General features: G+C 47.2%; 5 protein-coding genes and 1 long non-coding RNA gene across 15 annotated transcripts; 5 read left to right on the top strand and 1 right to left on the bottom strand.

Moving 5' to 3' along the window:
* Positions 1-4,546: 4,546 nt before the first annotated feature.
* Positions 4,547-14,117, top strand: Hdgf (heparin binding growth factor). The gene is made up of 6 exons (XM_063250375.1): positions 4,547-4,947; positions 11,006-11,082; positions 11,231-11,369; positions 11,945-12,130; positions 12,522-12,742; positions 12,878-14,117. Exons 1-6 carry the CDS (start codon positions 4,861-4,863, stop codon positions 12,882-12,884), a joined length of 717 nt encoding a protein of 238 aa, XP_063106445.1. The 5' UTR covers positions 4,547-4,860; the 3' UTR covers positions 12,885-14,117.
* Positions 14,118-15,910: 1,793 nt separating this feature from the next.
* Positions 15,911-20,076, top strand: Mrpl24 (mitochondrial ribosomal protein L24). Of its 3 annotated transcripts, XM_063250377.1 has the most exons (7): positions 15,911-16,101; positions 16,198-16,411; positions 18,631-18,869; positions 18,951-19,046; positions 19,238-19,341; positions 19,621-19,683; positions 19,856-20,076. In XM_063250377.1, the coding sequence occupies exons 3-7, from the start codon at positions 18,687-18,689 to the stop codon at positions 20,070-20,072; spliced, it is 663 nt and encodes a 220-aa protein (XP_063106447.1). In that variant the 5' UTR covers positions 15,911-16,101; positions 16,198-16,411; positions 18,631-18,686; the 3' UTR covers positions 20,073-20,076. The 3 variants fall into 3 exon arrangements, with proteins under 3 accessions (XP_063106447.1, XP_063106446.1, XP_003475688.1); XM_063250376.1 differs by lacking the exon at positions 16,198-16,411 and having other exon boundaries at positions 15,920-16,101; XM_003475640.5 differs by lacking the exon at positions 16,198-16,411 and having other exon boundaries at positions 15,921-16,101; positions 19,621-19,751.
* Positions 20,077-20,464: 388 nt separating this feature from the next.
* Mettl25b (methyltransferase like 25B) lies at positions 20,465-38,799 on the bottom strand. 7 transcript variants are annotated; one of them, XM_063250373.1, is made up of 8 exons: positions 38,664-38,799; positions 25,693-25,817; positions 25,341-25,533; positions 24,809-24,871; positions 24,108-24,245; positions 22,801-23,288; positions 21,078-21,262; positions 20,465-20,785 (listed from the first exon to the last, which is right to left on the bottom strand). In XM_063250373.1, exons 2-8 carry the CDS (start codon positions 25,716-25,718, stop codon positions 20,664-20,666), a joined length of 1,215 nt encoding a protein of 404 aa, XP_063106443.1. In that variant the 5' UTR covers positions 25,719-25,817; positions 38,664-38,799; the 3' UTR covers positions 20,465-20,663. The 7 variants fall into 7 exon arrangements, with proteins under 7 accessions (XP_063106443.1, XP_063106441.1, XP_003475444.1 ...); XM_063250371.1 differs by having other exon boundaries at positions 25,341-25,455; positions 38,358-38,700; XM_003475396.5 differs by having other exon boundaries at positions 38,358-38,700.
* On the top strand, positions 27,852-35,521 carry LOC106028894 (uncharacterized). Of its 2 annotated transcripts, none has more exons than XR_001202538.2 (2): positions 27,852-28,035; positions 33,354-35,521. It is a non-coding gene; the product is annotated as an uncharacterized LOC106028894 (long non-coding RNA). The 2 variants fall into 2 exon arrangements; XR_001202539.2 differs by having other exon boundaries at positions 27,862-28,035; positions 32,524-35,521.
* Positions 38,800-38,851: 52 nt separating the features above from the next.
* On the top strand, positions 38,852-45,487 carry Isg20l2 (interferon stimulated exonuclease gene 20 like 2). The gene is made up of 4 exons (XM_003475395.4): positions 38,852-39,149; positions 40,014-40,898; positions 43,439-43,639; positions 44,467-45,487. Exons 2-4 carry the CDS (start codon positions 40,128-40,130, stop codon positions 44,578-44,580), a joined length of 1,086 nt encoding a protein of 361 aa, XP_003475443.1. The 5' UTR covers positions 38,852-39,149; positions 40,014-40,127; the 3' UTR covers positions 44,581-45,487.
* A 15,008-nt stretch (positions 45,488-60,495) lies between these two features.
* Positions 60,496-66,014, top strand: Crabp2 (cellular retinoic acid binding protein 2). The gene is made up of 4 exons (XM_003475639.5): positions 60,496-60,702; positions 64,012-64,190; positions 64,374-64,490; positions 65,567-66,014. The coding sequence occupies exons 1-4, from the start codon at positions 60,633-60,635 to the stop codon at positions 65,615-65,617; spliced, it is 417 nt and encodes a 138-aa protein (XP_003475687.1). The 5' UTR covers positions 60,496-60,632; the 3' UTR covers positions 65,618-66,014.
* Positions 66,015-68,254: the final 2,240 nt, after the last annotated feature.

Consider the following 68,254-nt stretch of genomic DNA (forward strand, 5'->3'; position numbering starts at 1 on the left):
GGATTACAGACATACACTACCATACAATTTGCTTTTTTTTTTTTTTTTTTTTTTTTTTGTCTTTTTCATTTTTATTGGTACTGGAGATCGAACTCACGACTGCCTGCTTGCAAGGCAGGTGCTTATGCCACTGAGCTAAATCCCCAGCCCCACAATTTGCTTTTTTCGGGCTGGGGATTTAGCTCAGTGGCATAAGCGCCTACCTTGCAAGCAGGCAGTCGTGAGTTTGAGACCCCTGGTACCGATAAAAACGAAAAAGACAAAACAAACAAACAAATTTGCTTTTTAAAGAAAATTTTCAAATGATTTGTTTGCTTGGTAAAATCTTCAAACCAGAAAGTAGACCTAAATCCCAGGGGAAACTGGTTTATGCCCACCTGTGTAACTGACCCTCTGAGACTCTTGGCATGGTTGTTAGGGGCAGCTGTGAGTTGGCTGGTGCTGTAAGAATTTGGATATTAAATTGCAGCCACAGGCTAGGAAATTACTGCAACAAAGGGAACCTCCGTTGTATTACTGCAGCCAACATCTGCATGGTGGACTGATGAGAGGCCCAGGAAATACGCTGTGCTAAGTGTTGCTTAGAAGCTTTATTATTACCACCTCCAAAGTGAAGAAATTGGGAGGACCCTTTTTTTTCCCCAAATCCATTTGCAAGGCAGGTGCTTATACCGCTGAGCTAAATCCCCAGCAGTCCATTTTATTTCAAGAATATATATATATATATATATATATATATATATAACTCACAACCTCACACTTGCCAGGCAGGTGCTTATGCCACTGAGCTAAAAAACTACAAAATTTCAAAACACATAAATCAGGGAGGACCCTTTGATTTAACTAAATTGCGCTCAATTTGAAAATAATTCAAAAAATTTTTTTTGGTACTGGGGATCGAACTCATGATCTTGCACTTGCCAGGAAGGTGCTTATGCCGCTGAGTTAAATCCTCAGCCCCTCAAAACATATTTAAAAAAAAAAAAACATTTTTAAACCTGGCATATTTAAACCTGACATATTTTTTTTGGTACAGAGGATTAACTCAAGACCTCACTGTTGCCAGGCAGGCGCTTATGCCACTGAGCTAAATCCCCAGCAAACCTGACATATTTAAACACATGCCTAGATGGGGGCTGGGGATTTAGCTTAGAGGAATAAGCGCCTGCCTTGTAAGCAGGCAGTCGTGAGTTCGATCCCTGGTACCAATAAAAAAGAAAAAGACAAAAAAAAATTAAACAAACAAACAAACAAAAAAACAACACATGCCTAGAATCCCAGCACTCTGGAAGGCTGAGATGGAGGGCTGAGAAAAGGTAGCTTAGTGTAAAGACCCTGGGTTCAATTCCCAATACCACAAAACAAAAAACTATGTTTGCACTGAAACTGTGCTTATGTATTTATTTATATATCTTTTGGGAAGAAGTCAGGCATGGTGACTGTGCATATTTATAATACTGACCTGGAAATGTGTTGACACCAGACTTACCCTTGAAACATCTTTAAGAATTGTGATGAAATTCTCCCCTAACAACAAATAGGATTAGCCTGGCAAGCTGGACTATTGCACCGACTGCATTTTAAACCGGAAGGCACTGTAAAATAAACAGTGGCTAGAATCCAGTTGCTCTGTTACAACAAGTTTGGATTTGCTATGGAAACAAATTGACAAGCCTACAGTTGGAGGCCTTGTGTGGCCCTTTTATTGCAACTGGACCTTGCAGAATGTCCCACTGTGCTGGTGTTCAGGACCAGAGGGACTCCCATCACGAGGGGTTACTAAGCTGAGGCCAGACTGACATATAGGCAAGACTTGATAACTGTACTGCCATGGCCCTGAGGATGGCCAGCTGGTCTGCAGATCTCTGGGAACAACTGCAGGCCTTTGCCAGTGAAGCAGCCATTCCACATCTCTGACGTATCAGGTCAGTCATGGAAACTCAGTCTCAAGGAAGTTTAAGGTCATGGTTGTACATTGATAGCTCAATGACAGAATGTTTGTCTAGCCTTTAGGAGACCCTAGGTTCCAGCTTAGGTTTTTTTCCTGACCACCAGAAAAAAAAAAAAATTCAGGAAGTTATCTGATTGGCGAACAGCAGGATACGGACAAGTGTCTTTTAGCTACATCCATTACTTCCTTACAGGAGACTTTGCATAAGCTTTGAAATAGAATCAAGAAACTTGTGGAGTAAAAACATATATTTTACCTATTCATACCTGACATATTTTGTTGCAAAATTTTAAGGAGCTGGATATCCTGTAACCCATATGTGTGGTGATTAATGTTTATAGTCTCAGCTACTTGGCTAGTTGAGGCAGGAGGATCACTTGAGCTCAGTAGTTAGAGATGAGCCTAACACAGACACTATCTCAAGAAACAAGGGGCTAGTGCTGTAGCTCCATGGCAGAGCACTAACCTAACACATATGAGATCCTGGGTTCAATTTTCCAGCAATGAGGGAAAAAATTAGCCAGGCATGGTGCCACACACTTGCAATCCCAGCAATTGAGAGGACTGCTGTGAGTTTGAGGCCAGCCTGAACTACATAGGGAGAACCTGTCTCAAAAAATCCAAACAAAAAAAACTAATACATCAAAAAACAAGCCAGAGGGGCTGGAGATTTAGCTCAGCGGCATAAGCGCCTGCCTTACAAGCAGGCAGTCCTGAGTTTGATCCCTGGTACCGATAAAAAGAAAAAGACAAAAAGAAAAAGAAAAAAACAAACCATGCTTGGCAGCACATGCTTATAATGCCAACTACTACTCTAGAGGCTGAGGCAGGAAGATTCCAAGTTCAAGGCCAGCCTGGGCAATTTTTTTTTATTAATTATTTTGAGATGGAGTCTCACTTTGTAGTTCAGACAGATGTGGCCCAGGGTGGCCTTGAACTTGAGATGATTGTCTTGCCTCAGACTCTCAAGTGTTGGCACATTATGTGTGCCATGTCCAGCTAGCTTGGGCAATTCAGTAAGATCTTGTCTTCAACTACAAGTGAAAATGGGCTGAGAATGACAGAGCCTTTACCAAACATGTACAAGGACCAGGGTTCAATCCCCAGTACCAGAAACAAAACAGACAAGCCCACCACAACAGTCAGGCATGGCATTGCCTACCAGTAATCCCAGCACTGGGGAGGCTGAAGCAGAAGGATCACTGTGGGTTCAAGGCTAGCCAGGGCTACAAAGACTTTTTTTTTTGATGCTGAGAATTGAACCCAGGACCTTGTGCTTGCCAGGCAGGTTCTTGTGCCGCTATATCCTTGGTCCTTTTTTTTTTTTTTTTTTTTTTTTTTTGTACCAGGAATTGAACTCAAGACTTTGCACCTGCTAGGCAGGCGCTTGTGCAGCCGAGCCCAAATCCCAAGTCCCTCAACTTGGACTACCAAATGAGACCCTGTCTTCAAAAAAACATCTTCCCAAAAAAGAATCACAGCAAAAACACCTCGAATTTATTTACTTATTTCTGGGCTGTGAATCAAACCCAGGGTTTCACACATAGGGTGGGCAGGTACTCTACATATGACCTATATCCTCAGTCCCAAAATTTTTTTATTGGTACATTTTAGATATACATAATAACATTCATCATAGGTAATTTTTATTTGTACATATTTCACTTCTTTAATTTTTAAGAGACTACAGGTGTTTAGAACTTGGATACAGTGACAAAAAAAAAAAAATAAACCACATAACTACAATAGTTTTATTTGGCCTAGTGGGAAGAAACCTGATCTCAAGTTCTGGATCTATCCCTTCTTAGCATATAACCTATCTAAGGTTACAGTCTTCCCGAATTTGGCAAAATCCTAGTTATTCTTTATGGTACAGCTTAAAGTCACTAACTTGCGAAGACCTCGCAGTCCATCCCCACCTCCACTCCACGGAGCTCCGCGCACTACAGCCTTTTGCCAATAGAATAGAGCTCATCTTTGAGAGCTCATCTTTGAGCTGATTGTCAAGCCCAGCTCTTTGGTTAGGCAGCAGTGAACTGAGGTCTTAAGACCCAAAAAGTGGCCACTTAGTGCCACAATCCCTTGGGCATCTCATGGCTGCGAAGGTCAAAGCAGAGCTAGAATCCCCGACGTCTTCCGCCGCAGACTGCAAGCACATCAGAGTTTAAAGTGGACGCCTGCGTGTGGCGGGACGGTACTCACTCCCGTCATCCCGGGCGCCTAGCACGCTGCCAAGGACCCCGGGTGCCTAGCAAAGACTCGCGAACTAGGATGAAGCACCTAGGCGTGCACAGCTGGCTCCGCAGGGCCGCGGTGGTGAGCACCTGGCCAAGCCGGGTGTGGGACGGAGCGGGGAGCGCTCTGTCCAGCCGAGCGCCAGCTCCTCCCGGACGGGCGGGCACTCACCGACAGTGGGCACACAAAGCCCGCTCGGTGCGCTCGGCGCTCAGCTGCTTGGGCCTGAGTCACCGCACGCCGCCGAGCGGCTCGGGGTTGGGCGCCGGGATGTAGCAGGCGCTGGGCGTCGAGCAGCTGCGCGCATCAAACCGCCGCGGGCGGGGTACGGGGTGGGGAGGAGCGGGCCAGAAGGAAGGAGGGAGGAGTGGGACCCGCGGGGGTGGAGGAAGAGGCCTCGCGCCGAGGAGGGAGCAATTGAATTTCAAACACAAACAACTGCACGAGAGCGTACCCACCGCGCAGAGCGTCGTCGGACCCGGGCCCGCCCCGTCCGAGCGGCGCGCGAGTGTAGAGCCGTGGCCGCGCCAGAGCTCGAGCCGGGGGCCGCCATCGAGGCGGGGGCCGTGCGCGGGCCGGAGCGGAGCGGCGCCGCCACCGCTGCCGCCGCGCGCTCAAACTTAGGCTCACGCTTCCCGGCCCGACGCGGAGCCCGGGGCGCCCGAAGCCCCGCCATGTCGCGATCCAACCGGCAGAAGGAGTACAAATGCGGGGACCTGGTGTTCGCCAAGATGAAGGGCTACCCGCACTGGCCAGCACGGGTAAGAAGCGCGGCCCGCACCCCGTCCCCCACAGGCTGGGGTTGCGTAACGCCTGGGGGCCAGGGCAGACTGGCGGGCGGGCGGGCAGAGGACACCTGGGTCCCGGCTCCCCGCCGTCCTAAGCCCACCCGCCGGTTACATAACCGTGGTGGCGGCGGGGGGCGCACCTGATGGGCGCGTGCGCGGCGCGGACTACGGGGCGCAGATCCCCCCCGGCCGGCTCCGTGCTCGGTTCCGCCCCCAACCCCCACTCTCGCCGCGGCTCCGGGCGCGCGGTGCGGGTTCGGGCTGGCCGCGTGGCTCCTCCCACCGCGCCGCGGGTCCCCCCTTGAGGTCCCAGTTTTCTCCACTGATAGTCACCCCTCAGTTCAGACTTATTTTCCTGGACGAATGGTTACAGAAGACAGGAGTCTAAATAGGGATGGGTGGAGTGCGCTTTTAGAAAACTTTGGTTTGGAGCGTTTGTGCGCTGTTTGAAGTTGGGAGGAAAAAGGAGGAGGTAGGGGTAACGAAAGAAGGGATCTACCTGCTCTGAAAGCTCTGTGCCAGCATTAGTCTCCCTCAGTTTCACAAAAATGTCCTCCCTATACTGCCAGCTCAAAGGTGGAACTGAGGACCGCAGGGCTTCTCGTGGGGGTGGGAACTAGCTCTAGGTCACTTTAGTGTGGGTGAAGAGCCCGAGTTGAGCCCTCCCCCCATCTTTCACCAGAACCGTTTCGGTTCACCGTGTGGTGAGCCGAGCCCGCCAACAGAAGGGCCTTTAGCACCTGGCCAGGTGGGAAGGTGGGGCTCAAGGAGCTGAGCTGGGTGTTTATCAGCTTTCCCCAAAGACTAAATAGGTTAGGGAAGGGTGGCGGTGCTCTTGCTGGAGTAGACTAGAGGTCTCAGGGGGCAGTGCCTCTGGCAGTTTGCTCTAAAGTTGGTGTAGAGGGGCCTTTGCTGTTAGGAGAGGCATGACTCAGCCCACTGGAGTGTAGGAACCCTGTAGCTGGAAAGCAAAGGGTAGGAAGGGGTGGAGGGAGGGGCAGGCGCAGAAGGCTGCCTCGTGGTTTTGGGTTGCAGAGCAAGGCTACTGTTCATCGGGCCTAGCCTAGGAAAGCCTAAGAAATTGACCTGACCCACCTGGGTCCTATGCAGGACATCGGGCCTGTTTAGCCCCTGTAAGAAAACTCTAGAAGACTCTTCTGGACTAATTCTCTCTCAGGGGAGTGAGTGGTGTGTTCCTGATCGCACATGCCTTGAGTTCCTCTGGCCCTGAAACTTTCATATGGATTAAGTAAGAAGTGTAGGGAACAGGGCTCCCATATCTAGGACCTCCTTAGGGGTTGGGGAAGCAACATTACATGTGTGCATGTATGTGTGGTGTGTGAACAGTCCTGTACTTTACCCTGTACCCTTTGGTTCAACTGGTGTCTTGGCCCCTACGCTAAGGCCCTGGTGGGCAGGGCAAGAGCTGAACTCAGATCTCTACTGCTTCTCCCTCCTGGGGTGAGACAAAGTCCAGAGGCTGGGCTGAGCCATGGGGAGGAGGTGTTGGTGGGAATGTGGGTTGCAGAGAAACACGTCTGTATCTGGAGGAAGGAAAAGGGATAGAGACACACAGGAGCACCCACAACGATCTCTGTCAGGGAGCCCTTGGTGTTTCTGATGACTTGTTAAGTGAGAACAGTGCCTGGCACTGGGGATGCCATCTGTTTCTTCTCTTCACCCTGTGCCTCCAAGACAGGAGGAAGGCAAAGTCTCTTCAGTTGAGGCCTGGAGCTTTTAGATAAAATAAAGAGTTGGGGTGGGGAGGTCAGGCTTGGATTTCAACAAGATAAGGCCCTGCACTTTTCCTTGACTGAGATGGTTGGCAAGAGGGGTGGACTCAAAGCTGTTACTTCCCAGACACCTCCTCCTGGGATACCCCTCCCCCCCAGAGAACAAAGCTGAGTCTCCTCACCATTCTCTGGGCTTGTCTGACTCTGAGTGCCAGAGCCTGAGAGGCTCAGCCCCTCCTGACACGGGTGAGGAGTAGGGCAACACCTCTGGGCAGGATGAATTCGCAGTCATAATGAAGACCCCCTTGTAGACCTTACCTCCCTTGGTCCCTGCTGCTGAGGGGTATAGGTGATTCTGGAAGGACCCTGAATGCTAAAGGGCTACGTGGTAAGAGGACCTGGCTGGAAGGAGTGTGACTCCATCTTAACCTTTCTTTTCCTTGTCCTTTTGCCCAACTTCCTGGGGAATCTCCAAGCACTTAACAGTTAAACTCCAGGACTCAAGGATTTTCCCTCCAGGTTTCTTCCTCCTCTCACTCTTTCCTGTTTCACAATCCCAGAAAAGCTTCTAAGCAGCCCAAGGCCTTTTCCACCCTGTCTTTCCTCCATTTCCTCCCCCTTCTCTTCTCTCTCCCTTAGGGTTGCCACACTTCCTGGCCCCCAACAGCCTAACTGCCTGCTGCCCTGGATTTTCCGGTTCCTGGGTCAGGTCGGCCCAGCCCTGGGTGTGGTGGTCAGAATCTGATGGCCCACAACATGTGCTCAGTATTCTCTCTGCCTTCCCAAGTGCTGGGGAAGTGACCCTGGTCTTCTAGTGGTCTAAGGCCAAGAGAGCAGTGTTTAATCCCTCTCGCCCCTCTGCACAACTCAGAATGTGCAAGATGGGGTGTCATTCAAACGCAGGGGAAGATGTGCAGGCAGATGGGCCTGGGCCTGAGAAGGAACCTGCCTGGATCCCTGCAAGGGCTCAGAGGTTACAGAGCCTTCTCTCCTTTTAGCTGGTAGAGGGGCTATGGCAGGGCCCTGCCATGACCCACTTAACATTGACTCCCTGGTTCTAAGTCACAGCCTGGATATGAAGGCATCAACTGAGAGGCAGATATCTATTGGGGTACAGTGCTCCCCTGAGGACTTATATTCTCCCTGCCTAGGAAAAATTACTCTTTACTTCCAAAGTATCAGAAAAAGCATTTCCTTTAATCTCATACAGAGGGCATCACTTTCCCTAATACCTCTATCTAGTGTTGGGGGTTGACATACCTAAGGGCCTTAGATAATAAACCTTGTGAGCTGTCCCCAAGCCCTCTTCCTCTTTTTGAGTGGTTGGAATTCCGTTAAGAAAAAGAGGATCATGCTAGGTGACACATGCTTATAATTCCACCACAGGAGGAGATCCTCCTGATTCCAAGTTGGAGCCCAGTCTGGGCAACTTAGTGAGACTCTGTCTCAGAATAAATTTAAAAGTTGGACATGGTGATGAATGCCTGTGATTCCAGCACTTGAGGCTGAGGCAGGAGTATCACCTTGAGTCTGAGACCAGCCTGGACTACATAGTAAGTTCAAGGTCAGCATGAACTACATAGTGAGACCTTAAACAAAACTTAGTTCAGTAGGAATCTCCTTCCCCCTTCCCCCATGGGTGGGTGGGAAGGTAGAAGGACCCTTTACTCTTGCACTGTCCTCTGCGCCTTATATCTGGGACCATCTTTTCTGAATCCTGAAGTCAGCAAAGGTGGGTGTATCTGGTGCATTTTTTTCTATTTTTAATTCTTTTTTTTTTTTTTTTTTTTTTTGTACCAGGGATCAAACTTAGGACCTTGTGCTTGTTGGGCAGGTGTTTATGCTGCTGAGCTAACTCCCTGGCTCTATCCTTCTTTTATTTCTCCCTGCTTCACCATTCAGGCTCAGTTGTGTCTTTTAAGTTCACATAGGAACTTAAAAGGAAGCTGGGCAGCCAGGTGCTTTGCCATCTGCCTTTCTGGAGAAAACCTATCTCATTTCTGACCTTTCCCCCACCCCATTCCCTTCCTGAGCCTCAGTTTCTCTTTCATCTTACATTTACTTGGATCTTGTTAATGCTCTGGCCCAGGTGTAGGCATGGAGAATGCCAAGATCAAAGTTGATCAAAGTTCCTTACTGCACTCTCAGCCAGCCATAAGCCCTTTTGCCCCCACCCCTGCTGGGTTCTGCCAGAGCAGATCCAGGAGGCCGAGGGAATAATAGCCTAGTCTTATTATTGCCCTATCCCAGTCTCCTGGGATTGCTAAGCCCTGGAGGCCCTCATTTTGTTTTTGCTTACTCCTCTGAGAGGAAGGCTGGGAGCTAGCTGATGACAGGTACCAGGTGTCCTATCCAGTCTCTAGCCCTTCTTCCCCAAGGACTGGCCTTCTGAGAGCACATCCCATCAACCAATCCGCCAGCCTGTCAGTCCTAGCTGTGGTTTCCAGCACTTCTGGGGACTCAGGTGCTAGACTCTAGGCTTGGGGGTTGGGGTGTTAGTGTTCTTTCCTCTCCAATCCACGTATAAGGCCTAGGGGGAGGGGCGGTCACATTCCTAGTTGCTGAGTGGCCCTGGAGGCGGGGTTGGGTTGTCATGGCAATAGGATCTTGTTTGTGGGGGGGGGCTGCATGCCTCTTCACCCTCTGTTCTCCAGTAAGCTCGCGATAGTGAGGAGGGCCCAGTTTGTGCTGGATCTTCCTGGGGGGAGGGGCTGGACCTCTGTCCCTGGAGGCCATGGGGGTAAGGGGGAGGTCCCTAAAGCCTGGAGACTCCCAAATCTGGGAAGAGATGCCCCTGGAATTCATGCCTGGGCCTCACCCCACTCCTGGGTGTGTCTGGGCTCATTCCCATCCACTCAGTCTTTCTTTTCTCCCCAGGCCTCCAGTTGGGTCGTCTGTCCCTGTTTCTTTCCTTGAAATCACTGCCCTTGCCTGTCTGTCTACTGTCTGTGTCTTGGGCCCCAGTCAACATGGCCACCTGGCCTCTGTGGGCTGGAAGACAAGCTGCCGGGGCTGCTGCAAGTGTTGCTGGGAGTTGTAGTTCCACCCCCAGTGCAGCCTGCCCTCAGCTTCCAGGCCCTGATAGGGAGAGGCTGGCTAGGCCACTGTTTCTCCATTTTCCTGACCTCAGACCTCTGTACCTCCCACCATTTCTACTTCAGCCTTGGTCTTGGGCCAGGATTTGGGGCAAGGGACCAGGTCAGGAGATCTAGCCTGAGACTTGGCCCTTGTTAACTTATCTTCACTTTTTTTAGTCTCAGTTTCCTCATCTGTAAAACCAGAGGGTTTTCAAAGTGTTCTTCAGAAGCTGTGGGGGCTGCTGTTAGAACTGGTGTTAAATAGGGCAGCCCTTTGACTTCACTCCTGCACTTAAGCCAGATTAGTCTGCTCCGTTTCATAGGTTCATTCTGCAAATACTTATTGTGTACCTGTAGTGCACTAGGGACAAAGACAGACATGGTCTCCAATTTTGGGGATCAGTATGTGCCAGGTAGTCCACATAGACATCCACCAAGTAATGAGTCAGTGTCAAATTGGACCTGTGAAGGAAAGGTGCCCAGGGAGAAGTTTTCTCCATGGGGCTGGCCAGGCCAGGAGCCGGAGAGGCGTTCTGGAGAAGTAAGGGTAGAGTGGAAGCTGTGAGGCTGGTCAGGATTTCTAGCAACTGAGAAATGAAAGCAGGGAGGCTAGCATGGAGAACATCGTGGGACAACTTGGTGATCACAAATACTTGTGAAGTGTGCTCCATGCTGTTATGTAGAGGCCACCTGTTCTTTACAGATAAAGAAACAGAAGCAAAGGTTTGGTAAACTGTATGGTTAGCAACTGAGGGTGGCAGAGGAGATTCAGACTCTGCTGTTGTGGGGAAGAGATAGGACAGGTGCTCATGAGTTGAAAGGGAATGAAATGTGTGGAGCAGTATTTGGAAATTGCAGTGGGACAGGAGAAAAAAAAGAGTTTGGAGCTGTGGTTTTATTTTAGGCATTGCTGAGTCAGGAGGATTGTGATTTGAGGGCCAGCCTGGCTGTATAACAAGCCCCTGTTTCAAAACAAACAAACAAAAAAAAGTGCCTGGTGCCTGGACATCCTGGGAAAGGTGCTTATCTGGCTGTGAAAGCAAGGGATGAGACTTTGGGTTTCATGTCTGACTTAATTTGAACGAAGTTCACTACTAAAAATGGTTCAAAAGCCAGTCTTGTGGGCACTAGGGACCCACTGTCTGTCTTTGAGGTCTGTGCTCTTGCTTCCCGAAGCCCTTAGAACTCTAGCTCATGCCCAATTCCCTTATTTCACCCCAGATTGATGAAATGCCAGAGGCTGCTGTGAAATCCACAGCCAACAAGTATCAAGTCTTTTTCTTCGGGACCCACGAGACGTGAGTGAGGGGCAGTGAGGTGCCGGCTGGGAGGGCCCTGGGAAGACTGCTCTGGGGAGTGAGGTGGTAATGGTGACCCCTCTGTATCGGGCTGTGCAGCCTAGGGGCAGCAAGGGGCTCGAGAGCACAGTCTCCCATCTCTTACCAGGGCATTCCTGGGCCCCAAAGACCTCTTCCCTTACGAGGAGTCCAAGGAGAAATTTGGCAAGCCTAACAAGAGGAAAGGGTTCAGCGAGGGGCTATGGGAGATCGAGAACAACCCAACTGTCAAGGCTTCTGGTTACCAGGTGAGCTGCCATCTGCCCCAGAGCCCCTAGACAGCAGGTGTGGCCATGGGCTCCGGGAGCCTTTGGCACAACAGGGCTTTTGGGGTGTGGGGTGGGGCCTTCTACAAAAGGGGTTGGGTATTCCCATGTTATATAGTTGTGGTTAGGGGCCATTATTAGGTGGTAGTGGTATGATGGGCCTTTTGGGCCCAATGTGAGTGCAGGACATGGCCTTCCTCCTCCCATGAAGGCTTCCAGGAGGAGGTGCTCCTGAGCCGGGCAGGATGAGGCGGGAGGGTGGGGGGGCGGGGTTGGCGGGGGAAAGGGTCCCAGCTCCCTCTGGGAGAAGTTGACCCGAGGTTTTGCCTCCTGCTCCAGCCCTCCCCCCTCCTGCACAGAGCCCTGCCTGCCCGGCCAGTGGGTTTACCCGGGGGCTAATCCGACAGAGGTGGGTCTCAAATCACTTGTGAGACTGGGCACCAGGGTGGGGGTGGGGGCGAGGTGGGATAAAGAAAAGTGAGTGAGGGGGGTTTGGGGAGAGGGGGCCCAGCATGGCAGCTGCTGGTGCCACTCAGCCTCTGCCATCTCTGCCACAGACCTCCCAGAAAAAGAGCTGCTCAGAAGAGCCAGAGCCAGAACCTGAAGCCACAGAGGGTGACGGTGACAAGAAAGGGAATGCAGAAGGTAGCAGCGATGAGGAGGGGAAACTGGTCATCGATGAGCCAGCCAAGGAGAAGAACGAGAAGGGGGCCCTGAAGAGGAGAGCAGGAGACCTGCTGGAGGTAAGGACTTCCAGAAACCTTGATAGGGTACCCTATAGCAGCAGGGCTCTCCCTCAGGAAGCCCTCAGGCTGAGAAAGATGCCTAATCTTGGAGAGCTGAAGAGATGGGGTATAGAAAACATTTTGTAGTTAAGAGGCTGCAGACTGGTCTTCTTGGTGGTGCACATCAGTAATCCCAGCACTTGGAAGGCTAGGACAGGAGGATCTCTTGTGAATTAAAGGATATTTTGACCTATAGTGAGACTCTTAAAAAAAAAAAAAAAAAAAAAGGGCGGGGGTGGGGGGAACAGGCTGCAAAAGAAGTGACTAGCTGTCAATCCAGAAAAAAGAAGCTTCCTGGTACCTATGTTCTGAAGCCTCAGCCTATCTCATCTTTGCCACTCCTGCCTAGGACTCCTCCCCTAAACGTCCCAAGGAGGCAGAAGACCCAGAAGAGGAAGAGAAGGAGGCAACCACCTTGGAGGGTGAAAGGCCCGTCCCCACAGAGGGTGAGAAGAACAACACCCCCTCTGAGCCCAGCTCTGGCCAGGACCCTCTTCCTGAAGAAGAGGAGGAGGAGGAAGAAGCTGCCAAGGAGGATGCTGAGGCCCCAGGCATCAGAGATCATGAAAGGTAAGTGTGTCTTCTTGGCAGCAGCCACCTGCAAAGAGAAGGCCTGCTATGAGCACCCTCTCAGGAGGTGGGGGGCTTTCTAGGAGGCTAACCTGATCCATGCAAGTAACCCTTCTCCCCTCCACCATCCCACAGCCTGTAGCCAACAATGTTTCAAGAGGAGCCCCTCCCCGTTCCTGTTGCTGTCTGGGTGCTACTGGGGAAACTGGCCATGGCCTGCAAACTGGGAACCCTTTTTTCCACACAACCTGCTCTCCACTCATTTCTCCCAGTGTAAGCCCAGTCCCTGGAGATTGATCTGGCGTTCCACTTTTGGGTCCCCCCGACCTATGACCTGAGTTAGGGCCATGTCCTCAGCTCCATGGGATGAGACAAGGCTGTTGTGTCCCATGCTGCTTGAAGGGCTTCTGTGTGGGTCTGGGCTGGCTGTTCCTGACGCCCTCCTCCATAGGGATTCTGGTGGTGTTGGGTAGGAGCAGAAGTCATGGAGTATAAACAGGGTGGGCTTTGAGCTGGGGCTTTGGGGGAGCAAGAGGGCAGGCAGCATCCCATGCTGCTTTCCCCTACTGCCACACCTCTTCTCAGCTGCCTAGATTCAAGGAAAGTGGGACAGCCTGTGGGGGAGGGCTCCTTTTCGTAAATCCTGGATGATTGACAATACCTGTTCTTTTGCTGATGCTCTAGGGGTTCTGTGAGTTGTAGTTTATCATCAAGAGATTTGGGGGCTTCCAAGTTTGGGCCAAGGGCCTGAGATCTGAAGGGCTGGCTTTACCCATGTGGGTAAGGAGTGTTGAGCATCTGCCCCCTTTAGATCTCGGGCCGGAGATGGGATTCCCTGGGGAAAGTCCTACCTGCCCTCTCCCCTTTTCCCACAGTACTCAAGGCCAGCCTAGTTACATGTACCACCCAGACATAAAGGAAAAAACACATTTTTTAGGAAATGTTTTTAATAAAATAAAATTACAAAAAAAATTTTAAAGGCCCCTAACCCTTTGTGTGCTCCCTGTTCTGCTCCTTCCCCATGTTGCTCCCATTTCTGAGGTGCACTGGGAGCTCCCCTTCTGTGTGGGGCTTGATGACTTTTTGTAGCTGGGGCTTTGGTGTTTCTTCTGGTGTCATTTCCTATCCACATATCCCTACCTGATCCCTTGGTGTTTTCACTAGATCTGGTTTGTAACTTACTGAGAGGACAGAGAGAGTGAGTGCCCTCTTCCAGCCTCTTCCTAGTGGTTTCTCACTGCTCCATCTCTTGTCTCTTATACCTGCCTCTCTACTTTGGGCTCTGATGAAAAATTGCTGACTGTAGCTTTGAGAGTTTAGCTCTGAGAACCATAGATGAATTCAGTTCTAGGAAAATAAAACCTGTTGATTACTATATTGGATTCTGACTGGTTTCTTTGGGGGCCACTGGTTAATGGGAGAAGGGAATACAAATGATTTCCTAATCACCTTCTCAGATTGAGGTTGGAAGTGTCAGTCTGCTCACCCCCACCTCACCCCAGGTCTGGAAGGGGTTTTAAAAAATGCTGTATGTGGTGGTGTACACCTGAAATTCTAGCGCTGAGAGGCTGAGGCAGGAAGATCACAAAAGTTTGAGCCTAGCTCTGGCAACCTAGCAGTTTAGGGTTAAGAAAGAAAAATACAGGTCAGGGTGCAGTGTCTGAGAATGTAATGGAGTGCAAAGGCCCAGAATTTAATCCTCGGTACTACCAGAAAAAAAATGGGGTTGGGAAGAATGTGCCAGTATTCGCTAAAAGGGGGTGGGGGCTGGGGATTTAGCTCAGCGCCATAAGTGCCTGCCTTGCAAGCATGCAGTCATAAGTTAGATCCCTGGTACCGATAAAAAAAAAAGAATGCCAGTATCTGCCCCAGCCTAGCTCCTCATGAAGTGGGCATTTGGGAAGACTATAGAAACAGCTTTGACACCCAGAGCTCCCAAGGAAGTCCAGAGATGAGAGCATAACCCTCTCCTGCTAACACTGCTGTTGGCAGACCCAGATCCAGCTGCGGGCTGCACAGAAGGCCAGTTAAGTCAAGGGACAGTATGTTGAGGCAAGGAAACTTCAAAAAGCTGACAAAGATGAAAAACTTCTAAAAAGTCTGTCTTAGTGAAAGATTGATTTAGGGATGATTTATTTATGAGAGTGATTACAGGCCAGTGAATCCCTTCCTACTGGTGAGGGTCTGTAGTCAACTGACAATCTCATTTTAATCACCTAGTAAGGAGATGCTTTCTAGGTCTGCCTATCTAAAGAGCAATGAGATTATTATTTTCTTAGGCTATTGCCACAGATTAGCCCATTGCAGTTCCTGACGTTACACAAGGTACAGGCCAAAATGGGTAATGGCCCTAGGTCCCTTAAGTTGGTTACCAGCCTTGTAGTGTAAGAATATGTGCTTCGTGGGGCATGGTGATGCACGCCTGCAATCCTAGCATTCCAGAGGTACAGGCCGGAGGACTGTTATAAGTTTGACAGCCTCCATTGCATAGTGAGCTAAAGGTCAGACTGAACTATATAGTGAAAGCCTGTCTCAAAAAACAAACAGAGCTGGGGATACAGCTCAGCAGCACAGCACCTACCTGGAAAGCACAAGGTTCCAAGTACAATTTCCAGTACCAAAACAACAAAAATACGTGGTTCACTATTGTGGCACACAGGGTCAGGTGAGGTTAAACAGGGTGCAGGAGATCTGGTCTCAGTGCTCCGCTCCACTAGCATTATAGCAGTCCCCGTACTGGCCGTGGTGCTGGGGATGTTGATAGGGTGGGATCCTCCAGTATTCCCCAAGTTACTTGGAACACAGGAGTCGATCACCTCTCAGATTTCTTCCAGATCTGACATTTTGTGACTAGACTATTCGCAATGGAAGGGTCCATCTCTCATCCTTTCCTTCAAAATGCCTATGGTGGTTTTTAAATCTGCCCTGGCCCTGTCCAGCAGAGAAAGGACAAGGCTGAAACGTCTGCAATCTAGCCTAGAAACAGTTTCTTTCCAGGAAACAGGAAGTCATAACCACCTAGAAAATGGAGCCACCCCCTCTAGGGACAACAATTCCCAACGGCCTCCGCGCAGAGCGTGCGCAGAATGTGACAGGCGCGTCAGCCTATCCAGCTTCGCCTTCGATTCCCGACATGTCTCCCGCCGTTCTTGCGCTGTCTTGATCACCTATTGCCTGCCAAACTTCCTGTTTCTACCAACTCCCAGCATGCTGAGGAGCCAGATTGGTGACTAAATTTCCGCTCTACAATTGGACTACATTTCCCAGAAGCTCAGTGGGCGGATTGAGGCCCCACGTGCGAGTTGATAGGCGGAGGCCGCGCCGAGCAGCAGAAGAGCAGAGGGTCGCTCCACTTAGAGGTACTATGGCTCTGTGGTTTGTCTGCGAGCGGGCGCGGGAAGTGCCTTTTTTTTTGGCTGTGGCTCAGTCGCCTCCGTTGGGTTTCTTTGCACCAGAAAGTTGGAGCGGGTGGGTGAAGAAAGCTGAGATCTGGTAATGGCTGGGAGCTGAGTGCGCACCTTGGAGGAGGCTGGCGGGCGAAGCCTTTGGAGCTGTGACATAAGGGACAGGCGTTCCACACCACCAGTTGATGGCGCCTCCAGAGCAAACAGAAAAGCCCGCTGCGGAAGGAATGCCAGCCTCTGCAGATTGCGGAAGTAGAAGAAAAAGGTGTAAAGGGGTGTAAGGCTGCCCTGGCTTGGGCTGGCCCCATGGTGTCGCCTTCGTGAGCCACATATCTAGAATGAATGGAGTTAAGGGTCTTCTTTACAGCAGGTGGCTCCTAAAGTGGGGCCTAAAGACTGGCCCCATTCCTATCAAGTGCTATTACCCAAAGCAAATCATATCAACCTTCAGGGCCTTAGTTTTCTTGTCTGTAAAAAGAAGTTCAATGATAGTTGGACCTAACCATCTGTCTTCCTGAGCAATGTGAAGATCAAATGCCGCTAATGGTGAAATTCCCGCCATTAGGTTTGTCACAGTAGTGCCTGGCACTCATTTGTTGAATCTAAATGGGGTATTTAGGGAAACTGTTCCTGTCCTGCAGAACAAGTACTTTAGTTTCTTGTTTCCTCCCCCCTAAATAGGACTGTCAGAATATTTTATCCAAGAGATGATACTATTCATTTTATTGTGTGTGCACTGTTAAAATATTTTAAATGATTTAAATGACTCCAGCAATGCTGTAGAGTTATGGGTGGTGAAAATGAAGCTCAGACGTTAATTGTAAGACAATGTCAGCATAGAGACTAGACCAGATGACAGTAGGGAGTCAGATGACTTACCAGCCCCGGACTCTTGATGCCACTAAAGTGCACTTAGCTCATCTTTTGAAGTCAAGTTCATACTTATTTATAAAACAAGGTTAGTGTTGGGGCTGGGGATTTAGCTCAGCGGCATAAGCGCCTGCCTTGCAAGCAGGCAATCATGAGTTCGATCCCCGGTACTGATAAAAAAGAAAAAGACCAAAAAAAAAAAAAAAAAAAAAGAAACGAGATTAATGATAACTTCATCATTTGTCCGTAGGCTTAAATGAAATGATCTTATTTAAAGGGTCTCATCACATGTCTCAGGTTGGTTTTGAACTATGTAGCCCAGGCCTGTCTTGAACTTGCAAGTGATCTTCCTCTGTCAGTCTCCAGAGTGCTAGGATTAGCCTTGCACCACCACATCTGGCCAAAAAGACATTTAGATGGCACTTAACAAGTAGTAAGTTCTCAGTAAGCTGAAGCCAATTTTATCTTTGCTAGTTCTTTTACTATCCTGTTAATTTAGTCCATTGTCCAAAATTGGGAGGTGTCAGGCATGGTGGCCCAAGCCTGTAATCCCAGCACTCCCAGAGGCTGAGACAGGAGGATCACTGTTGAGTTCAAGGCCAGCCTGGGCTACATAAAAATAGCCTGTCTCAAAAAAATAAGTAAAATAAAAATTTTTTAAAAATCAAGAGGCTTACAGCATATATTTAATTGGAAAATTCAGGACATAATAACCTTAGAGTCTAGTCTAGGTCCTTTTCCTTTAGAAAAGCAGCATAAGGAGTAGCTGTTATTTCCTGTGATGTGGTCACTTTAACTCCAGTTTTCAGTCTCTGCTACCTCTGTTCATCTTGCCTTATTTGCCTGCCTTTTGGCTCCATCCCAGTATTTTTGTTCCATTGCCTGTTTTCTTGCTATCCTGCTATATCCACATTTAATAATTCTCTCAAGTACCTACTGTGTGACAAATTCTTCTGGGGTCTGATGGAGTCAGAATTGAAAAGAGAGATACCATGGCCCATAAACTTAATGTTTTGGATTTTAAAGTCAGATATGTATGGATTTAAATGCCGATTTCTACCACATAGCATTGTGATCATGGGCATGACTTATTCTGCTTCCTCATGTATAAAGTGAAAATAATACAGTCCTATGAGGTTCAAAGAACTGAGGCCCACTGAGACACAGAATAAGTGCTTTAACCCCTTAATGGTCTCCCTCAAGTGTCAGTCAGGTAGCATGTACTTGACTGTCCTAAGCATCTTGCTTGGGCAACTGTAATTTCAACTAGTCCATTCTTGCATTGAATAAATTTGATAAAATTATCATTTTAATATTTGTTATAAAAAGTTTTTAAAATATGAAACTTTTGGTCATTGTGTATTTAAGTAACTGTTAAGTGGTTTAAAATGTTCTTGCCAAGTATAGTGGCAAACCCCTGGAATCCCAGCTGTCCAGGCAAGCTAGGTAATCACAAGTTGAAGGCCAACCTGAGCAGCTTGGTGAGATCCTGTCTCAGACATAAAAAGGGCAAGGATGTAGCTCACTGCAAGGCTATGAATTTGATTCCCAGTAACATGAAAAAAAAAAAAAAAGTTCCTTCTCTTGTTTAGTGTCCTTGCTTCTCTCTCCCAGAGCTGACAAGTAAAGCTTCTGAGTCTCACCGTTGAGGTTTCCCACAGCCTCCAGCTATGCGTCTTTCTGCCTTGCTGGCCTTGGCATCCAAGGTCACGCTGCCTCCCCACTACCGCTATGGCATGAGCCGCCCAGGCTCCTTGGGAGATAAGAGGAAGAACCGCCCAGGGATCCGGCGGCGCCCAGTAGTTGTGGAACCCATCTCTGATGAAGACTGGCACCTGTTCTGTGGGGACATAGTAAGCGCTTCTTCCAGAGGATGGATGGGAAGGCTTTCCCAGGCAAGGATCCATTTCTCTGATCCCTGTGTCTTCTCACAGGTGGAGATCCTAGAAGGCAAGGATGCTGGGAAGCAGGGAAAAGTGGTTCAAGTCATCCGGCAACGAAATTGGGTGGTCCTGGAGGGCCTGAACACAGTAAGTGAAGAACGCAAGAGGACACCCAAGGAGGCTGTCCAGTCTGTCCTTATAAGAGCAGCATAAGGCAGCATGAACCTGGCTTACAGGGTGGTTGTATGAGTGAGTGTCCTATTTTTCAGCTTTGACTGAGCAGCAAAGGGCAAGCCCTTCATACATCTTGCTTTCTGATAACTCCTTCTCTTGGACAGCATTACCGCTACATTGGCAAGACCAAGGATTCTCCGGGAACCATGATTCCTAGTGAAGCCCCCTTGCTTCACAACCAGGTCAAACTTGTGGATCCAATGGACAGGCAAGCACCTGGGGCTGTGGTCGGGAGGCATCTCACCCCAGGTCCATGAAGGTTTGACCATAGATAGATGGGCAACCCACTTAGTCACTAGAATGGTGAGTTGGATGCTCTAGAAATTGAGTGGTCCATCTCCTGGACATGACTCCTTATGAGTACCCCTAATACAAATGTAAAGAAATGAGGTGGGAGGTAACTGTAGTGCTTTTAACCACTACTCTGTTTGTGGCATGCAGTGTGATAGAGGTTCTAGATCTAAATCAGGCTTTTTTTATCTCCCAGGAAACCCACCGAGATTGAGTGGAGATTTACTGAGGCAGGAGAGCGAGTTCGAGTCTCAACAAGGTCAGGAAGAATTATCCCCAAACCTGAATTTCCTAGAGCTGATGGCATTATCCCTGAAACGTGGATTGGTGAGGCTGGGTGAGGGGCAGAAAGAGGGTAGGGGTGGCATGAGGAGGAGAAAACGAGGTTAAGTTGGCAGACCCTTCCAGGCATCTCTCTTCCACCTCAACAGATGGCCCCAAAGACACATCTGTGGAAGATGCCCTAGAAAGAACGTATGTGCCTCGTCTAAAGACACTGGAGGAAGAGGTGATGGAGGCAATGGGGATCCAGGAAACCAGGAAACCCAAGAAAGTCTACTGGTATTGAGCCTGAAACAGCAGCTTCTTCCTTGTCTTAGCTGTGAAGGCAGAGGGGCCTGTTCCTCAGACACTAATAAAGTGCCATGAGCCATCTTGTGTGTTGCTGTGGTCTGCTAGTGTTGTAGCCAGCGTGCCACCTTCAGGGCCTGAGGGAAGAGCTAGTTTCCTAATAGTACAGCTTAAATGGAAGGTGGCCTTCCTGGGGATGGGATGGAAACAAACCAAAAAGACAGCTGCTCCCTCCAGGGAGACCTCTGAGCAAAAGAAGGTATCATGCAGGCTACCTGCTAGGGAGGGCATCAAGCAGTGTCATGTGACAGCCACACTTCTGCAGGGCAGATATGCATCTGTCCTTTCTAGTTTTTTTTTTTTTTTTTTTTGGTAACGGATGAAACTCAAGACCTTGCATTTGCCTAGCAGGCATTTGTGCTTCTGAGCTAAATACTTGGCTTTTTTCAGTACTTCTTGGAAACAGGAAGTCAAGTCTTCTGGGTTTTAATAAATTGAAAACTTCACACAGTATTAGATAACATACAGCAGCCAGCAGGAGAAAATATTAACTCAAAGGATCTAAGAAAGACTGCAGGATGCTGCTTTCTTGGGGAGGAGGTGCACACTGCCCCTCTGGCACCTAGTGGTTTCAGATGGGGTCTTTGATGTCCTCTTTCTTGAGCTGTATCAGCCATCTTCAGTCTCCAGAGTAGAGAAGGCCTGACCCAAGGGCATCTTGGTGGCCACCAGAACCAGATTTCTAGGGGACAATTCAGGGCTGAAGATGGGCAAGAGCTCAGCGTGGAAGCCTGGAAGAAAGGTAGGGCTAATCAGAAAGGGGACACATAGGCCAGACTCTTCACTTAGCACTTCCTGCCAGCTGGCAGGCACAGCCACTTTCTCCAGTAGGCAGTCTCTGGAGAAGCTGGTGTCTGAGGAACTGACTACAGGCTTTTCATACCCTTCAAGTTCTACATGCCTGGAACACTTGCTTAACTGCATTTCTTAAATCCCCCAGTCCACGAGGTAGTGATTGGGTCTGGTGGATGTAAGGCTGGGGTTGAAGGAGGAACTCTTAAAACTTCAGCTCCTGCCCCTTACCTTGCTCCTGAAGGTAGAGCAGCCGGTCTAGCAGAATCAGTGTCTCCACCAATGGTGCAAGCAGGAGGGCCAGACTGAAGAAGGCCACCACCCGGTTCTCCTGGGCCTGGTAAGCCTGAAGGGCAGCCAGGTTCAGTGGCAGCTGGGGGTCCAGTCCCACTCGCTGTAGCCCCTGCTGCACATATCTGTAGGGTCACCCAGATGGCACTTAGTTTAGGAACCTCTACCTCCCACTTTGCCTGTTCCTCCTTTGACTCCAACTTTATTTGATTTGCTACCCCAACATACAATTTTTTTTCTTGTTGTGCTGGAATTATAGGTATGTGGCACCACAACCAGCTAAATTGTACTTTGGGGGACGGGGGGTACCATTAATCAAATTCATGACTTCATGCTTGTCAGGCAAGTGCTGTGCCACTGAGCTATATCCCCAGCTAAACTACTTTTTAAAGAGTCAGGGTCTCGGGGCTGGAGATTTAGCTCAGAGGCTTAAGCACCTGCCTTGCAAGCAGGCAGTCATGAGTTCGATCCCCGGTACCAGAAAAAAGGAAAAAAAAAAAAGAGTCAGGATCATCACGGTATGATGGGTATAGCTACCTGGGGGGCTAAGGCAGGAAGATCACAAATTTTAATGCCAACCTGGGCAATGTGGTAAGACCTTGTCTCAAAAAAATAAAAGGGCTATGGATTTACTTCAGGATAAGATTCTGGGTTCAATCTCACTAGCAAAACAAATGAAAACAAAAACAACCCCCAAACAGGTGAAACTGGTAATATTGCCCATGGTGGCCCCAAATTCCTGGGCTCAACATCCCCTTGCCTCAGCTCTAAAATAGCTGGGACTATGGGCATGCACCCCAGTGCCTAGCCTAATATACATTAAAGGTTTCCCTGGCTATAAACTGTCTAATGGAAATTGATCAAAAAATTTATTTTCAGTTAAGCTCTTCCCAGTTATTTTGCCACATTTTTAACATTTAAAAACTACATTCAGAGCTGGATATAGTAGTGCACACCAATAATCCCAGCATTTAGGAGGCTGAGGAAGGAAGATTATTTCAAGTTCGAGACCAGCCTGGGCTACAAAGTGAGCACAAGGCCAGCCTGAACTGCACAGAAAAATCTTGTTTCAAAAAGACCAAAAAACCCACAACAAAACAAAAGCTTTACATTTGGCTTGGGGTGTACCTTAGCAGCAGGGTGCTTGCCTAGCATGCATGGAATCCTGGGTCTGAATCCCAACACTGCAGATAAAACAGTCATGTATGGGGTTGGGGATTTAGCTCAGTGGCATAAGCACCTGCCTAGCAAGTGTGTGGTTGTGAGTTCGATCCCCAGTACCGATAAAAAAAGAAAAAGACAAATAAATAAATAAACCACGTATCTTTCATCATCTCCTGATATGGTAAGGAGGATTTTTTTGTTGTTGCAGTACTGAGGATTGAATCTGGAGTTTCAAACTAAGCTAACTTCCCAGTCCTTTTTCAGACAGGATCTCACTAAGTTGTCCAGGCTAGCTTTGATTCTTCCTGCCTCATCCTTCCATGTGGCTGGGATCATAGGTGTGTGGCACTACACCTGGCTAAGGACAACTTTCAAACACATTGGAACATGCTGCCCCAGTCAGAGAATCCACTCCTCTAGGCACAGATTTTCTTTGGACATGCTAAGGATAAGTGGGTAGGGAGTTAGGTTGCCAATTGGTGACCCCCCTCAACCTCACTCTTCAATCTTGAGCTCATGGACCCTGGGGATCCCCTGCACGCCTGGGCGACGGAGCTCGGGACAAGCATGTCGGATGACGGTTTCCAATGTTGCACGGTAGCAGTGTGTTCGGAGGCCAGGGCCAGCTTTCTGTAGCCGCTCAGCATAGTCCTCCAGAGCATGGCAGGCCCCCTCCCGGAGCCTGTACGGCAATTCGAAGCCAGGCAGCCCAGCTACCCACTGACTCAGTGGGTAGCCACCAGGCTCACTGAGCTTCATGTAGCAGCATCCCACTGAGGCCAGGGCTGCCACCTCAGGACAGCAACAGAAGTGCCTCAGCAAGGCAACACTTAGGTCTCCACAGGCGTGGAGACCCGTCAGCAGCAAGCGAGTGTCACCACCCTGCTGTGGCTCCTCCAGGGGAAGCAGAAGTTCCTCACACAGGGCTGTGGGGTCGACCCACCGAACCACATGGTGGGGGCAGTGGTAAGGGCCTCTTGGGACCACCTGTGGAGGCAAGAAAGGACAAAACTAAGAAAGTCTGTCATTGGGACACCTCAGATACAGGAAAGGACCTATGCTCTGTGTTACTTCTTAAGGAGGAATAGAAAGGCTGGGACATGGGAGAGAGCTGCTGGACCATAATCAGGAGATGAAATAAACTGGGTCCATTGTTGCTGACTATGCAAATCTTTTATCTCTCAAACCCCAGTTTTCCTTTTTTTTTTTTTTTCCTATTATTAATTTGGGTCACACTGGGGGTCAAACCCAGAGCCTCACAGCTGGCTGAGTGCTCTAACACAGAGCTCTACCTCAGCCTCCAAGTTTTCGTGAATAATATGTCTAATGCCTGGTTGAGGACTAGGGATGGAGCTCAGAATAGAGTATTTGTTGGTTCAATCCCTGGAACCACCCCCACACACACAATAAAGATTTTTTGTTTGTTTTTGTTTTTGGAGACAAGGTTTTGCTGTCGATCAGGCTGGCCTTGAACTCACTGTGTAGTCTAGGCAGGCCTCAAACTTGGGGTAATCCTGCTGGTTCAGCCTCTTGAGTGCTGCAATTATAGCTATGTGCCACAATGCCCAGCTAGTAACAAATATGATGATAATACGTGACTGGCAACTTCACAGGTTATTGTGAAAAGAACACATTGTTGTGGAAAGCATTCTGTAATTTCAAGTGTCTATGAGATATGGGAAGGCTTTGGGGAAGGAAGATCTCAGGGAAGAGGCAGCAGAAGCAGGGAGCACACCAACTCAGGCTGAAACAGGAGAGCAGGAACTAAGCCAAGCAATCGCTGCTCCTGCAGTGGGGCTGCCCTACCTGTAGGCTCCTCTTTTTTTCCAAAGCCTGCAGAAGCTCCTGGTCCAGGCGCTGTGCACGCTCCACTAGTCTCTGATCCCCTTCAATGCTCTTCACCATCAGTCCCAGGCCCAGAGACATGAAGCGGGAAAGATGGCCCTTAAGTCATGACAGGGAGGACAGAGTCATCTCTGTTTAGAGTTCTGTCCACATTACCCAGCCTGGACACCTGAGTCCCAGGGCCCACAGAAACTTAAATTCTCTGCTGTTGGGAGCCACTAAAGCTGGAGATGGATCACACATACCAGGCTGACGCAAGGCCATCACTAGAACAAAAAGCGCCTTGAACGAGCCACATAAACAAGCTGCTGCAGCCCAGAGAACACCAAGCCACAGCACAATCCAAGCAATGGGTTGCTCTGCAAAGGGGTGTCATGTGACATCATGTTGCTAAATATATAAATAAATGCACTGCGTTGGTTGAGAGTTCCTTTCCTCCCATCAGGAGAGAGGGCTCCACCTGACCTCAGATTTTATCAATTTGTCTTTTTTCTTTCTTTTCCCATCCTCTTACTGCCCCTGCTACAGCCGGACACAACACTCTGCTGCCTGTTTCTGCTACTTCTCAGAACCTGCCTCCCTGGGCCCGAGGCCTTAAACCTGACTTCCAGTTCTTTTATTCTTATGGCTTGAAAAGACAGTATGTCTGGGGTCTGGCTCACCTGGCCTGAGCCCACGTCCACAACCTGAGTGCAGCCAGTGAGGTTACTCAGCTTCTTCACCAACTGAAAGAGGAGGGAGCAAAGGTCTCCTGGCCATTGGCTCTTCATCATTGGAGCAAATATCCATAATGAGAGTAGAGAGCCAAAGATGGCAGAAAAAGAGGGACAGAGGGAGCCATGAAAGACACAGAGGTCGGGAAACCATAGTGGAGGATGAGTGTGGATGCCCAGACCATGTTTGGGGCACTCAGGTTAGCGACTCAGTCTGCCCCATAGAGTAAGAGCCCTCTGTGAAGCTCAAAGCAGACCATGGAGATGTAAAAATGGGAATAGGAGTGATTCAGATACAGTTGCCAATCAATCCAGCAAAGGGATGAAGAAAGAGCTGCTCAGGTAGGATTACAGGATCTTCTGAGAAGAGAAGCATCTAGGGCCTCTGGTCCTACTGAAGTGCAGGGCATACATTTTTGTAACCCTCTGGCTAAACTCCCAGGGTTCCCTGCCACTGTCCATATTTCAGCCATCTTCTCACCTCTCCCAGCCTGCGGATTTCATGCTGCTTCTTGGGCCTGACATGTTTCCGGAAGGGAGCTGTCAGTCTGGAGCTCTGGCTGGGGTTCTCCAGGAACTCAGAGGGGGTCTGAAAGCTGGGCATCCGAGTAAAAGTCAGGGCATAGGCAGTGGACTTCAGGGCCAGCAGGGTGAGTGGCCACACCGACCTGTACCTGAGATAAGCCAGCCCAGGCCACAGTAAATAGTCCCGTCATGTCTTGAGTTCACCAGATCCTAACCTGGCCCTGGAAGACCTTAGGAAACAATGAGCAGTATCATTGCAGAACCTAGTGCCTTAAGTTCCCTAGCACAGGGCCTTTTCCATGCCATACCTGACCTCTTCTCCTTCTCCAGGCATCCCCAGCAGCTGTGAAGCCAGCTCCGGTGGCTCTAGTCCATCTAGCGCTTTCTGCCATGAGCAAGGGAGTGTGTCCCACAGGTTGTCTGTAAAAAATTCCTGCAAAAGAAATAGAGATGCATTCAAAAGGACACTACCAGACAGGGGGTTTAGCTCAGCGGCGTAAGCGCCTGCTTGGCAAATGCGAGGTCATGAGTTTGATCCCTGGCACCAAAAAAAAAAAAAAAAAAAAAAAGGTCACTACCTGTTACTATGCCCATTCTTCCCTGCCCATCTCACCTCACTCAGCAGGTACCTCTGCCTCCTGGAGGCAGCTCTCCTCCCAAGCCTGCTCCTTCCTCCTCTATCTTCTAAGGGGCTGACCTCTGCTTCTGAGTCCAGACTGTATGCTGGGCTTTCATTGTATCTTTCATTGTCACATTTGTGTCAGTCGTCTCCACTTTTTTTGGGAACAGGGAGGGAGATGGGGTCTATACAGGTGCCCAGGTGGACCTCAAACTCAGATATTTCTGCAATAGCCTCTGCAGCAGCAGGGACTACAGGTGTGTGTATACCTGGCTTCAACTGAATTTCTTTAAGGTGGGGATGGTGTCTTCACATATGCCTCCCTAACACTACCATAGTAACTGTCTCACCAGTATTAGCACATTATCATTTTGGGTTTTTTTAGGTACCAGGAATCAAACTCAGGACTCAGTGTTCGCCAGGCAGGCACTATGCTGCTGAGCTATATCCCTAGCCCCACATTATCATTTTGTAATCTGCCATTTTATGTGCCACACACACACATATGTATAGAAATATACATGCATATATATGTATATATGTGTATATATATATATACACATACATTCATATTTTTTTGACACAAGGTCTCACTATGAAGTTCAGATTAACCTTGAACTCACTGTGTAGCCAGGCTGACCTCAAACTAATAGCAGTTCTCCTGCCTCAGCCTCCAGAGTTCTGGGATTATGGCATGTACTACCATACTGGCCATTATTTTGTTTCTTTTGAGACACAGTCTTACTATGTAGTCCAGTCTGACCTTAAACTCATTATGTAGCCCAAGCTAGCCTCAAACTTGTGATTCTCCTGCCTCAGCCTCCCAAGTGCTAGGATTACAGGTGTATACCACCTGTAAATATACACTGACACATACATATTTTTAATCACTCATTTACTCATCATAAATTTTGGGGCTTTGTTTTGGCTTTACACCAATCTCTGTCCTCAGCTCAGGAGATACAATAGTGATACTGCAGAGTTTACATTAAAAAAAAAAAAAAATCTCACAGACTAGGGAGGTAGTGCTGGTACAGTGCTTTCCCAGCCTGTGTAAAGCCCTGAATTTGATCATCAGCTATACAAAGTAATAATCACAAAAATTATTTCAGCTAACGTCGAGCACCACCAACAATATAACATTTAGAAAAGTTATGTAAAATAAAATTTATTAGAAAACTACTTCAGATAGAGTGATGGGGGAAGCCTTGGCTGAGGTTAGCTAAGACTCGAACGTTTAACAGGAATCAGACGTATAAAGAAAATACAAAGCCAAGCGTCACAGTGCACACTTGTAATCCTAGCACTCAGGAAAGTGATCATAGCAGGACAATTGTCATGAGTTTGGGACTAGCCTGGGCTACATAACAAGACCCTGTCTCAAAAACAAAGTAAAACAAAACTCTGAAGAAGCCAGGCATGATGGCACATGCCTGTAATCCCAGCACTCAGGAAACTGAGGCAGGAGGATCATCTCAAGTTCAAGGCTAGCCTGGACTACAGTGAGTTCATGTTGGGAGCAGGAACCAGGGGTCCGGCAGTGAATGGGTGTGGAAAACCACACACTGAAGCTGGACCTCAACCAGTTCCTTATCCTACAATAACCTCAGCCTTCTAGACAAAGCATCGCTCTGATATTAACCTGGGAATAGCTTCATAACATAAGCAAAGAAGTTTCTCATGGACCCAGGAACATGTTTACCTCCTGGGCTGCACAACAAAGAAGTTTCTCACGGGCCCAAGAACATGTTTACCTTTGCTGCATGCACAAGAAAGTGTCCTGAAGTGACTTGTACTGCTCTTTGTTTTGAAACACTATAAAAACTCTGGAGTCCTTTAATAAATCGCCTTTTGCCTCCTGAGCAACTGGTCTCCCTGAGTCTTCGTCTCTCGCCTGACTCCTTCCCCGCGCTGGCCGCGGCACCTGGCACCTGGCGCCCGAACGTGGGGCTTGGAATATAAGCATTCGGAGCGTTCTTCCAGTGGAAGGAGAATCGGGAGTTCCGAGAAGACCGCTGCTAGGAGGACCCGGGTAAGTGAAAGCGAAAGTAGCAGGGAGTGGCATATACGCAGGGGTGAGAATGGGTAACTCCCCGTCTTCAGAACGGGAACTTTTTGAACAAGTTATTTCCTCTTTGTTAAAGAGTAGGGGCATTCCTGTAGCTAAGCTCCAAATTCATCGGTTTGTTGATTTTGTGCATCAAGTTTGCCCCTGGTTTCCAGAACAGGGAATGGTTAATGTTGAGACTTGGAAGACAGTAGGAGAAAAGATTAAGGATTATTATTGTGCTTGTGGTCCTGAGAAGGTTCCTGTGGATGTGTTTCCGATTTGGACTCTAATTAAGGACTGTTTAAAAGGGGACTCTGAGTCTAGTAAACGGGAAAAAAGAACTCGAGAAAGTTTTATAAGAAAAACCAAATCCTCAGAGAATGTGGCATCCTCCTTATACCGCCCCCTGCCCTCTGCTCCGCCACCACTCTCTGAGCCGCCCTGTTACGAGCAGCCCGACCTCCACATGATTAACAAAATAAACAATAGGCCTGATGATTTACAAGTCAATAACCCTGATAGAGAAGCTGATTCAGATTCAGACGAAGAATTAGGTCTGAAAGAATGGGAAGAGTTAGAGCGTGAGGCCTCCCAATATGAGCATCAACATGAGGCTTTCATGCTTCAAGATCAGGCAAACCCACAATGTAAAGAACCAACGGAGGGCTTAGAAAACTTGATTGAAACATTTAAAAAAGAATTGTCTGATATGGCTAAGCAGATTCAAAAGTTATCTGAGGTTAATTTAAGGGATCAACAGCATAAAAGTTGTAGTACTTCTTCATTGGCAAGGCCTTTGTTTGATCAATATGAAACTTCTACCACACCTCTTGTTGCTCGAGTAGGATTTAGACCAATGCCTTTATTGCCCCCACCTGTGCCTATACGTCCTGTTGCACCTTTAGCGATATCCCCCTTACAACGTGCACTTCAAGAAGCTAGAAAGCAAGGCGAAAATTTAGAGGGATTTCAAGTTTACCCAGTAGTAAGGAGAGTTACTCCACAAGGACAACCATACAATGAACATGAGGGGCTTGCTTTTAAAACAATTAAAGAATTAAAGATGGCAGCTACACAATACGGAGCTACTGCTCCTTTTACTATGTCTATTCTTGAATCAGTAGCGAGCCAGGCTTTGCCGCCTCAAGATTGGAAGCTTTTAGCTAAGGCTATACTGAATGGGGGAGATTATCTTCTTTGGCTATCAGAATATGAAGAGACTACCATGGGATATGCATTAGACGATCAAGCTATTGCTAATGGAATTTCTATGGATCATCTTCAAGGGAAAGGGGCTTTTGCGGCCCTGGGTGCTCAATTAAATTACCCTGGCTATGCCTATGATTTGATTCGATGGGCCGCTTTAGCAGCATGGAAAAAATTGCCACAATCAGGATCAAAGAAGGGAGAATTAGGCAAGATTAAACAGGGTCCTGATGAACCATTCCAGGATTTTGTCTCTCGCCTCCTTCAGGCTGCTGGACGATTGATAAGTGATCAAGAAACCAGCAATATATTAGTAAAAAAATTGGCTTTTAAAAATGCCAATGCAGTCTGCCAAGCAGCAATTCGACCCTGGAAGGGACGGGGCACCTTAAATGATTACATCAGACTCTGTGCAGACATAGGAGCAGGATATATTCAAGGATTGTCTATGGCAGCTGCTTTGAAGGGACAAACCCTGCAAGAATGTTTGGCAATACAACATAGCAAACGTAAAAAACGTATCCTTGGCCCTCCAGGAAGTTGTTACAATTGTGGAAAAATGGGGCATATTGCCAAACAATGCTCTGATTCTCCAAAAGGTGGGAATAATGCAAACAATAAGGTTAAAATTGATAAAAAGCCAAAAGCCCCAGGGTTATGTCCATGCTGTAAGAGAGGAGATCACTGGGCTAATGAATGTTATTTTAAAAGAGATAAGGAAGGCAATCTACTACCCCCCCAGCAGGGAAACTCCAAGAGGGGCCAGCCCCAGGCCCAGCAACAAATCTTCGGGGCAATTCAACCCAGAAACAATCCGTTTCAGACTCTCCAGAGCAACTCCAGGAAGCACAGGATTGGACCTCAGTTCCTCAACCCACATCATATTAACCCCAGAGCTAGGAGTCCAACTGATACCTACTAGCATTTATGGCCCGTTACCTCCAAACAATTGGGGGCTTTTACTAGGCAGAAGTGGATTTACTTTAAAAGGACTTATAGTACTTCCTGAAGTGATAGATCAAGATTATGAGGGAGAAATTAAAGTTATGGCTAAAACCGATACAGTAGTCATTAATATACCTCCGGGTACCCGTACAGCACAGTTATTATTGTTGCCCCTTATTCAAGGAAAACAAAAGATGCTCAGGAAAAAACCTAAGGCACCGAAGGGTTTGGCTCCTCTGATGCTTTTCTTATTCGACAAATACAAGATGAAAGACCAGAGTGCTTACTAAAAATACAGGGAAAAACCTTTCTTGGAATAATGGATACAGGGGCTGATGTTTCTGTTATAAGACAACAAGACTGGCCTTCATCCTGGCCCTTGGATCCTGTCCCTGCTGTTCTCCAAGGAGTCGGGCAAGCCCCCGCTCCTTTTAAATTCTCTTCTATATTATCCTGGACTGATTTGGAGGGATATACTGGAGAATTCCAACCACATGTTTTACCTAATCTTCTCCTAAATTTGTGGGGACGAGACATGCTAAGCCAAATGGGAGTGGAGTCCAAGTCCCACTGTGACCAAACAGATGTTGCAAATGGGCCAATTGCCATTTGCAGGCATGGGAAAAAATAATCAAAGTATCAAAGACCCTTTATCCATCCCACAAAAGGTTGATAAACAGGGGTTGGATTTTTCTTAGTAGCCGCCCCGCTATCCATGCTGATAAAATTAATTGGAAATCTGATACACCAGTATGGGTAGATCAGTGGCCCATGCCTGAGGCTAAACTCCAAGCCGCCAGGCAATTAGTGCAGTAACAGTTAGTCTGTGGTCACATCCGACCTTCCTCCTCCCCCTGGAATTCGCCTATATTTGTGATAGAAAAGAAATCAGGAAAATGGAGATTATTACAAAACCTTAGAAAAGTTAATGATACTATGTTTCCTATGGGGGCTCTTCAGCCTGGACTTCCATCACCTATGGCAATACCTCTGTCACATCATTGTATTGTTCTTGATTTGAAAGATTGTTTTTATACTATCCCTCTCCACCCCGAGGATTGCAAGAGATTTTCTTTTAGTATTCCTTCCTGTAATTTGTCCTCACCTATGGAAAGATATGAGTGGGATGTGTTACCTCAAGGTAAGGCTATTAGCCCCACCTTGTGTCAAAAGTTTGTACATGCAGCCATTGCCAATACCAGATCTAAATTTGCCTCTGCTACCATTATTCATTATATGGATATTTTAATAGCCCATCAAGATTCTGAGATGCTTTTGCAAGTATATGCCTCTCTTCATCAGGATTTAACAAATAATGGGCTGGTCATCGCGCCTGAGAAGGTCCAAACTTCACCTCCTTATTCTTATCTAGGTTTTCACTTATATCCACAGCATTTTTCTTCTCCACGATTGTCTGTTAATACTTCTCACTTGTGTACGTTACATGATTTTCAAAAACTCTTAGGCGAAATTAATTGGATCCTGCCATCTCAAGACCTCCACCCATTGTTTTCCTTATTAGCTGGAGATTCTAACCCAAGTTCACCCTGCCAAATGATAGCAGAAGCTCGCAAAGCTCTTGAACTGGTTAATAAGGCTTTTCAAAGTGCGCAGCTTCATTATTGTGATTATTCCACTCCCTGGTCTCTTATCATCATACCCACGTCCTTTTCCCCTACAGGTGTGTTATATCAACAGGGAGTTCTCTCATGGATTCATGGTTCGCATTCCCCGCAAAGGGCTCTCCCCCCTTATGCCTCTTTGGTCGCAGAAAGGATTATGCAAGGAAGAAAACTGTCTATAATGCATTTAGGAAGAGACCCTCACTCTATTATAATCCCTTATACATCTGAACAGCTCAAATGGTTGCTTAATATGACTGATTATTTTCCTCTATCTCTAGCGTCCTATACCGGTCAAATCCAACATCATTATCCCAAGGATAAAATTCTTCAATTTGCCTCTAAAGTTACCTTCTCATTTCCTCAAATCATACGCATGAAACCCCTTGTTAATGCTATTACTTTATTTTCAGATGGAAGCTCCAATGAAAAGCTATTTTAGTATCCCCAAATCAAACTTATGTATGACAATTGAGGAGTACTTCAGCTCAGAAGACTGAACTTTATGCTGTTTATCGGGCTTTTATTCTTTTCTTTGATGTTCCCTTAAATTTGTTTTCAGAGAGCCAATATGTAGTACAAGCCTTGTCTGTTTTAGAATGCGTACCTGTTATCAACACTGCTAACATCCTTGTTGCACAGTTTTTTGGTCTCATTCAATCATCTTTACATTCTCGATCTGCACCTTGTTTTGTAGGACATATTCGCAGTCACTCTAATCTCCCAGGCGCTCTGACTCTTGGAAATGCAATTGCAGATCAAGCCACGCATATTGGACTGTCTGCTGTTTCGCAAGCACAACAGTCACATGCTCTTCATCACCAAGCTGCACAAGTTTTACGTTATCAATATGGTATAACACAGCAGCAAGCACAAGAAATTGTTAAAAACTGTTCCTCGTGTGCGCCTCTCCTTCCAGTACCTCATTTTGGAGTCAACCCTCGAGGACTCCATCCAAACGACATCTGGCAGATGGATGTCACTTATTATCCTTTTTTTGGGTCATTAAAATACTACACATCACCATAGATACCTTTTCTCATTACATGCTTGCTTCACCTATGACTGGAGAAACTGCCACCCATGTAATACAACACCGACTATATTGTTTCTCTATCCTAGGCATTCCTCGATCCATTAAAACTGATAATGGCCCAGCATATGTTAGTAAACCCTTTGCCAAATTCTGTCAGACTTTCCATATTAAACATGTTACTGGATTACCTTATAACCCTCAAGGACAAGGAATTGTTGAACGTGCTAATCTCTCACTAAAAAACACGTTAAAGAAATTAAAAAGGGGGAGATGGTATAAGTATTCTCTCAAAACCCTTCTTAACCATGCTCTTAACGTTCTTAATTTTTTAACTTTTGATGCTTCCAATAGATCTGCAGCTGAGAGACATTGGTCTCCTGATTTGCCCTCCAAACCAGTGGTGTATTGGAAAGACCCATTAACTAATCTATTACATGGTCCTGACCCAGTATTGATATGGGGGAGAGGATATGTTTGTGTTTTTCCCACAGACGCTGATACACCCAGGTGGATCCCAGAATGTTGTGTACGACATGCCCAAGAGCAAGATAGAAAAACTGCGCAGGAAGATGCTTCGACTAACCATGACCTCGAGGACGAGAACAACGACCAGAAGGCCTCCTGCGACAAGAGATGAAACTCTTCTGTTTTTGGCTCAACTGCTAAGCATTATTTGGGTTTTGCATACATTTCAAACGCCTGTGTGGGCGGATAATTATTGGGCATTTGTACCTAATCCTCCTTTGTTGCACCCTATGTCATGGGGCGACAACGATGATGTTACTGTTTATGTAAATAATACTCGAGTCTTAAGTTTTCCTTCTTCCACTCATATACAACCTATCTCTATTGTATATAATTACACTGGAATGTCTACTTCATTACCCCTATGTTTTTCTAAAACAAATGAGAATTGTACATTAATAGAAAGATACTCTGATTGGGATGGAAACTTTTACTAATGGAACGCACTGTGGAGTAGATATGATGTATATATTTCACAACAGTAGTGAAACTAGAGTGGGAAAAGGCAATCCCTCTGAGCATATTCCCGAATGTAGACAAAAATACCCAAGCAAAAGTGTATATGGACCCTCATGGCGTTTGTGCCATCATAATTATACTATATGTTACAAAGATCTATGTGATTGGAGTGATTATAGAGAAACAACCTACAGGTCCCGAAATTTATTATATGGAATATGCACAAGGAATAACATCACCTTTTTTACCATGCTGTGGAAGTTGGTTGCAGCTCTTGATTATATTGCTGTTGCAAAACAAAAAGTTGTATGGCAACATATAGGGACACAGGATGCTATTTCTGTTAATGGCACAGTAAAAAATGTAACTATCATAGCTTGTGTTTCTGAACCATATGGTGTTATCAGTGGAGAACTTACTGTAAAAAAGAACAATGAATCTTACGAAATTACTTGTAAAGATTGCATCTTATCCAATTGTGTTAATGCTTCACGAAACCACTCATCCATATTACTGGTCAAACAACCTCCATTTGTATTTTTACCTGTTAACATCACCACAGAGTGGTATCAAGATCCTTCTGTGATTATTTTGCAAAAGTTAACTAACCTTTTAAATCGGGCCAAATGATTTGTTGGGATGTTAATGACTGGAATTGCCGCACTTATTACTTTAATAGCCTCCACTGCAATGTCTGCAATATCTCTTACGGAAAGTGTGCAAACTGCATCCTATGTCAATGAATTATCCCATAATGTTTCTCTGGTTTTGAAAATACAGGAAAATTGGGATAGCCTGATTGAACAGAAATTAAATGCTCTACAAGATACAGTAATAACCTTAGGAGACCAGTTATATGCTTTGCAAGTACAATCTTCTCTGAAATGTCATGCCTTATACAAACATATTTGTGTTACTTCACATAGATATAATCAAAGTGATGTACCTTGGGATAGCGTGAAAAATCATTTGCTAGGAATATGGCATAATTCCAATACTTCTCTAGATTTGCTTAAGCTGCATAAAACTATCCAAGACATAACCAATGCGCCGGCAATAAAAAGTTGATACAGCAAAAGAAACTGAGCAAATATTCGACGCATTAACCAGCCATTTCCCAAGCCTCACGGGTGTTTCACATTTTATCATTCTAGCTGGTATTGGAGCTCTAGCATTTATCGCCATGATAACGATTTCTCCATATTTTGTGAGAATTGTTGTTGGACAAATGAGAAATGTGCTTTTGGACTTGAAACGTTTTAAATTAGAATCAATGGCTAGTGAAATTCCCACGCGACGCTTTGTCTAAGAAATAAGGGGTATATGTTGGGAGCAGGAACCAGGGGTCTGGCAGTGAACGGGTGTGGAAAACCACACACTGAAGCTGGACCTCAACCAGTTCCTTATCCTGCAATAACCTCAGCCTTCTAGACAAAGCATCGCGCTGATATTAACCTGGGAATAGCTTCATAACATAAGCAAAGAAGTTTCTCATGGGCCCAGGAACATGTTTACCTCCTGGGCTGCACAACAAAGAAGTTTCTCATGGGCCCAAGAACATGTTTACCTTTGCTGTATGCACAAGAAAGTGTCCTGAAGTGACTTGTACTGCTCTTTGTTTTGAAACACTATAAAAACTCTGGAGTCCTTTAATAAATCGCCTTTTGCCTCCTGAGCAACTGGTCTCCCTGCATCTTCAGTCTTTCGCCTGACTCCTTCCCCGTGTTGACCGCGGCACCTGGCAAGTTCAAGGTCAGCCAGAATTATACAGTGAGACCCATCTTAAAAAACAAAAACAAAGGGGCTGGAGATTTAGCTCAGCAGCATAAGCACCTGCCTTGCAAGCAGGCAGTCTTGAGTTTGATCCCTGGTACCAATAAAAAAAAAACAAAAACAAATTATGACAAACCTACTGCCAACATCATATTAAGTGAGGAAAAAGTGAAAGCCTGTTCTTTAAAATCAGGAACAAAACAAGGATGTCCACAATCCCCACACCTGTTTAATATGGTACTTAAAACTTTAGCCAGCACAATCAAACAAGAGAAAGGGGATATTTATAGGAAAGGAAGAAGTCAAACTATTTGTATTCACAGATGACATGATCCTTTAAATAGAAGACCCAAAAAATTCCACCAAGATTTCTAGAACTTCACGAATTCAACAGACAAAACTCAATAGGATTCCAGCCAGGTGTGATGGTCCACGCCTATAATCCCAGCCCTTGGGCAGCTGAGGCAGGAAGGATCTCCTGGACTAGTGAGATCCTGTCTTAAAAAACAAACAAACAAACAAAAAACCACAACAGGATTCCTGTATTCACCAAGAAAGAAATTAGAAAAATAACATCATTCACAACTTTAAGAAAAATACTTGGGAATTAATCTAATGAAGTGAATGACATCTATAATAAAAACTAAAGTACTCTGAAAAAGGAGATCAAAAGGACATCAGCTATGCTTAGCTATCACACATGTTAAAGTGATATATGTACATCCATGTTTATAGCAGCACAATTCATAATATGTGCTAAATTTTGGAAGCAGCCTATATGTCTATCAACAGATGAATAGATAAAGTGTATTTATACACAATGGAGTACTACTCTGCTATAAAGTATAAACCTGAGTCATTTGTAGGAAAATGGGTGCACCTTGACCACAATGTTGAGTGAAATAAACTGGACATACAAGTTTAAATATCACATGGTTTCTCCTACATAAGAAACTCAATGTATAAATAAAGAGCAAAATAAAATACAGCTAATAGGAAACAAAGAGTTAGCTCTTTTGTAAATGAGAAAGGGACTAAGAGATGGAAGGAATTAATTTTTTTTTTTTTGTCTTTTTTGTTTTTATCAGTACCAGGGATCGAACTCAGGTGCCTTATGCCGCTGAGCTAAATCCCCAGCCCCAGGAATGATTTTTAAGATATGTACATGTACCAACTCTGCATAATGATTACATTCACTAGTACTAATAATAATAAAAAATAATATAATAAAAAATATAGACAAAAAGGGCTAGGGATGAGGCTCAGCATGAAGGCTTTTAGTTCAATCCTTAATACCACACACATACACACACACAAAGAGAAAATACAAACAATAACAAATATTCACATAATACTTTCTATGCCAGGAACTGTTGAAAACATCTGACAGGTATGAACCTAATTAATAAACAGCTTTATGAGACAGGTTCTATTTTGAGCCCCCATTTTACAGATGAAACTAAAACAACAATTGAATGACCTCCCTGATTCAAAAAGCTAGTAAAGGGCTGGGGATTTAGCTCAGTGGCATAAGTGCCTGCCTTGCAAGCACATGGTCGTGAGTTTGAACCCCAGTACAAAGAAAAAAGATCTTAAAAGGAAAAAACCCCAAAAAGCTAGTAAAGAGAAGAGCTAGAAAATGAAACCTATTTTATTCAAATGCTTGCTCTTAACTGATTTGCTCTATTGCTTTTCCAGGAAGCTTTTCCAGGCAGACCAACAAATGCAAAGGCTCAAACACCTATCAAATTTGTGAGACAGAAATCAGGCCAGTGTAACATAGCAGAGTGAACGTAGGAAAAAAATGAAATATGATGTGGACAAAGCAGCAGCAGAGCTCCCATTATGCAGGGATATACAAATAACATAGTAAAGAATTAGCATTTCGGCTGGGGATTTAGCTCAGCGGCATAAGCGCCTGGCAGGCAGTCGTGAGTTCGATCCCTGGTACCGATAAAAATGAAAAAGACAAAAAAAAAAAAAAAAAAAGAATTAGCATTTCATCAAAGTATCTTGGAAGCAATGAAGTGTTGTGATAAGGTATTAAGATTTATGTTTGAAAGACTTCAAAGAGAAATGCTGGTTATGGACAGACATTAGTAAACAGAGAGCAAGTAGTTCAGGGAAGATGCTGGTGGCTTGGCCCACGGAGGTAACAATAGAGATTAAGGCGAATTAATTTGGCATCTGCGATGAAGGTAAAGCCAAGAGAACTTGAAGAATTGGACTGTGGATGAATGAAACAATAAATCAAGGATAGCTTCTGGGTTTGGGGTTCGAATACTTCAGTCACAATAATTCAACCATTTGTACATTATCTCATTTATTATTAGCAGTGATCCTTCAGATAGAGATCCATTTTATAGTTGAAACCAGGGACTGGAATAAAGCAGCGCGGGGGGGAGGGGGACCTTAATAGTAACACTGTACAGGAGGCAAGATTCTAGGCCCACTGTGATTCTAAAGCTAAACTTTCCACAATAAAAATGAGTTAGAATGAATTAACACGTGTTTTACTGTAACATTTCATACACTCCTAGGACAGTTCGATGTTAACTGCAGTACGACTCAAAGGTCCATGTTTTGGCCAGGCGTAGAGGAAATAACCCCCTTTTTACTCTTTCTTCTGGAATGACTACAAACTCAAGAGAAAAAAAGATCAAATGTAAATCCCTCGTCATGAGCACCTAGACAACCACACTAGCAGAGGCAGCCCGCCCACGACCCTGTGGACTCACAATGATGTAGGCGTCCAGGATGGAACGATACAGCGCCAGAACACGGGTGAGGTTCACAGCTAGCTGCCTTCGCTCCTCGAGGGAGAGGCTCCGAGCGGAGACGCCTGGCATCCCAAATTTCAACTGGTGGCACGGGGAGCGAGGACGCTGTGAGCTGGGATCCAGGATAAGTACCACACTGGACCAGAACCCCAGTGGGGGTCAGCTCCGCCAGCCGAACGGGAAGAGTTCTGAGCCTGGTCCCTGATGCTGCTTTTCTGGGACACCATAACCGGGCTGAAAATACTATAAAAGAAGCGCCTGTACCTGGTTTGAGGTCACAAGTCGCTACGCCTACAGTTCGCAGGTGCTGGCGTCCGAGTCACGTGAGCAGAGTGACAGCGTAGTGACGTCACAGAGACGTGAGGCGGCGCCAGTCCCCAACGGGGCAGGCCAAATTACTGCTATTGCCTTTTCCCTCCTAAGGACCTCCTCTGCCGGAAGTGGGGCTGGTTCCCGGCGCTCCGCAGTTCTGGTTTCTCTTGGCCCACTCCACCTTCGAGTTGTACCCCCACGGGGCTAGAGGGGCCGAGGAGCATATCCGCCCCAGCCCCCACGCACGCCGCCGCCGCCGCCGGGCTTTCTACCCTCTGAATCTTTGGTTTCGCTGCCGGAAGTGGGGACGCTTCGGTCGGGTGCGCCGTCCCCCAGCACGTTCCCATCCGCGCGCCCGCCGTCCGGGGCTCGTCGGCGCGCTCCGGTTTCTGTATCTGGCTCGGGACGTTTCCGTTCGTAGTAGGGCCAGTCCAGGAGGTAGGTCTGTGGGTTTGGGGGACGGTTCCCACTGCAAGAACCGTCAAAAGTGTGCTTGCGAGCCGTCTCGACTTCCGAGCTCCCTCACTTTACCCCTCTGGTAGATGTCAAAGGTTCTTGCTTCGGAGAACTTGGGTGAGTTGCGTGTAGCAGTTGCCCCCTACAAACCACGCGGAGCCAAGCGGGAAGGGTGCCTGGATTCTCATTCTTGGTGCCCGCGCTGTGGATGCCATCAGTACACTTGGACATTCCCTCTGTAGGCAGATGCCAGCTCACCCTTTCTGGCTTCTAGACCTTACGAGAATGGAACTTAGTGAGTCCACTAGCCCCCACAATACCGTAGATTTTGAGTGGCGGTACTGGGGATTGGACCCAGGGCATCCTCACGGCCCTACTTCCCTTGTTTCCTTCCTTTTGTTTTTTGGAGACAGGGTTTTGCTAAATTGTTTGACACAGGGCCTTGCTAGTATGGCTTTGAATTTGTAATTGTCTTGCCTCAGCTTCCCAGAGTGCTATGATTACAGGCATGTGCCACATCTGGCTCTTTTGCTTGGGGGGGGGGTGATGGTACACAAGTCCTCATGCTGAACAGTCCCCCGCTGAACTACATCTGCGCCCCCCAGCGCCTTCATTTTATAATTGAGACTGACACCCAGAATGACTTTCCTAAATCTATACTGAACTGTGGGGCCTCACTAAAATTCAGATTTTGTTTTACTCTTTAATGCATACCATCATTTCATTTCCCTGGCTATCTGGCAGGTTGTTCTGATGTCTTTCTTGCTTTAAATTCTACAGAAATGGCTTTTATCTCATTTTCCCCAAGCCTATGGGTACAGTTACTAGCATCACTTTTCTCCTTAGGGTTTTCTGCAGTTCTTCATCTGACAGACAATGGGACTCAATAGAGAATGAGAACCTTATCTTCCTGTCATCTGTGAGCCACTCTTTCCAGTACTCCCACCATTTGCTGTCCTCATGTCTACTTTACTCCTGAATCTGGATTTTTCCGAATCTCCTCTCAAAAAGTCATTAGAAGGAAATGCCAAACATAGAAGTTTTGTCAAGAGGCGAAGGTTCTTGGAACAGAGAGGCTTTCTCAATAAAAAGAATCAGCGTCCTAGTAAGGCGCCTAAGCCACACTCAGAACCTACAAAGAAGGAAACTCTCAGAGTCGATGGCACTGGAAAGGTCAAGTCTCTCAGCAAAAAGAAGACAGCTGCCTCCTGTGGTAGGTTAGAGCAATCCCTGGACAAGAAAGCTACAGTGTCTAGGCTGACCCCTGCCCCTTCAAAGAAGACTGATTCTGTTGTGGGTAAAGTAGATTTACTGGGGGAGTTCCAGAGTGCCCTTCCAAAGATTAAGAGCCACCCATGTCGCTCCCAGAAGAAGCTGCCACAGAAGAAGCCGCCGCAGAAGAAGCCACCTCAGAAGAAGCCGCCACAGAAGAAGCCCCCTGAAAATAGCAGCATACCAAATTCCACCCAGGCCCACTCAGAGAGTACATGCGCTGGAGCTTTGTGGAAACCAGGGAAGATGGTGGCAGTTGACTGTGAGATGGTGGGCACAGGCCCCAAGGGGCATGTAAGTTCCTTGGCTCGGTGTAGTATCGTCAGCTATGATGGAGACGTGCTTTATGATGAGTATGTCCGTCCCCCCTGTCCCATTGTGGACTACCGGACCAGATGGAGTGGTATCCGTAAGCAGCACATGGTGAAGGCTACACCCTTCAAGACTGCTCGGAGCCAGGTAAGGAATGTGGGGCATGATGATGACAATGACAACTGGATCAAGAGATTTTGCCAGCAGTGGTTGTCATCCTGGAAAGGTGTCAAAGGATTGTAGGAGAGCAGAATATCAGATGAGTAAGGCCTAGAATAAAGAGTGATAAAAGTGCTCATCAAGGTGTTATGCATTTGTAATCTCTACATTCCAGGGGCCCTACACAGGAGGCTCATTGAGAATTTGAGGCCAGCCAGGCTACATAGTAAGACTCTGTCTCAAAAAAAAAAAAAAAAATTGGGGGATTTAATAGGATTGATCCGGGGACTAGCTGTGTGTGTGTGTGTGTGTGTGTGTGTGTGTATAGCAGTGATGGTGAATCTATGGCATGTGTGCCTCTATGGGCTGTTTGTATCATGGAAAGCTCTGAAAAGGTTCACCATCACTACCTTATAGGATGGGAGGCTAGGACTGAGAGAAAGGAGGTGGAGAGAGTTCCTCAAACAAAAAGTAGCCCAAGACAAGAGGTAGGAGAGGTCAGAAAGTTGATAAGAGCTTGCTGTGTACCTGGGAGAGGTGGTCTCTAGTGAAGGACATAAAAGACACAGGATTGGGTTAGGTAGGGATTCTCGTCACACTCATTGAGCTAACCTATTCATTCTAGCCATCAGCTGGATTTTGGGAGCATAACAGATGAACAAGACGGGCTGGGGATTTAGCTCAGTGGCATAAGCGCCTGCCTGGCAAGTGCAAGTCACGAGTTTGATCCCCGATACCACACATACACACAAAAAATGAACAAGAAAGTAAGGCAGAGGCCAGGGATTTATTTAGCTCAGTGGTGTAAGTGCCTGCCTGGCAAGCTCGAGGTCGTGAGTTCCATCCCCGGTACCAAAGAAAAGAAAAGAAAAAGGAAGGTGAGTTCTCTAAGTGAAGGGAGAAGGAGAACGAGCTGGCCTTAGCAGGCCACCAGAGGACGCCCTTGGTCCATGCTCCACACTACTTTCTGTGAATGCTCTGTGTATCAATAATTCCTTATAGTCCCGGCCAGGTGTTGGAGGATGTTCATCAGAGGTAGAGCAGCTAGTTATTAAACAAAGAGTGGAGAGATATCCTAAGCGCAGGGAAACGGCTGAACAGAGGCTTGGGAGAGACAGAGGTAGGATGGGTTTGAGATGGTAGATTACCTCAAGGCAGAAATTGAATCTTGTGAAATCAAGGCATTGATGGACAATAAACTGCAGGTGAGATTAAGAACAACTAAATACTTTGGTTGATTGTAGTACAGCTAGTTTTCAATATAAGATTAGTACCCAGGCTGGGGTTATGAAATAGGTGTCCAGATGAATTGGTTTCTTTGAGGACATCCCATTGGGAGGTCATACAGCACTGCAACTTTCTGTACAGCCTTTTAGGAACACCATTTTGGGAACAGCCTTTGGAGCTCATGATGTGTTCTTTTAACTCACTGATAGTCTTCATGCATTATGATACTAAAATGATAAGATGTTATTTGGCTTCAAGACTAGTGTAAGGTCTCCTGTGCAGCTTTAGTCTTCAAGTGACTTACTCTTTTATAATTTGGAGTCCTTTGAGAGTCTCATGAAAACATAAGCTCTCTTTCCCCAAAAGTAAAAGTAACCACACTACTAGGTGCGTTTCATCTGGGTCTTCTGTTACCTACTTGGAACCCATCCATCTTCCATTTCATGGGTTCCAGTCACATGTCTAAGGTTGACATGATGATAAAGGACTTAAAGTGCGAGTCAAAACTGAACTAGATAGTTATGTGAGCATTCTCCCCCCCCCCCGCCCCTTTTACATAAGGGCTCACCATAGCTCAGGCTTGCGTTCAAAATCTCTCAGCCTCAGTTTCCTGAGTGCTGGAATTACAGGAATGTGCCACCATATCTGGCAGTTACATGAACATCTTAAGTGCAAGTTCAGTTTAGTACAAAAGGAAAATTAATCCATCATTAGGGTGGCAATCAATAAGATAAGGAACAGCTGGGCATTGTGGCACTCATTTATAATCCCAGGTATCCAGGAAGCTGAGACAGGAGGGTGACAAGTCTGAGGCTAGCTGGATAACTTAGTAAGACCCTGTCTCAGGTCTTTCTGTTGTTGTTTTTTGGGTCTCACTATGTAATACAGACTTACTATGTAGCTTAGGCTGGCCTCAAACTAGTAGTGATCCTCCTGCCTCAGCTTCAATCTCCTGAGTGTTGGGATTACAGGCATATGCTATCTTCCCTGGCCCTGTCTCAGAATTTTGAAAGTCCAGGGGTGTAGCTCAGTGTTTCCCATCACCACAAGAAATAAAAGAAGGTGAGCTATTGTCAATATAGATCCAAGTAATAAAGTTGCACATGGAAGCTGTCTACTTCTACACTGGAGAAGAGGAAATAGATTTCAGGAGAAAAAACTTGTCAGAGCATTTCAAGGACGAGGCAGGTAGGTGTTTGATGCAGAGAAACCAGAGGTACTGATGGGCATGGGGAGTTTTCTGGATCTAGGGGTCCACATTTGAGTCTGGCTTCTCACTTTTTCTCTCCTTCCTATTCCAGATCTTGAAGATCCTCACAGGGAAGATTGTAGTGGGACACGCCATCCACAATGACTTCAAAGCCCTGCAGTACTTTCACCCCAAGCATCTTACCAGAGACACCTCCCAAATCCCCCTCCTCAACCGCAAGGCTGGTTTCCTGGAGAATGTCACTATGTCTCTCAAGAATCTCACCAAGAAACTGCTGAGCCGGGATATCCAGGTAGCTTCTCCCTGAGTGTCGCATCACACACACCTCTGGCGTGTGGGTTCCTCCTACTGCCTCTCCAAGCTCTGGCCCAGAAGTCTTGGCTGTAGACCATCATATGGGTGCTCTGGTGAACACAGCTTTGGGCTAAGGGACCCAGAAGTCTCTGTCTATATGGAGGGATAGTGAATGTTTTATTCTTCCTCACAGAACATTCCTAATGATATTTTGAAAAGGAAAAATTAACCCAAAGTGGATATGAACCCCCGAAGGAAAGAAAAGCAGGCATGCTTGTGCATGCCTATAACTCTAGCACTCAGGAAGTTGAGGCAGGGCTAATCACTGTGAGTTTTAGTCCAGCCTGGGCTATGTAGTGAGCTCAACAGCAGCCTGAACTACCTAGCAAGTCCTTGTCTCCAAAAAGAAGAAGAAAGAAAAGCAGGCACTGGAGATGACCTAAAAGAACAGAGTAGTGGCTTAAGGACCATGCAGACATTTCACATGCTCTGTTCAGAGAAAGAGTTTTATTTGGAAGTTGTAGACCCGGGCCATATAGAGAGCAGTTGAAGAACTAGGGATGGTAGAAGACTTGAAAGTCCTGCCTTTGGTCTGGTGTGTTCTGTCTGAGGAACTTGGACCACCAGGGTGTGTATATATGCTGCTACAGAAAGAGTTGAGGCAGGCAGGAGCAAAGACTTAGGAGTCTGAGCCCTGGAGTTAGGTGTGAAGTGGAGCCAACTGCAGAAGAAACACTGTGGGGTGGCAAGATATGAAGGGAGCAGTATTGGTTGGGAAGGGAAAAGTTTGTGTGGGTTCAGACTTTTCTCTTAATCCTTGTACAGGCCGGAAAAAGTGGACACTCCTCTGTGGAAGATGCCCAGGCCACCATGGAGCTATACAAGTTGGTCGAAGTTGAGTGGGAACAGCACCTGGCCCAGAATTCCCTGAAAAACTAGCAACCGTGGGACAGCAGGAGCAGCATGCAGAACAGGCAACAGCCCTGTACACGACCGAGCACACCTGGGGAGGCTGGAATTGTTGGGGAGAGAGGTTCCACCCCTCACTCAATAGCCATTGCAATTTCACCTTGCTCTTGTGTTTCATATCTGGTTAAGTGTGCTATAGAAGGGGAATTCTTTGTTTTGAACCCTGCTCTGGACTGTTTACCTCATCAGTGGTGCTAACCACAGATTCCTGGTTGCTTTGTGCTGTCCAGACAGTGGGACATACTGGGAAATGTAGTTTCCCACCTGTCTTACCACTAGCAGAGCCCTTTGCCTCTTAGGGTGGAACAGTGCATTGCCCAATCTGGCCTTGGCTACCTGGGCTCAACCATCTTTTTTCCTCACCCTCCAGAGTAGCTAGGACTATAGGTGCACGTCACCATACCCACTAGGTCTCATTAAGACCCTTTCACTTTCAAAAGTGTTTTGGGGCTAGGTATGGCTCAAGGGTAGAAGTACCGCCCTAGCATATATAAGGCCTTGGGTTTGCTCCCCAGAAATCCTCCTCCCCCGCAGTATCCAGGTTGGACTCTGAATTGTATGATCCTGTTCCATGTCACAGACCTTGTCTTTGGCACACCTGGCCTGCCAGGATGTCACGTGCTGGCTTGCAGAGGAGCCATCTAGAGGGCAGTTTAGTTTCTAGGGTTGCAAAGCAGTGAGATAAGAGTATAGCTTGGAAATCAAGTTTTCTGATATAGAAAAGCTCATCTAGAATAATAGAGGATTTATTTAGTTTCTGCTTGGTGGATTAAAAAATTTACATTGTTTTAATTTTTTAAAATCATCTTTTACCTTGCTAAATGAAGTCTTTTAAAAACTTATGATTGTTTTGATAAATTTTTATAGTGGAAAACAATTGTGTGATGGTTCTTTTTTGACTTTAACATCTCAAGACATTCAGGGACTGTACAGTTCTGTAGAGAGGCTCCCAGGCTGTCTGGGTGGCATAAATTGGCCCCCTTGTTAACTGAAAGTTAAGGAGAAGCACTGACCAAACCCTCATGTATGACGTGTTACAGGTGCCTTGTTCTGGTTCCTTCCATAAAGTTACAAGCACACTTAAAATGGCACCTGAGCCCTGTAACAGATGGGCATGAGACCAAAAATGAGACAGTGAAACTGAGAATAAGAAAAGCAGGGGGCAGGGAGGAAGGTTGCTTGGTGCTGCTGGCCTGGCCACTGTTGCCAGCTCTTCCTCAGGGGTGAGACACCATTTTGGGGAACTCAGTTACAGGTCTGACCGTGTGTCCAGGATTACTATCTGTGTTGTCTTGTTAGTTTAATATTTTGAGACATGGTCCTGCTGAGTTGCTCAAGCTGGCCACATACCTCTGATCTCAGCCTCCCAAGTAGTTGGGAAGACAGGTATGTGCCACCGCCTCTTATATACACATTTTTCTTCTTTCTTTCTTTTTTTTTTTTTTTTTTTTTGTACTTGGGATTGAGCTCACTACCTTGTGTTTGCCAGGCAGGCACTTGTGCTTGCAGAGCTATAGCCCTGCCCCACTTTTTTCATTTTTTGAGATGTTCTCTATGTAGTTTGGGCTGGTCTTGAACTCACTGTGTATCCTAGGCCGGCATTTAACACACTGTAATGCTCCTGCCTCAGCCTCTTGAGTGCTGGAATTATAGGTGTACACCACCACACTCAGCCTGCATGTGTTCTTGAAAGACTTCACACATACTGTAGAACATGAGGCTCTTGAGAAGCTGATCTGGCTTCAGGGACAGAGTCGTGGCTGCTGGTGGAAGGGAATTCCTTCTGCTAAACCAGACCCAAGACATAGCCCAGTTTTTGTGTCCTGTGATGCAGGATTTGCTTATATAAGCAGATGTAGTGATTTGAGCAAGTTGATGCCTGTGAGATCCAACATGTCATGTCCAAAACTTGATAAAGAGGTATCAGTGTCCTCACACAGCTCTAAGAGAATAATCCAAAAGCTGGGTACCCACATGAATATATCTTAAGCAGAACATAATACTGGGTTACAACAACCCATCCCATACTTTGCTACTGTAAATTTGTACTTGAGCATGATAGTAGCTGGCTGTGTGTCTCACTAGCTGCACCTTGGGGTACAGGAAGCAATTGTGTTTGTTCAGATGACACTATGAATTGCAAAGTGTGTGCATGTGTGAAAAAGGTCAAGATGGGATATTTATCCATATAATGCTGCATCTAATAGGTTTTATGTATGTTTACCCGAGTATCACAGGGGTAAAATACACCCATACCACTCTTCTGTTGTGTAAACATGTATTTTACCGCGGCTGGGGATTTAGCTCAGCAGCATAAGTGCCTGCCTTGCAAGCAGGCACTCTTGAGTTCAATCCCTGGTACCGATAAAAAGGAAAAAGACAAAAAAAAAAAAAAAAATTGATAAACATGTATTTTACCATAATGGAATGTGGGTATGACTCACAGCTGGTGAAAGTAAAAACCCACCTGTGCATTCACCCACTTGACAGATGAAGATCAATGTAATAGAGGAAATCCAAAGCAGTAACAGGTGAGTTTTAAACCCATGAAATGCTCATTGTTAAATTTTGTGCATTTAAAAAAAAAAAAAATTTCTGTGCATTTAGGATTTGTTTTTTAAAAAGTTGTTTTTGTTTTTGTTTTGTTTTTGTCTTTTTGAGATATGGTCTCACAATGCAGATCAGGCTGGCCTTAAATTCACTTTGTAGATCGAGCTGGTCTTGAACTCACAATGATCCTCCTGTCTCAGCTTCCCAAAGGCTGGGATTACAGGCATATATCACCACACCCAGCTGATAATGACTGATGTTGCCTATGTGACTCAGTTTTTGTGACAGTGAAATGGAGCAAAAATTGACAGGGAATACAGACCCACTTGATTTAGATGACGAAGAAAGCAGCAATATGAGTACATATTTGCCTAGTAGAAATGGTACAAAATGATCACACAAACAGTAGTGAATGATCCAACATTAGAATTTGGTCTGAAAATATAGTGAGGATCTTGGCATGGGTAAAATCTATTGGATGGAATGCCAGCGTTGCCATTCAATGTAGGAAATTGTAACAGACAAAATGCTACAAAATGTGAATTACACACATGGTGAAATACAAATAAAGCATTCTGTGTGCACCAATAGCCATATTCAAAAATGTTATTTACTATGGTAACCTCACTGTCTGAACTGAAAACATTCATAGGTCCTTAGCAGAGCTTTCCACTGATAATTGCAGAAATGTAAATGACATGGAAAAGTGCTGGGTGTGGGTTTGAGGTTTGTAGAATAACAGTCACCCTAAGAAGATTTGGTTTCCTTCAAAATTGTGTGAGGTTTGATAACAAAACCATTGCCAAGAAAGCAAAAGAACTGATAATCTGGCTGCTATCAGCTCAAGTTTTGGGAAGTTTTTAGATAATTGTCAAACAATTTATATACCATTTGACACATGACTTAACAAATATCTTGCAACATTTCATGGTTGCTGTAGCTTCAGGCAGTGTATTCCCAAAAACCGTTCAAAATGTGGCATAAAAATGTATGCCCTTATAGATGTGAAGACATACTTTCAATTTAGAAATTTATCTTGGAACTACACCACCTAGTCTTTATTCATAGTAATAAACCAAATGCTGTAAATGAATTTGTTGTTTCCATCTCCCAAAGTAATCAGAATGTGGCATTTGACAATTGATTCAGTTTGCAATTGATGTTACATTTACTAACAGCATAGGTTGACCAGTGTAGGAACTGTACATAGGAACAAAGCAGAAATTGAAATGTTGCAATTTCAAAACAATTGTGTAGTACAATCTTTGGGTTTCAGAAATGTATAACATTGGCCTGATATGTGGCAAAGAAAAACAAACTGCTACTGCTGATGTCAACATTGTGCCATTATGGAAATATTGATAGGGGAAACTTGACCAATGGATGCCTGAGATGATCGCTTTCTACAACAAACCAAGGTGGAGTAGATGGTAATGAATTGTGCAGCAATATCACTATATCACTTGAAACGCAAAGTGTTGAGCGATGGTTGTGTTTTACTCCACCCTAAACGTGTGGCATAAGTAGTTTCATAGTTTACAAAGAAAATAACAAGTGCAAAATAACACAGGAATTTTCTTAGAAGGCTAGGACTAAAACACATAAGAGTCAAATTTATAGCAGAGGAACAACAAAATGTTTTTGCCCAGGTAACTATGCAAAAAAGGTGTGGAGCACTGGGGATTTAGCTCAGCGGCACCAGTGCCTGCTTGGTAAGCGTGAGGTCGTGAGGTGAGCACACGGGTGAGCTGACGGGTGGTGAACTGGCAAGCACAGCATCACAAAGATCCGCTGTAACAACAGGAAAACTGTGCTATCAGTGTAATGATACTTGTGTATGGAACATGCAGTTTTCATGTGTGAAGACTGCCTTGGAGGTGACAGTTGAAGTGAAAATTATTTCTGCAATGGACTTCTGGTTGTATTTACCCTGTAGTTCACATGGGGTTTTTGGTGTTTGGAGGATTTCTTTGTTTGTTTTTGAGACAGGGTTTTGCTATGCAATTCAGGCTGACCTTGAACTCAGTTTGTAACCCAGACTGGCTTAAAATTTACAACAACAGTCCTGCCTCAGCCTCCCTTGTGCTGGGATTACAGAGGTTTGCCACCCAGCTCACAGGTATTTCTGATATTTAGGTTTTGTAAGCAAGTGAACAGCTGATGTGAAAATGTTGATGTCTATTCTAAGCACTTTGATACTTTATTGGTATCTTATTTCCTGCTAAGTGCACATTATACAGTATAGTTAGAAGTACTTGACAACAGAAGGACAAGAGGTGACAAGAATGCCTGCCACATAGGAAAAGAAAGATAAGCACATGTGCTGTCAGAGCAAGTGAAATGTGTGTATGGAACATGCTGTTGTCATTTGTGAAGACTGCTTTAAGAGCCAGGTATAGTGGCACACACCTAATCCCAGCACTCAGGAAGGAGTTTGAGGCCAAAGGATTGCTGCAAATCTGAGGCCAGCCTGAACTGCATAGTGAAACTCTATCTCAAAAAGACTATTTGAGGGGCTGGGGATTTAGCTCAGTGGCATAAGCGCCTGCCTTGCAAGCAGGCAGTTGTGAATTCGATCCCCAGTACCGATAAAAAGGAAAAAGACAAAAAAAAAAAAACAAAAAAAAAAAAGACTATTTGGGTGTGATACTTGAAGTAAAGTGTTTTTGTTTTTTGGGTTTTTTTTTTTTTTGAGTGTTCTACTGGTATGTTCATCATAGTTCATATGGGAAATTATTTGTTATTTTTTAGACTTTGTATGCCAAAAAAACCATCAATGTTAAAAACTCTGGTGCTTTTTTTTAAATAAACACCATGTATTTTTTATATAAAGTTTTACAAATTCAGGGGCTGGGGATTTAGCTAAGCAGCACAGGTGCCTGCCTAGCAGGTGTGAGGTTGTGAGTTCAATCCCTGATACCCAAAAAATAAATAAAATATTACAAATTCAATACTTTATTTTTTAATTTTTTCTGTTAAGTATTCATTGTTAAATATAGTAAAATTCAAAATAACTCAGTAGAAATTTTCAAAGAATAAATATGAGTATTATACACCCACAATAATGTGCCTTTATGACAAAGTTGGTATTGTGCCCTTGGGGCTACTTACATTGTGATCAGCAAACTGGAAGATAACTGGGAATTCTCATTTCTTTTTTCTTTCTTTCTTTTTTTTTTTTTTTTTTTTTTTTTGAATTCTCATTTCTTTAGAATGGGCCCTGTGCTTGACAAACACAATCTCTTGCTAATGTGCACTGTTTTCATAGCATGATGGAGTTTTTTGGCTGGCTTTTTGAGATGTCTCACTTTGTGCACCAGGCTGACTCAATTTGATCCTCCTCTCTCAGCCTCTCAAATGGGACACCATACCAGGCTCATAGTAAGGTTTTCTAATGCTGTGAGATCCCCTTATCCACTGAAAATGGAAAATGATTGAACCATAGCCTGCTGAATAAACCTGTGATAGTCTAAAACTTAACAAAGGGGTTCTTAGTGGGCAAGGGGGCAAGTATTGTGGAATAGTATGGCCTGCCCTTTGACTTTAAGAACTCCTGATCTGAGCCTGGTGAGGTGTTGCACACCTGTAATCCCAGGACTCTGAAGGTTGAGACTGGAGGATCAGTGTGAGTTTGAGGATAGTTTGGACTGCCTAGTGAGTTTAAGCCCTGCCTGAACTGCATAGTGAGAAACCAAAAATTACTGATCTGGCCATGTCTTCAAGGACGAATCAGTTGATTCCTACTTTAACGACTAAAACTAATAGAAAAGATCAACAGTACTGTAACTATGAACTTTCCCCAAGACATACTACCCCAAGTTCAAATTCAGAGAGACAAACAGCTATGAGACAGTGCACCAGATGTGTCCATGAATATCTTACTCTACAGTGGAGAACAGCACAATATCCTATTGTAGTTCTCAAGGCACTTTCACTTACCCTGTACCAGTGGAGCAAACCTATGGCAGGTGTGCTACAGTAGACAGTCGTCTGTTAGCATGCAAGCCAAGTCACCCCAGCAGCTAAGCACTGACTATTCAGGTTTAATTTCAGTTTTGGCAGTCTTGGTAAGTAAATGGGTTTTGAGTTACACTTTGGGAACTCAGTCTCTAAAAGGTTCATCATCACTGCACTAGAGAAAAAAGGCCTTCCTTGTCTGCCTCTGACGTGTTACACCTGTCTGAAAAGGAAAACTAAGGAATCTCCTTTCAGTGCAAGTTGGCAAATGCTATCCAGGGTAACTGAAGGATTTCAAATGGAAGTGGAGTGAACAGCTAGCTCTATTTTTGGAAGATGATGGTGGCAGCCATATGGAGGCTGGGTTGGAAAAGGACTAGGAAATAAATTTGGCTGGGATAAGGTGTTTGTTTGTTTGAAATAGAGTCTTACTGTGTAGTTCAGACTGGCCTCTTGTCCTTGAACTCACTATTCAGTCCAAACTGGCCTCAAACTTGTAGTGATCCTCTTTCATCACCACGCCTAGTGGAATAATTTGGATAAGTAATTGTGGAGGCCTCAGTAAATGAAGTGGGAGAAAGCTTATAAGCATCACAGAGCAGGTGGTGGAATCAATAAGACGAGACCAAGGTGTGCTGATGTTTTTGATGTAGGGTGAGCAGACAGGAGTGTGCCATTCACCAAGGTGGGGAATGCTGGGGCAGGAGCCTGCTTTGAGAAAGGGGACTGGAATGGTGCTGCTTGGGTAGACTGAGCTGCTTGAAGACATCCAAATGGAGCTCAGTAGGTGAGATGGAGCTTAACAAGGAGCTCAGGTACTTTGAGACAACAACATAGCAATGGGACAGGAGTTCTAGAATAGGCTTCCAGGGAGGGGATATGAAGAACAGAAGGTCAAGATCAGAAGTTGGGGCGATATCTGTACTTTCAAACTGCTGGAGGAAAAAGGTCTAAGTGAGGACTTTCAGACAGCTAAGAAGACAACCAGGAAAGACTTTCCAAAGGGAGGAAGCATCATATCAGACGCTAAGGAGAGGGCTGCATGCTGTAGTAATTTGGTGGCCCTCAGCTGAGCAGTGTCTATGGAGAGATGGGAGAATGACCAAACTCATTCCAGTAGGTGGAGAGTGAAAGGGGACTGAGGAAGGAGAGAGGTAGGCATGGACTCCCTTTTGCTCTCAAGGGAACAGTTGAGGTTCACTTCCAGAGCGAGAGAGCCAAAGATCCAAGATGCATTCTAATGGGGTGATCTGCCTATGAAGAAAAGTAGGAAGATATACAGGTATACAGATACAGAAGATTTTACATGGGCTCTTTAGGGAAGGCCTCTTCAAGGAGGTGACATTTGAACAGAGAGCCTGAAGAAATGAAGAAAAAAAAAAAAAGTTTGAGTGTTTGAGGGAAGAACACTGCATACAATAACAGGCACATGCTGTGGATTCAAGAGGCAGCAGGATGCCTGCAGAACTGGAGCAGAGAAAGCCAGGAATGAGCCCCAGTGACCTGTAATCCCAGCAGTCCAGAGGCTGGGGCAAGAGGATCACTGTGAGTTCAAGGCCAGCCTGAGCTACATACTGAAATCCTGTTTAAAAAATAAGTAGGGGGGCTGGGGATTTAGTTCAGCGGCATAAGTGCCTGCCTTGCAAGCAGGCAGTCGTGAGTTCAATCCCTGGTACCGATAAAAACGAAAAAGATGAAAAAAAAAAAAAAGTAGGGCTGCGGGTTTAGCTCAGTTGCACAAACGCCTGCCTGGCAAGTGTGAGGTCATGAGTACAATTCCCAGTACCAAAAAAAAAAAAAAAAAAAAAAAAGCCAAGGAAAAGTGACAAAGAGGTCAGAGTCAGAGAAAAGGGGTGATCTTTCAGGTAACACAGAGCCTTGTTCATCATTATAAGGACTTGGGTAGCTGTGCATTGTGTTGCATGCCTGTAATCACAGCTACCTAGAAGACTAAGGCAAGGGCATCTCAAGTTTGAGGCCAACATGGGCAGCTTAGCAATACTGTCTGAGAAAAGACCTAGGATACAGCTCAGTGGCAGAGCCCTTGCCAGCATATATAAGGCCCTAGCTTTTTTCTTTTCTTTTTTTTTTTTTGGTCTTTTTCATTTTTATCGGTACCAGGAATTGAACTCAGGACTGCCTGCTTGTAAGGCAGGCGCTTATGCCACTGAGCTAAAGGCCCTAGCTTCTAACCCTAGTACTTGGGGGTGGTGCGAGACGGAGTAAGTGGGAGCAACAGCATTGAGCCTGGGAGAGGATTAAGGTGTGAGGAGAGCATTGATGTGAATTGATTCAAGGCTCCCCCTAGCAGCTGTGATGGGGAAAGAACAGGAACAGCAAGAACCACACTTGCAATAACCTAGGAAAGGAGCAGCAGACAAAGTGGCAGTGGGGATGGTGAGAAGTTGCCTAATTTGGGACAGATTTGATTTTCGTACATGGATGAGCTTTGGCAGGGTTGATGGTTCAATTCAAGGCTGACATCTTTGGCTTTCCAACAGTCATTAGGACCACCAGAGTGCTCCAGGAATACACATGCCCTGAGAAAAGGGCCACAGGGCTGTCAGGGTGGAGACCCTGCAGACAGTGGGTTTGCATGGTATCTGTCAGGCGGAGAATAAATAGGTGATTGACATCTCGCTTTGCCTGTTGAAGGGGGATTTGTGAGTCAGGCTTCTTCCTCCTCACTCATTACTGTCCTTGCCCCTGGTAAGCTACTGCACAGGTTTTTTGTTTGTTTGTTTGTTTCATTTGTTTTGTCTTTCCTAGCATTAGAGATTGAACCTGGGACCTTCTCACTGAACTATATCCCCAGTCTTTTTTTTTTTTTTTTTTGAGATAAAGTCTCATTAAGTTGCCCAGAGGAGACTCAAACTTGCAATCCCACCTCAACCAGGCATGTGCCACCAGGTATGACTTTATTCTTCTTTATGTATGACTTCTAGCCTTATTAGGGACATTACATAATGCTGTCTTTCTTTGAAAGAGTTTAAATCATGCATAGGATTTTAAGTGAGACAAGAGGAAGTACAGAGAGCAGGTATTTTTAAGAATTTGGCTTGAAAAGACAAGCACACCTTAATCCTCTCCTAGGCTCAAGTGAATTCCATTCTGAGGTGCTGAACAGAAAAGCTTTGGAATCAGACAGACCAGGCAGCACATGGAATGCTTTGGCACTGTGCAGAGCCCAGAGTAAGTCCCCTGTCCCAGGATGATGTGACTGAACCATCAGAGCACCCTTAGGCCAGGCCTTTCCCTTCCCCTCCCACCTCATGGAATCCTGTTAGATCATTCTCTTCTTTGGAAAGGATCCAGGGGTGGGTTCACAAATGACTGCCTGTCCCTTGGGAGCTGGGAAGGGAGATACAGCCCACATCCAGCCTTGACAGGGAGGCATCCAGCTTGACAGCTCTAGACCCCATGCTGGCAGGCAATGTGGGCAGTTCTTGGGAGGTTTCCTGAAAGATGGGAAGGTAGAGCTGCAGGGAGAGAGGGGTTTAGGGCTGGGGAAAGGACTTGCCCTTAGGCCTGGCACAGGCAGGCTTTCTCCCTCACTCCCAGACCCACCCCACAGTCCAAGACCCCCTCCCAGCTGGAACTGCTTCCTTGGCGCTCCTGGGAATCTACCCAAGGTTCAGGGAGTTTATGAAGAGACCTGGCCTACAGAGGCCACAATGCCCACAAACTGAGAAAGGTGTTCCTGGCCTCAAGACGGCTGTTGCTATCCAGTTAAGGTTGGCTCTGTGGGAAAACTGAATAAGCAGCAACTCACTTCACCTAAAACCTGGCACTCACAGCACCTGATCATTCAGATTTAGTTTTTTGAGACAAGGTTTTGCTCTGTAGTCCAGATTGGCTTTGAACTCACTATCTAGCCCAAATTGGCCTTGAACTTTCAGCAATCCTGCCTCAGCCACCTGAGTGCTAGGATTATGGGCTTTGCCACAGCACCCCAAAGTTTTGGGATTTAAAAAGTGGGAGACTGTGGCAGGGAGGTGCCAGCTTCTTTGAAAAGGATCCAGAAGGTGGGAAATCCAGGAACTGCTGGCTTCTTTGCTCTCCTGGGGATGTGTCCCTCTGGATCCAAAGTTCTAAAGCTTCTGCCTTGACAGCTTTCCTGAGATTGGCAGCAGAGTCACAGGCAGGGCAGGTTGGGGACTTTGTTAGGGCAGTGTGTATCCTGAGCAACTCCAAAACTTACTGTCTAGGTGGGGATTCTCAGGCAGGCTGGGGACCCTGGTGGATGGATGACATGGGGTTTGGGAATGGGGCACAGGAAGGTAAGGAGACTATTCATTCTCTCTTTCTTTGACAACTGATATTTTCCAGAGCAGGCGCCTGCAGGGGAAAGGAAATCAGAGCTTCCCACCTCACACATCTTTTTCCCATTTTGTTCTTGTTGCCCAGAGAGAGCCATTAGGTCTAGGTCAGTCTGGGGCCTTCCCACCCACTCATCTCTCTAGCTCTGCTGAAAGGTCGGGTGGGCTAGGGGTCACGGGAAGAACAAGGCCCTAGCCTGGCTAAAGGGCCTCACTCTGAACTCTTGCATCCCTTGTTATCTCTGCTGCTCAGGATGAATAAAGGTTCACCTTTATTCTAATTCCCCCATGCCTTTGACAGTTTCCAGGGAATCTGGCCTACTGGCCTCAAAGACTAAGTCTGCTCTGCACAGGAAGGGCCTGGGTTGGGGAAGCTGATCCTTGTTACCAAACTCTTGGGGGCTCTAGCCTTCTCCCTGGAGCCACCAAAACAGCTGGTTTCCATAGGCCCTTGGCAGCCAAGTTGGGTGGGGGGTAAACTACTGGGTCCCATTGCTTGCAGACAGCAGCTACGTTTGGAGGGTTAAGAGAAGAGGGAATTAGAAGCCTCAGGAGTCCTGGTGAGCTGTACCCTGAGCTGATGACTGTCTGTCAGTGGCTGACCTCTCAGCCACTCCTACTCTGCCTCAAGGACAGTGATTCCAACATCCTCTTTCTGTCTCCATCCAGAACTTCAAAGCCCAGGTCTAGGCTCTTGTCTGTCTCTTCCCTGAGACCTTGCCTTTCCCCTTCCTCTCTCCTCTTTCCTCTTCATTCCCAGAATCTGGTTATCTGGCCCAGTGCCCACCAGCCTGCAGCCTCCTCCTCCACCAGAAACTCCACATCATCTCAGTTGGTGTGGGAGGTGGTAGTTGGGGGAGATCCCCAGATCCTTATCTTCTTTCATTTCCCATCTCAGAGGATGGGAAAGGAGGTGTCAGGAGGGTAGCCATGTTCTTCAGGCCCAGCACCCTGGGCCACAGTGGCAGGGTGGAGGCTGGGCTGCAGGCTGTGTATCTTTTCTAGGGAACACCACTTACCCCATCTGCCACACAGACCCAGGAGTTCAGCCTGCCACACTTGCCTTAGCCACAGCCTTATGCTTCCTGCTCTAGGCTGCCAGGGGTTAAGAAGCTGGTGCAGAGCCACAGTTGCCATGGGAAAGGCAGAGGGTCTTATCCTAGGACCCAGATCATAAAACCAGCAGAGTTTAACTACAGGTCACCGTCTCCATCCAGGGGACTGAGATTCAGTCTGGACATGCCCTCAGCCAGTGCACCCCTCCTTCTTCCTCTTCCCTCTCTTGGCTCAGGGGCCCAGCCCAGCCCCAAGGAGAGCGTTGGCAGCTGGGGCTGGGAATGAGGTGGCCGAGCCAAGAACAACAGATGTGCCGCCTGGGTGCTGTGCAGACCTTCCTGCCTGAGACCCTTCCACTGCAGTAAGCCTTCTTCTTGTCTATGGCACACATTCAACTGCCTTCCTTTGCCAGGCCTGGCCTAGCCCTAGAGATGGCCATCATCTTTGTCATCACTTCCCTTCAGGTCACTTGGGATCCTCTGCCCTCACCTTGCTAGTCCTAGGTTTTATTCCCCTGCACACAAATGTTCCCAGAAAGGAGCTAATCAGTCTCTTCGTATTTCCCTATGCTGCCACAATGACAGTTTTCTCTGGGTGAATCAGAGCCTGGCCTTACCACATTTCAGAAGGACTGGGCCCCTGATGCCAGAGAGCCGGGCAAGAATGCAACCCTTCCTTCTGCACTGAGGATGGGAACTGCAGGAGGGAGGCTGGACGCTGAAGTCTGAACTTCACCACGCTGAGTGGAGTCAGAGGGCTCAGGGTGGCCAGGAGACACACAGCCTTATCCCAGTGGCTCCCAGCTCTACTTCCTGTGGGAGGCCTGATTTATTTGCTGGCCCTCTCTGCAGAGTCCCAGTTAGTTGTCCAGCTCCACCTGGGTTTAATTTCTACCTGGGTCTCAGCCAACCAAGCCTCTGCCCAAGCAGATGCAATAACAGAGATGGGATAAGGGAGACTCTCCACAGTGCTGACACTGGCCAGAAAACCTGGGGTGGGGGTTTACTTTATGACTCTCCCATCAGCCCTTCCCTCCCCAAGGCTGAACTGGGTGGTCTCCCTACCCTCACCCTGCCCCCACTTCACTCCTGCCTCAAGGCAGTGATGGACTAGGGTGTGGCTGTCTCCTCTTCCAAGCCCCACACCCTTTAATTGTGCACACATTGGCCTGTCCTTACTCACTCAGCTGGAAGCAGTCCCTGCTCATCTCCACTCCCGCTGGTGTAAAACCAGCCATAACACAATAGACAAAGTCCTAAAGTTTTCCTTCCTAACCTTCTCAGCTGGTCTGTGTCCTTACACTCCATGCCTGTTCTGTCTCTGTTGCCTTAGCTTTCCTCATCAATTTTAAACCCTCCCCCACACTGAGCTTCCAAATTCCTGGGAGAGCCCCAAGAGGATTATGATCAAGGCCCTTAAAAAGGGGGAAAGGGTCACCCCAGGCAGATCTACAGCAGATTTGGTCATAATTAAAAGGCCAGTGACACTGGGAAATTCCTTCTCCTTAGTGATCCCAGTGGGAAATTAAAGCCAGTTGTTTGTGATTAAATGGTGGATGTTAACTGAAGCTCCTTCCCTTGGCCTCACCCCTGCCCCTTGCCCTTTGGGTCCCTATCCATCTCTCAAGTAGCCTCTCTCAGACTCCAGCTCTCTCATCTCCCACCTCTCAGTGCCTCCTTATTCCCTTCCCCAGCATCTCTCCTAAGAACTACCCTACAAGCTTGCTGCTCCCCTGGGGTGCTAGGGCTGCTAGAGGTTAAGACCCAGCTAATCAGTCAGCACCCTGCTCCAGTCCTTCACTTTCCTCATTCAGCCAGAGTTGGGGTGCTGGGGCTAGAGCTCAGGCCAGAGCTGCCAAACCACAAACACATGTGGAAAGAATTCCCTCCCAGCCCAGCTTCCCTTTGTCTTACTTCTGTCTCTGGAACTCCTGGCCAGTCAGACGGTGGGGGGAAAGGGGCAGTGCTGGGAAGGTTGTAGGCTCAGACCACCCTGTCCCCACCCCAGGGAGCCCAGTATCCTTAGCCAAGCCACCTGTGGGAGCATCCAGGGAACAAATCACACCAGTGAGGATTTAACACCTTGAGTCCCAAGGCTCCCTGTGGGTGAGGGCCTGCCAGGTCCTCTTCTCCTGCAGGAGGGGTGCCCACTGAACAGGACAATTGGGTTGGGGGTTTTCAGGGACTGTAGCAAAGGGAAATGGACCTAATGACCTGAGTAGAAGTCATAGAGGGTAGCGGGCAGGGCGGGGGAGGGGAGAGGCAGCAGGAGTCTAGTTTCTGCCCTGTTACTTCCTCCAGATTCCCCTCATCCCTTTGGCTACGAGCTTGATTTCACTGTCAGAGCCTAATCCCCTCCCTTTACCTACATCGATGCTGAGCGGGGAGGATGGGGGAGAAACTCAGAGCCCCAGTCTCTAACGCTCTCCAGGCTTCTTTCCTTTACCGCTGCTCCTGTCACTCCCCAGAGACCCCTCGACCTGCTGCCTTCCTTCTTCCAGAAGCTCACAAATCAGCCTTCGTACACTAAAGGTTGGACCTTTTAAATCCAGGCTGACGAGTCCTGCTCCCTCGCTCAAATCCACCACCACTGGGTGGGGACTGTCTGGAAATCCCATCTCACAACGAGGTCCACATCCCGCCGCTGCAGTCAGCCCAGCTGTCTTCATTTCCCACACACCCATGTTTCAGATTTCCCTCTAGCCCGGAGGCACCAACCCCCACGTCGTGAGGCCGAGGTAGACCCTGTAACCCCCCTCCTCCATGTCCCTTCCGCCCTAGACAATCTCTGGGTCCTGAGGCCCGGGATTGGCGGAGAGCCTGCTCCGCCTTCGGCCACGCTGGCGAGGGGGCTGCAGTATGCCCGGGGCTGGGACTGTCTGGAGGATTTTCCATCCTGCCTAAGAAAAAGCAGAAAGGGGAGGGGTCCTACGAGACGGGTGCGAGCACGGGGCCCCTAAGCGCTGGACTAACGGGGAGCTCTCCAGCCCTCCGGCTACGCCCCCTACGGTTCCCGGGCTGGCTCTCTCGCCCGTTCCCAAAGTTCTGCCCGTCCCTGTCGGCCCGCTGTGTCGTGGGCCCGACACGGAGATGTAGCCCACTCCCACTAGGGCCTCGCGGGAAGCTGTGCTGAGCTCTTTCCTTTGATCTCCCACTTCAAAGCTGCTGTCGGAAAAGCCTCCTCTCTTTCTGCCAGGTTTACAGTTCAGGCGACACCTGAGACCCGCTCCGCCCCTCCCCGGGCACCCAGCCTCTGCCCGCCTCGAGGGCTGCGTGGCGCTCAAGGCTTTGCGCCCAGGTCTCCGCCTCCTCCCCGCCGCCTACCAGGACCCCTCAGGCGGGAAGAAAGCGCCCCTTAAAGAGCTTTAAAGGCTTGACCTTTGCCCTCTGAGCCTCGCACCCGGTCTGCTGCTTAACCCTTTGCTGTCTCTCCTTCTCTGGGGGGTGAACCTTCTGGCGCCCACCTGCAGCGTCCCCAGACTTTGTGGCGAAACTGGGTGGCGGAGGGGACTACGCAACCCCTCCCAGCCTCTTCCAGTCGCTCCAGTAGGGGGCGCCACCGCACCACTGAGTGGCCCCACTCCGAGGCCCCAGGGCTGGACCGAACTCCAGGGTTCCCCAACCCCTTTCAGGGTTCGGAGCTGTCCCACTGGGTGAAGCCCGAACTCGGCTGCACAAAAGTCTTAGCTTGAGCTCGGGGTTCACTCTGTAGCGCGGTCAAAGTGGGCATGGGTGGGGAGTCACAGAGGTGAACAGCGCCTCTTTCCCTAGGCCCATCGTGTGCTCCTCTGCACCAGCCTCCCCACTAGCCTCCTGGCGCGAGGATGGGGGTGTCTCAGTCCCCAGAAAGTCTTGCACCCACCCTGAGGTCAGACATCAAAACTGGGAACGGGGCTGCAAGAGGGTCGGGCGGTGGACTGCGGGCCCCAGGTGGGTGGGGGCGGGGCTGGGCGGGGCCGTCTCGTTCTGGGCAGGGGCGGTGCGCAGGGTATAAAGGCTGTGGCGCGGGAGCCCGGGCCAGCTCGGGGTTGGCCGTGTTGTGGCTTCTGAACGTCACTAGAAAACTAGGCAACGTCTGTTTTGACTAAAGGACTGGGGGCCCAGTGCTCTAGCAGAGGGGACTTCCACACGCTCCATCACCATGCCCAATTTCTCTGGCAACTGGAAGATCATTCGGTCGGACAACTTTGAGGATTTGCTCAAAGTGCTAGGTAAGGAAGTGTTCGAGCTCCCGGGAGAGGTAAGATGACACTGGTGTCCTCGGAAGTGAGGATGTGAGGCCGAGAAAGGAAAGCGGGCCGGGGTCTGGGCGCCAGAGCCTGGGGCGCCCACATCTTTGGAAAAGGGGAGGCTGGACGCGTGGGTCCCAGTGCGCGAATCCCACGGATACCCTGATCCTGCCTTCCCTGGCGGGTCGCCCACCAGTGCCCGCTCCAGCGGTGACTCAGAGCCTGTGAATCGAGCGGAAACCAGAAGCACGAGGTTGATCTCTGGAGGGGCTTAGCCCCGCGCCTGCATCCCCTGATCGAGGGACCTGGGTCCTCGCCGTGTAGATATTGCAGACTGAGAGAGCACCGAACCTCGTATGCAGAGACGGAGTCCTTACCTAGCCACTCCTCCGAGACATTCCAATCTCCCGCTCCGTGCCCCTTCCAGTAACCCAATCTCCTGGGCAGGTTCTGTACGCGGCTAAGCTCGGCTCCGCCCACCAGGTGATCCCGCGCCCCAGAAAGGCGAGCGCTTCTCCTTTTTCCCTTTCTGCACTTCTCACTCAGTTCTCTGCACTCCACCCCACCCGGATCTATGAGACAAATATTTTCCTACAGCAAGCAGCTCCAGAGTCCTAGAATCGCTCGGGATAATTATCACTTTCTTGGATTTCAACAAATGCCTTTGTGTGAAACTCTAATCCATATGTCCAAAAATCCAGGGCTCTACTCCCTCTAGGCAGAAACCAGCTGCCCCAGCGCAGTTGCGTGTGCTAGTCAAAGGTGGGGAAAGCTGTGTCCACCGAGAAGGCCCTTCCAACATTTCCCAACACACCTCCTGCCAGCCCTAAGGGGTGAGGTAGGGAGTCTGGGGAAGGGGAGAGTCAGGACCTGATGGCTGCAAAGGCAAACCCTGGAGAAGATCAGTGTTAGTGAAGGAGCCCAGCAGGTAGGAAGAGACCTGGGGGCCCTGAGCCTCTGAGTTAGCACACTCCTATGTCATCTCCCGGTTCTCTTTTCTTTTCTTTTTTCCTCTCCTCTCCTCTCCTCTCCTCTCTTCTTTTCTTTTTGATAGCTTTTCACTAAGTAGTCCAGACTGGCCTTGAACTCATTTATGTAGCCCAGGCTGACCTCAAACTCATGGTGCTCCTTCTGCCTCAGCCTCCCAAGCGCTGGGGTTACAGGCATGTGCCACCACCCTCAGCTCTGGTCTTTGTTTATTATTAATCTTGAGATGGGGGCTCACTAAATTGCTCTGCCTCGGCTTAAACTTTTTATCCTCTAGTCTCATCCTCTCAGAGTGGTGGGATTACAGCCATTTGTCACCATGCCCAGCCCCTTGTCAGTCTTTCTTGCTTTGCCCTTGCCGAAGTTAAAGACCAAACAATAGAGGTTTTTCCCTTCAAAAACCTAGATGCCCCTTCTTCCCCCATCTGCTCTGGATTCTGGCCCTTCTCTCCAGGATGAGGCCAGAGCCTGGCACACACCCAGACCCCAGCTGGAGAGTAAGACCCAAAGCCCAACCCTTCTTTCTGTTGATACTGTTTGTCCTCTCTGTGGGGGTCTCTCAGAGCCACGTGCCCTTCTCAGGCCCTGCTAGGGAGCAGATTGGAAATAGATCCTTTAGACAAACATTGTCCCAAGTCACCCCAGGTCAACAAGCCAGGCCCCTTGCATTGGCTGATTGAGGGGGCTGGCTAGCGGTCTGCCTCCTCTGACCTTCCCTCTCTTGGGCCCTTCATGCCTCTGTTCCCAGCTTTCTCCTGGTGAGAGGTGCTCAGGTGTTTGGGGGAAATCTGTCTGACCTGATGGTCTTGGCCCACAGAACAGATTCTGCTATTGTAACAGGAAGGATGGGTGTTAATGAGCTGAACTTCCAGGCAGCCTCTTTGACCAGAAGATGAAGTAAGATGAGTCTTCTCTATTAGGTTAATTGAACCTGAGTGTAAGCAGCAGTAGCGGGCTGTAAACCAGGTGTGATACTGTAATCCTAGCACTCTGGGATGCTGAAGCAGGAAATGGCAAACTCAAACCCAGCCTGAACAATTTAGTGACTTAGTGAGTGAGGCCTTGCCTTAAAAAGTCTAAATATAAGAGGGCTGGGGATATAGCTTATTGTCGAGGCCCAGGATTCAATCCCTAGTACTATAAGAAAAAATGTATATATATATATATACTTCTTTTTTTTAAAGGTTGGAAATATAGCCAGTATCAAGGCTCTGGGTTCAAACGTCCAATGTACATAAAAGGAGGAGGAGAAAGAGGATGATTAGGAGGGGGAGGAGGAGGAGAAGAAGAAACCCCAGCTCCAGGGTTCCCAAGGAAAAGGGCTTTCTTTTTCCCTCTTCTTTCTGTTTGGTGTTGAGTGAAAGACAATTTGTTTCTCTAGAAACCCAGGTATAGAGGAGCCAGTAGTTTGACCAACGCTGTTTGTCACCCCCAATCACATCCTGAAGAGCTCTACTCGGCCCATCAGACAGCCTGGGGTGGACTGGAACTTAGACCCAGCTATCCCCAGGCTCCCCAGCCTGCTTGCCCTCCTGTCTCCCCACCTGCTTCCCCATTTCATACCTGGAGAACAGAGGAGAGGTCTCATCTGGGAGTGGACCCAGGCACATAGAGTCTGAGGCAGAAAGCCTACCTCTAAGACCGTGTGGATCCTAGGAAAGGGATACAGCAGGATAGGGATAGGAGGCTATGTCCCTTTTTGTCCCCTTTTTTCAGGGCAGGAGGGAGTCTGAAGAAGCCATTACTTCCATTTTACAGTTGAGGGATAGAAGACTTAGAGAGGTTAAGCTGTTTGCTCAGCCTGCCAGGAAGCCAGCCTAAAAGACGACTAAGCCAGGAAAAAATCACAGGTCTTACTCTAGAGCCTCAGCCTCCTAGGCAAGCTGGCCATTCTCTTCCCTTGCTGACAATCCCTGCTTCTTGTTTAGGGGAAGGACAGAGATTGGGGAAATGAAGACCTACTTAGCATCATACAAGGTGGGTAGTTAGGGCAGAGGGAGATGACCCCACTTCCTGGGTGACTGCACCCAAACAAAGGAGAAGCTCCAGGGACTCCAGTGAGCACACCTTAATACAGGGTCTTGGGCCGGAGTGGACAGAGCCACAGTGAGCTTAGCAGGATGCATGCTGGGAAGTGGTGTATGGAAGAGCTGCTCCTGAGGATTCGGGGAGTGAAGAGCTGGGACACAGTGAGCCTGATTCAGGCCTGCAGATTTGACACAGGAGGACAGGACTCTCAGATGAGTCTGCCCTAGCAGTCTTACAGCAGGCAGGTAAGCAGACATCTTTCCCTTCCTTCTGTAGGTGTAAACATGATGTTGAGGAAGATTGCTGTGGCCGCTGCATCCAAACCAGCAGTGGAGATCAAACAGGAAGGAGACACTTTCTATATCAAAACCTCTACCACGGTGCGCACCACCGAGATTAACTTCAAGGTTGGGGAGGAGTTTGAGGAGCAGACTGTGGATGGGAGACCCTGTAAGGTAAGTGCCAGGAACAGACCTGGAGGTCATGAATTCACCACCAGTCTTTCCTAGATTCTCTTCTCCATTTCTCACAGAGAAGTCCCTAGGCAAGGTGCAACCTCTAAGGGGAATCTGTCCCTTATTCCTTCTTTGCATGGCTCTATGATAGGACCAGCTCACTTGACCGCCTGTCCTTTACAGAGCTTGGTGAAATGGGAGAGTGAGAACAAAATGGTCTGTGAGCAGAAGCTTCTGAAGGGAGAGGGCCCCAAGACCTCCTGGACCAGAGAACTCACCAATGATGGAGAGCTGATCCTGGTGAGTCCCACTTCCTCCAGACTAATAGAAAATTTAGGGCCACCTTTGGGGACTCTTGGGAGACTTGAGGATGCAAGAGTTTCAAAGAGCCACCAGGCTAGGGCTGGGAGTATAGTTCAGTGGAACAGCACATGCCTTGCAAATGCAAGGTCCTGAGTTTGATTTCCAGTATGGAAATATGATGGGGCTCCTTGAAGGCCAGCCCCATTACATGGAGTATAGCTTGGAAGTCTCTTCCTTTTTTAAAAAATTTTTTCATTTTTTATTATTTTGAAGGTAATAAAATACAACAGAAAGAGATGGAACAAAGCCAATTTAGACAGTGTAGTGAAATTGGTACAGAACTTCACAGCAGGTTACCAGGATAACAGTAATAGGTACCACAGTATATCTTGTTATCTTCACAATAGTTGTTCTTTCAATAAGGTATAGCAAAATAAAATGAAATATAGAACTTATCAAAACAGAATATTGAATAGATCAATACCATTAATCAGAGTAAAGCAAAACAGTGGAAAAATATTTGCCTTCAAAGAGATGGTAGAAGGAAATCCCCCTTATTTGCTATATTGCATATGGTCAACCTCCCAAGAGATGCTCAGATCTCTGGTTCCCATTTGCTAATGGGGGTGAGGGTAGGAGTGGGGACAGGAGGGAGGAGGGGTGGGTTGTTTGATTCTTAGCCCATGTGCTGGTAGGCTCAATACCGCTTAGCAAGGAGGCAAGCTGGTTGCTTGGTTTCCCAGTGCCCTAAGTTTCAACATGGTGTGGATCTTAGGAGTCATTGGTGGTTCTCCCCCTGGGGCAGCCACAGCGTACCACAGCCGCTTATTAGGGAGGCAAGCTGGTTGCTTAAGTCCCTTCCTTTTTGTGTGGAGCTACAGCTCTCCAGGTGGATGCCCTGGCTTGGGAGGATGATAGGCCCCTATCTGATTACCCAGTGATGGCTGGGCATTTAGGAGCAGCTCCTTTCTGCCCCATTGGTCTTGATACCACAGGCAGCATTGGACCTCCATTCTGCCTTTCTTCTCCAAAACCATAGGAGCCGAGGGTAACAATGACTTCTGTCTTTCCAGACCATGACAGCAGATGACGTTGTGTGCACCAGAGTCTACATCCGAGAGTGAGTGGCTAGGGCCCAAGAGCTGCCTGAGCCACCACTTCCTTTACTCCTCCTGCTTCACAGCCACAGGCTGCCACCTTCCTCCTGCATCCTCCTGCTAGGCTAGCTTGCTCCTTACCCTATCACTTCCAAAGGTTGTTGGGATGCCTCTTGCAGGTTCTTTAACACTTCCTCCTCCCCCTATGCCAACAAAGGAAGGAGTGCAAGAGTCCAGATCCCCTTCACTCCCCCCATCCCAGCCAGCAGTCCCTCAGATGAGCCCCCAGTTGACTCTGTTTCCATGCCGACATCTGAGGGCTGAATGACAAAGACTGGCTCTATGCTTCCACTTTTTGTCCTATAGATTTTGCAGTTTAGAATATTTATTTGTTAATTTTATTAAAATGTTTTAAAAATTAAAACCTGTTTCTGGCTCATTAACAGTGGTAGATAAGTTACCTGAGCTTTGTCTTGCTTGAAATGTAGAGTGAAATTACTGTCATCCTTCTAACTAATGAATCCACCAGGGTTGCCTCCATGGCCTCTCCTCCTGAACCTTGGATCCCTGTGTTGAGCATCCTGGTCAGCAGAACCGTCTCCTTCTCCTGAATTCTCAGCAGAGTACTGGGTCTGAGGAACAGACTCCCACCTTCTCCTATGTTTTCCATGATGGTGACACACTCACCCCTTCTCTGGTGACACTTCTCTCCTCACTCTCGATCTGTGAACAACTTAAGGCCTTGCCTTGGCCTCACACAGTTCTAAAGGGATCATCATCATACACACCCACAAGCTAGCCTTGCATCTGCTCAGGTCTCTCGGCAAGAGGTCTTACATCTGTTCAGGTCTCTCGGCAAGAGGTCGTATCCTGGTCGTCAGCTTTGCCTGAGACAAGCCTAATTCTGCCACTGTCCCTCCTCCCTACTCCACAGTCTCCCACATTCCCTTTCTGCCCTAGCTTCCAGATCCTTCAGGCCTTCTAGATCCTTAGGTCCTCAACTCCCCTCCCCTGAGCCTCCACACTCAGGTCTGTACCAAGTCTCCCCAAACTCCATGCTGGTCTTTCAAACTCTGCCATGCAGTACTGGGCCAGAACAGGGCTGCTCATTGCTCATCTGGCTCTACATGGTAGCAGCTTCTAACTGGCTTTGGTCCTGTTGTCTCACCCTACAGTATGACAGTGAAGGGACAGAGATTAGAATCTTGGTTTTGCCATTTCTGGTCACTAGTGAGTGACTTTGACATATTACTTGACTACTTAGCCCTAGTTTTTTGTGTTTTTAAAATAATGTAATTGAAGGCTTTAGATAGTAGGAAGTTTTAGCTAGGTCTAAATATAGATATGTGTTGTAGTCAAGGGTTGTGAGGAGAACAATTAGAATCAAGACTCAGAATTTATAATATTATGATGGTCACCCAGAGGAAATCTGTCTACAACACCAAAGACTCAGAATATTCAGCCAAGGGCCTGGATCCCACAGCAATGTCCCACATTAGTCCAGATGAAGACCCAGAGTTCATGACAATGCCTCCCATGAGTTCAACTGGAGGTTGAGAGCCCATAAGAAGGACTCACACCAGTCTTTTATGGATCCGTGCTGGGAGGACCCAAAAGTCAGCAGTGGAAGCTAGAAAGTCTATGCCAGCGGGGTGAAGGAGCTGTGCTGGTAGGTTAAGGGTTCTACACTGGAGCTGAAAAGTCACACTCATAACAAAGACCAGGGCTGTCCTGAAAAGCACCATAGACATCAGCAACACTGAGGTCCTGAGCTCCTTCGACGATAGGAACAGTCAAGTACTTCCAGAAAGCCAGCATGACAAGTTTGTCCTGGAGATTAAGGGGCACATGTCTTATAAGGACCAGATATAAGGACCAGAGCTCCCCCACAGCCAATCTCTCTCTCTCTCTCTTTTTTTTTTTTTTTTTTTTGTCTTTTTCCTTTTTATCGGTACCTGGGGTCGAACTCACGACTGCCTGCTTGCAAGGCAGGCACTTATGCCGCTGAGCTAAATCCCCAGCCCCACCACAGCCAATCTCACTACAAGGTTCCAAGCTCCTCCGATGACAATGGTCAAAATCACACTGGGAGAGCTAGTCATATCAAGCTCCTCCAGGAGAACCAATGGCTCAAAACAGCAACACTTAGAGAAACCCACAAAGCCTCACTCTTCTTCTCCAAGTCTCTATGCTGGCAACTTTCCTCAGGTGGACAATTTGTGCTCAGTATCATGCTGATTTAATTCAGCTGGTATTAAGTTGACCACCAGTTTTTAATCCATAACAGTGTGACTGGATTCAAAGCTTCTAAGATAGTTATAAAACTCTCTGTCCCTGCAATTCTTTTGTGCATTGGCCATGTTCATCCTGTCACATGTTATCCACATCATGGGAGATCAGCTGCAGATGCCATAAAGTTATAACTTAACATCCAAAAAGAACAATGATTCTCTCCCAGGGCCCATATCTTCAACATGCCAAGACTTAGTTGAGTTCTTCTTGGGTCCCATGACTGTCCCTTGGACTACCTATTGGTAGGGCAGTGGACCCATGGGTGAGCCAGGCCTGGGTCACATGGACAAGGAATAGGGAGGGCATTGTGGTTATTTCTCCAGAGACCAAGGAATAGGAAGAAACAAATTTCCAATGAGGAAAGTCTCTGAA

The sequence above is a fragment of the Cavia porcellus genome, unplaced genomic scaffold (genome assembly GCF_034190915.1).
Source record: "Cavia porcellus strain 051 isolate PalLab524CR breed Dunkin Hartley unplaced genomic scaffold, mCavPor4.1 scaffold_6, whole genome shotgun sequence".
Lineage (NCBI taxonomy): Eukaryota > Metazoa > Chordata > Mammalia > Rodentia > Caviidae > Cavia > Cavia porcellus.

Coding starts and splice junctions, on each gene's coding strand:
- Mrpl24 (XM_063250377.1), top strand. CDS start 18,687: ATGCGTCTTTCTGCCTTGCTGGCCTTGGCATCCAAGGTCACGCTGCCT. Junction 19,047..19,237: donor TCCTGGAGGGCCTGAACACA/GTAAGTGAAGAA, acceptor TCTCTTGGACAG/CATTACCGCTACATTGGCAA. Junction 19,342..19,620: donor CTTGTGGATCCAATGGACAG/GCAAGCACCTGG, acceptor TTTATCTCCCAG/GAAACCCACCGAGATTGAGT.
- Mettl25b (XM_003475396.5), bottom strand. CDS start 38,468: ATGCCAGGCGTCTCCGCTCGGAGCCTCTCCCTCGAGGAGCGAAGGCAG. Junction 21,263..22,800: donor CATGAGCTCAAGATTGAAGA/GTGAGGTTGAGG, acceptor GTGACCCTACAG/ATATGTGCAGCAGGGGCTAC. Junction 20,786..21,077: donor GCTCTACCTTCAGGAGCAAG/GTAAGGGGCAGG, acceptor CCTTTCTTCCAG/GCTTCCACGCTGAGCTCTTG.
- Crabp2 (XM_003475639.5), top strand. CDS start 60,633: ATGCCCAATTTCTCTGGCAACTGGAAGATCATTCGGTCGGACAACTTT. Junction 60,703..64,011: donor GGATTTGCTCAAAGTGCTAG/GTAAGGAAGTGT, acceptor TTCCTTCTGTAG/GTGTAAACATGATGTTGAGG. Junction 64,191..64,373: donor TGGATGGGAGACCCTGTAAG/GTAAGTGCCAGG, acceptor TGTCCTTTACAG/AGCTTGGTGAAATGGGAGAG.
- Hdgf (XM_063250375.1), top strand. CDS start 4,861: ATGTCGCGATCCAACCGGCAGAAGGAGTACAAATGCGGGGACCTGGTG. Junction 4,948..11,005: donor ACCCGCACTGGCCAGCACGG/GTAAGAAGCGCG, acceptor ATTTCACCCCAG/ATTGATGAAATGCCAGAGGC. Junction 12,131..12,521: donor GAGCAGGAGACCTGCTGGAG/GTAAGGACTTCC, acceptor ACTCCTGCCTAG/GACTCCTCCCCTAAACGTCC.
- Isg20l2 (XM_003475395.4), top strand. CDS start 40,128: ATGTCTACTTTACTCCTGAATCTGGATTTTTCCGAATCTCCTCTCAAA. Junction 40,899..43,438: donor TCAAGACTGCTCGGAGCCAG/GTAAGGAATGTG, acceptor TTCCTATTCCAG/ATCTTGAAGATCCTCACAGG. Junction 43,640..44,466: donor TGCTGAGCCGGGATATCCAG/GTAGCTTCTCCC, acceptor ATCCTTGTACAG/GCCGGAAAAAGTGGACACTC.